Source organism: Dicentrarchus labrax, unplaced genomic scaffold, assembly GCF_905237075.1.
Source record: "Dicentrarchus labrax unplaced genomic scaffold, dlabrax2021, whole genome shotgun sequence".
NCBI lineage: Eukaryota > Metazoa > Chordata > Actinopteri > Moronidae > Dicentrarchus > Dicentrarchus labrax.
Genome location: NW_026136704.1, coordinates 4743899 through 4815987, shown reverse-complemented (window position 1 = coordinate 4815987; position 72089 = coordinate 4743899). Strand labels below are relative to the sequence as shown.

The window sequence follows — 72089 nt, the reverse complement described above, 5'->3', positions numbered from 1 at the left end:
GCGCATCGACAAGCGTTGGCCTGTTAACACAAGCATCAACCCCACAACTGTCATCACATTTTGATTCAAATTGTTGCCAAATCCTGATTAGCACATAGAGATATGTGACATTATGTTTTTACACTTCAAACTAGTGTGAGGAGCACTGAGAAAAACACAAATACAGAAATCACTCATGTGAAATAACCAAAACATTTGTGTGTTTGTGTAGGATCTCATGGCTCATAGTTGGAGCTGGGAGAGAAAATATGTTTAATGGGGTTTTAAGTGAATTTTGCTTTGCTACCTAATATTGAGGCTCTGTCTTGAGGCTCTGTTTTAAAAACTAGGTTTTAAGGCCATCATTATTTCCATTTTGTGCTTCCACATTCCTAAACTAATGGAGCAAAAAGCCACATAGTATTCCAGCATCGAAAAAGTGTCAACAAGGATAGGGTGTTAATAGGAGCTTATGGGCTCTGTTTTGCACCCCGTTCCCCTAGCAGTTTAATGTGGACATGAGCCCAATCAGTAATGGATTTTTTTGGTCTGATATCAATAATATTAAAACATAAACAAAACATGTAAGTAAGTAAGTATACTTTACATTTAGCTGTCAAAGAATTGTGGTTTTGACAAGTTTGTTTTTCAACTATAAAATGTCCAGTTTAGTAACACTAAAAGCAAAGTTAGATTAGCTAAACAATGAAATTTACTGTAGTAGTATCAACAGCTGTAAACAACACAAACAGAACTTATATTAACGGAGAAGTTAAAGGTCCAGTGTGTAACATTTAGGAGGATCTATTGGCAGAAATGGAATATAATATTCATAGGTATGTCTTCATTAGTATATCATTCAACAAATTTAACTCAAAAACACCATTTCAAAACATAACTTTGGTATTTATGCTCTGCATTTTCTTACTTATGGCTGTCATATATACCAATGTTAATATATCAGTAAGAAATATAAATCTGTAATAATTTCACTGAAAACATCAATACGACCTGGTTAGTTTTTACCACAGCATTTAGTTAGAGTCCTTCACCCTGTACGTTTGTAGGCAAACATGGTAAAATCGTCCCTCCACCCTCCACCTTTTATAAAAATTCACCAGATATTGGCCTATATTTAACAAATTAATTTTGCTCTTGGCAGTTCATTGATCTGCTGTGTCTTGTTTGCAATCATGGATCATTACTGGAGAAAATTATCAGAGTCACCCCAAGGTGCTTCAGCTTGGGTGGAGAGAGTTAAACAAGTTACAGGCGGAACACCAGAAAGAGAAAGTGGCTTCATTTGCATGGAGTTTGCTGGAATGCACTCCCCTATGGGGTGTAGGTGGGAGAGTTAGCACCCTGCAACACACAGCCCCAACACACTCTAATAAATCATGTAATCCCTGATACTGGAAGACAAACATGGGAGCAGACCTAATCAGGACTTGGCAGAATCCTTTTATCTGGGCCCATCTCTGCCTGGTCACACACAGTACACAGTCCCACGCTCCTCTTATGACAAACACTGAAATGGTTGATAGCCACTGAAGGATAGGAGCTGGGGGTTGGGGCTGAGGTGGTGTTCCAAGCCCAGCACTGGTGTTTTAAGGATAATATTCATCTTTAAATCTGACTATTTGCACACTAACTAGAAGGACACTCAGAGAGTTCAGACCTCCACCAAGGTGTTATGTTTTATGTTTAGTCACTGCACACCATTCCCCAAATTCGGAAGGTTTCACTTATTAGTGAAAAATTCAGCTCTTTTTGAAGATGTTACAGTTATCTTCCAATGTTAACACAACCCAAAATAATGCAGCCCACCTTCAGTTACACTAGCAGATACAGTTTCAATGCCTCACCTAGGTGAGAAGAATTACACACGTATGTAGGTGCAGTACCAGCAGGGTATAATGACTGGAGCAAAGGATGAAGTATTAAGAGCAACAAAGTCCGCATAGGGAGGAGTGAAACCAATGCCCCATGTTCCTGTGTGAAAGCAAACGTTAAACGGTAAACGTTGATTGTTTTATGGAGTAGGCTACTTAAAAGTCTTTCTTATTATTTTATCAGAGATGTGTATATAACTACAATGCAGACCAACCCTGTTTTCTAAAAATTACATTTAAATACTACAACTTTTCAACAGCAAATGTTTAAAGGGAAGCATAACTGCCTGGATTACGTTTTTTACTGACATAATGGGAAAAAGTTTCTGAACTTTTTCTAGGGTTTAGGCACAAATCACTTGGTCAAAATTAGGCAAATATCATAATCTTGACTTGAAAACTGAAAAAGTCAAGTCAAAGTGACTTCGATGTGAGCCCACCATCGACCACGACCACAGAGGGGGTTGATTTACATACATTTAAAATGGGTGTCCCGGGCAACATTATATGGTACTACAGTTTTTACGAGCACACAACTTCTGCCTGTTATCAACCTTAAGATTTTGGATTGATTCTGCAATGCAGGTTTCTTTTAAAATTCAAATTGTTTCCACCCTGTTTTAGCAATGAAAGCTGAGAGAAAGTCCTCAGTCTCTATTGAGCGAACCATTAAGAGACTTGTGAGTCTGCTACGTCACCTGACTTCAACAGCAGGCATATCCAGAAATAATGCTAGTGGGATACTAATAGTGTATACCTGACAAAAGCAGCAGTATTTGACAACTTGGGAGTAAGATGCTAAATGGAATGGTAAGTGGACCTGTACTTATATGTATAGCGCCTTTCTAGCCTTTTTCTACTACATGCCACATTCACCCTTTCACACAGTGATGGCAAACTCCAAAAGAAACCCTTTAAAAGAAACTACCTGATTCATACACATTAGCACACTGAGGAGCAATTTGGGGTTCAGTGTCTTGCAGAAGGAGCCGGGGGTTGAACCACCAACCTTCTGATTTCTGAACCCGCTCTACCTCTGAGCCACAGACATCATGCACATCTTTTCTATGAAAAGTTCTAACTGAAAGATATGGTACAAATTTCAATTTCACCCCATTCCTTCAGGAACCTTTGGGTGACATCAGTGAACCTGATTCAATATTAACCTCATACATTGCTCCAATGAGCAGTCTCATCTCTTTTTTCGGTGTTTTCATGTAACACAGGCAGATATACTGTACAAACAGACACACAGACAGCATTCAGTAAACTTTGATGTGTTTAGATGTTGATCAGACATGTGGCCATAAAGGTAACACCAAAAGTGAAAGTGTAGCCTGCATCACTCTGGGAAATCAGAGGATCTCCTATCACTGATATCGCCTTTATGATTCCAGTTTCAAACACTTCCAAAGCTGATTTAAGATGAATTCAGTTGAACTGGACCTTCTCTTGTAAATATTCACTGTGTCAGTTACAGGTAGGTGACTGGATGGGCTCACCCCCTGCTTTCTGGAACACTGCGGCCCACCATGAATCAAACACGCAGCCAATTCACCGGGGAGCCATCACTGGGAATATATAGCAGCTCCTGGGTTACTTTGTATTGTAATACATGCATTGTGCCGCTAAAGAATATCCCAGCCTGTATTCAAGCAGAATGAACAAAAAGGGAGGCAGAAGAAAGAGTCTGGTGCAGATTCAGGGGTAAAGTAGCGTAATTAGAAAGAGATGGGATCGGGGGGGAGGTTCAGTTGCTCGAGATGTGAAATCAAATTTCTATATAATGTCATTTAAATCCTGTGATCCAGGAATTGTATTTGAACTCAGATTATCGGAATCATCAGCCTGTGAATGCCTAAGATCCCTGCCAGTGTTTGTGTGTGTGTGTGTGTGTGTGCGCAAATGTGTGTGTGTATGGAGGAGGAGGGGTGAGGATTTAGTGTTCCCCAAGTTCACAAGTTGCAAGCTTTTTTGGGCTGATTATAGTGGTGGAAAGAAAAGATGAAATCCATTTAAAGTTGAATAAAAAAGAGAGAGCAGGGGGGAATAAAGGGAGGTTTTGAAGACGGCAGAGAAAGGGAAAACAAAATGAATCGGCAGACAAAACAGGTTGGAACTCATTTAAGCGGAGAACTTTTATCTTTTGCTTGCAATCGCCAATAGTTTATAAGCAACAATGAGGGGAAAAAGGATTTCTCCCCTCATTTGCTGGCATGCCATGCTATTATACACACTGTGCAGGTGTGTCGCCTTAAATGGCAATGTCAGAAGTTGCATTAGTCTCACCTCTGTGTCAAAAACTGTGTTTGATGGTTAATGAATGATGCAGCAGCATGAAATATACACTGACCATGTTCTGCCTTTCAGGAATAATGTATGCACTCTGTGTGTCTGTTGAGGACAATAAAGTTTGTTTTAGGCTCGGCAGCTCTTTAGGGAAAAGGAGAAATTCTGCGAGATAGGATTTATGATCAAGAAAAAAGCTCCATCATTCACGTGGATGATGCAATGAGACACAACACAACTTTATTAATCCCCCTGGAACAATTGCAAAGTACAGTTGAGAATAATAAATAAATGAATAAATACTGAAGCGGACTGATGTGCCACAAGAAAAGCAGGAATCCATATGACTAGCTCTTTTATTTTCATTTTTTATGCCCTTAATGGATGGACAGCTGAAGGTAGACAGGAATGAGGGAAGAAAATGTGTGTGTGTGTGTGTGTGTGTGTGTGTGTGTGTGTGTGTGTGTGTGTGTGTGTGAGAGAGAGAGAGAGAGAGAGAGAGAGAGAGAGAGAGAGATACAGTAAAGGGCCACTGGCTGGAATCTAACCCAGGCCACAGCAGCAAGGAATTGAGGGATCATTTACTAAGCAAATCAAACTTAAATAGTAAAAGTGTGAGTGTGTGTGTGACAAGTGAAATTATGCCCTTGTGAACAGCTGATATCTGATATTTAGTTAAAGAGACAATTTTAGCCTAACAGTATTGAACACATTTTTCTAAATTGAAAGCACCTGATACGAATGTTTTCAGCCCATAGTAAAACTACTTAGTCCCGACTATTGTGGCCAGTGGCCCTTTGCTTCAAACTAGGACTCTGTAGTTACCCTCTAGCGTCAGTTTTGCACATGCAGTGCTACGCGGTCAAGTTAGCAACAATTAATATGCATTTGACTTCTAAAATAAAGCTTTCTAAGAAGCATTTAGCATTTTATGAGTTTCAACTGTCGCAGGTACAACAACTACTTTGTTAGGTTTTGGAAAAGATTCTGGTTTGAGGTTTATAAAGGTTCAGGTAGATTCAGGAACCAAGACCATACCTCAAACTCATCTCATTTTCACATAGAAAGTACTTTAGCCACTTTATCCGTTCACTCTTTCGCCTGACTTCAACATTACATCAAAAGATTACGCCCATTGCTGAATATCGTATTTGTATTTGGAAACATCCCTTTACTACAGCAGTAGGACCTCTATCTTGCATGATTGCATCAAACACACGAGCAAGCATGCAGCACATGTCTTACAGAGAGACTGTCTATAGTATTTTCCGTGTGATGTAAGAGAGTATCCAAAGGGGTGAGCAGCAGCTCACGCCTCACTCCCAGCGCGCTGAGCTGACAATGAAACAGAGGAAGCTCTCGGTGGAGCCTACAGGTGTGCTGCATTGTCTTTCCTGTGTGACAGCCCTGAAAGGAGAACATGCTACTCACTGTGGCGAGCCTGATTGTAGTGGCGTTATCGACCAGCTCCCTGGTGTAATTCCCAGATACAGAGCGGCAGAGACAAACGCAGGTAAAAACACTCGGAATCTTTTATCTCCACCGAGCAGCCGACGGCGGGGTGAGAGTTCTCCTTTCCCTCAAGCCAAAACACTGAACACTGGCAGGGATGCGGCTGTTATGTACTTCTTCCTACTAGTCCAAACACATGCTTTAAACTCAGTCAGTCGTTGTGGAGCAGATCTGTAGAGAAGAATATCAAGGAAGTTCTAAGACTGGCTTCAAAGGAGATCCAAGTCAAGACAGAGACCAGAACAAATCGAGATCACAGCAGACGCAAACACTGCAGATTAAAAGACGTCTGGGTGCAACGAGAGGTACCTCTCTCTTCAGATGAACTCTGTAAACATCAAGCTAATAATGCATAGAAGATCACATGCGGTATCAGTGCAATCACATTTTTTCTTATTTTTTAATGCTGTGTTTACACCTGCAGTCCGATTACTACAGAAAATACATTATATTATACATTTTCTGTTTAGACTACATTAAGATCTAAAGTGCTTGCTCATGGTGGTACTGTTGGGTCTCTGTAAATGTTATAAGGAGTTCGGTCTAGACCTGCTCTATTTGAAAAGTGTCCTGAGATAGCTTCTGTTATGAATTGGCGCTATACAAATAAAATTGAATTGAATATATAATAACAGCTTGTCACAGGAAAAAGAGGAAGCCAGTGATGTGGCTTGTACATGACAGGGGAATGCAGACACTTGATGGTGCGTTTGAGAGTCTATCGAGTCTATAGGTGTGTTACATGGGTGTGTTTTGGGATCAGATTTTTGTTGAAAAGATTAGGTTTCACCCAGATATGGCATGCAATGTACCTGTAAGATCACTGTTATTGCTACAAAGCTCAGCTGTTCAGTACGCGATCAAGCCTTGTTTTTTGCCTGCTGAAAGCTGAATGGATATTGGATATATATATTATAATGGATAACATTTTTTTAGATCATTATAAATGTGTGTATTGGCATTTTCCTTATAATGTGAATTCAGCATTATTTAAACAGCTTTGTGACAACTAGCTGCAACCAGAGGCCAAACCTTTGAGCGGGAGGAGAGGAGTGACACCATGTGGGTTAAAGGGTAACGAGGAGTGCTGAATTCAACTTTCATCGTGAGCTTAGATACCTCTCTGGTCTTTCTTCACATCCTCCTCTCTCATGCCTTTCTCTCACCTTTTACTGCCACTGTCCTATTCCACTGCCCTCCCCTTCACTTTCTTGTCTTCCTTCTCCCTTTCTTTCCTTTCATTTTGTCTGTCTCATTCAATCTCTCCACTCACACCACCTCCATCTCGTCATTGTGCCTCGCACTCCAGCCCTCCGCAGAAAAAGAAAATGGGAAAACGGCAAATCCTGCAGCCTCTTATGGCATCCGTGTTTACCAACCCATAATGCCGTTCTCAGATTTGTTCAGCTCCCAAGATCGCTCCTTGTGTGCATGTATCCCTCCACCTCCCCCCCCACCCTCCACCTTTCCCTTATCGCCCAACAAAGGCGGCGGATGCTGTATTTTCAGCTGCAAAACCTCCTGCAACGTTACCCCCACCCCGCCGCCCCCCTGATTGTTATAGTGGTAAGTACGCTGAGGGGAGTCTGCCAAAAGCTACATACATAGAGAGAGAGAGAGACGCCTGTCAATGCTGCATCCCCTCAACCACTAACTCAAGATTAGGCACCGCTCTGAGCTGGGAGGGATTTCAACAAGACACCTTCTTTTACCTTGATGGATGGTGGTGGGGGTTTAGGTGAGGGTGACGGCAGAGAAGAAATGACACAAAAAGAAATATAATCTGCATCTATTCATCATTAAAGAACAGCGTGGAAAGTTGCGGATGTCACCGCTGGGTTCTTCATTGATACCTTGCCAATGCTGGATGGATAATTGAAGTCTGGGGTTTTTCAAAAGGGACGCGCATAGGGGGGAAGTTATAATACCCAGGTGGAATGAAAGGATGTGTGTTATGTCTGCCAAAACACTCTAGCCAGTGCTTTAGGTCTCTTTAGGAGGTGAGCACAGAGAGCAGACAATGCTATTTTGTGGTTCTTTGTAGATTTCACTCATCCAGACAGACTTGCAATCCCGATACAAGAAAAATGAAAAGAAGAAAACACATCGGCTAGGATGTATCAGATCTGCAGAGCAGGGTCAACTTGATGTGCAGAACAACTTGTATACTGTATTTTGCCCAATATGCACATTTGCAAATACTATTTACAGCTGGAATTTTTTTTGTTATAGCCATTAAATCGTGTATAGTCGTGTTAGTTGTGTACATAGTAGTTTGCATCAGTGTCAGTGGACAAGGGATGCACAAGAAACGACATGCATGCACTGGAGGAAATTCTGGCACATGTGCACACTGTACATGATTTGTGGACATGCACAATAAGAAGAGGGGTGCAGGCGGTCCTGAGCATCTGGAAGAAGAAACATATTTGTACATGTTCTCACTCCCAACTCTGCTGGTCAATGGCCCTCCGCTTCACAACTTCCTTTATCCCCAATTCCCCCGGACACGGCCAAAAAGCATTCCCACTCTGCCGCGGTCGCCGGAGCTGTTCGCGCCTGTTCTCGAGCAGGGCAGAGCAGATTGCACTGGCAGGAAGTCAGACACAGAAACAGCACTGAGAATGCAGCACATTTTCAAAAACGAAATACTGTGTTCAGACTCTGTGTCAAATTTCACTTTAAATCAACTCTGTGGGACCAGGACAGAAGTCAATCAGTCAGAGGCAGGTTAGAGGAGATTTTAAGCGGAGAAATACACTTTTTGTTTCCTCTTGAAGGACAAAACACACAAGTAAATAACACATGGCAGGTGACACTCCTCTCCGCTACTGAAACGCTCTCAGTGGGATCAATGAGCCAAACCACGTCGCAGACACGTCAGAAAACTTTATAAAGCCGTGCCAGGTGGAATTTTGGGGGTTAGAGTCATATCTGGACCTGCAGAATGTCCAGTTAGACTTTCAAAATAAAGCCAAATCATGGATGGCTAATGTTCGCAGTTTGGTTAGGATTAGCCACAAAAACTACTTGGTTAGATTTTGTGAAAGATCATGTGTTACGTACCTGATTTAACTTAAGTTAACTTACATGCGTATCTTAAAATAAATTATTTACTTTTCTTTTGGTTTCACATAGAACGCGAACAGCGGCGTCCTGTGTTTGTTTGAGCCATCCATCCACCCGACCTCCTCCGTATGCAGACTTTCTGGCTCTTTATACTATATCACCTGACTTTGACGGTGGCCGCATCCAGAAATGACTCTAAAGGGATATTTACGGCTTCATATAGTGAAGCAGAGGGCCACTAACCAAGCGGCAGTATTCAACGACTTACCATCGCTAGTGGTAAGTCGGTAAATGTGTTTATATTTTGTTACTGTACCCTTGCCAGCTTAGCTGTCAATCAAACATATGGACCACCCACTCAGAGGCTTGGAGGCTACAGAGCATTTCCAAGTATCTCCAAAAGCCTTTTGTCTTCCTTTCAATAATAAAAAAGTATTTACAATAGATTTAACAATCACTTTCTGACTGCAAAAAGAAAGGGCTTTTGTGATTTCACTGTTTAAAAACATGTCCATTTTGCACCAAATGCAAGAGTATCTGCTGAAATCCAAACTAAAACAGGCAGAATACTTTTAATAGAGTATGGTGAGATGCCATAGATGCTTGAATGACTTCTGTTTATTTTCTACCTTCTCCCTTGTTTACATCTTCTCATTTCCTGGCAATTTTCCCTGTGTGAGATTACTCTCCACACTCAGCACGGCTGGTGGTTTCTTAGACCAAAACAAGATGTGCCGTCGACTGAATTTCAATTAATACACCTCCGGGATTTTCTTCACTTGATAGGAAGGTCTGTAAAACAAATTAGTTTGGCAGCCCGCTCTAAAAATAGGAGAGACGCTCAGGATGTGAGTGGGAAAACTGGGAGCAAAGAGGTCCTGAATGGTTATTTGTTTTGAGGCGAAATTACTTTTTGTTTCATCTGGTTTGTTATAGCGCACATTAACTATCATGAATGCGACGGCACACTGAAACACACACACATACTAAAGAAAACACAGGCCCAGTGCATGCTCTGCAACACAAGGGAAGCTGGGCAGCAGCCTGCATATACACACTGTTTGTTTTGGACTCAGTGCCGTCTCATTTACACGTGTTAATTGCAGCTAATTGGTTCTAATTAGATGAACAGGAAACCCTCTGGGACCACTCATACCTTTAATTTGAAGTAAATATCATTAATTAACATATGCTAATTCCAAGCCAATTAACATTGATTAAGAGATGCCAGCAACAAGGGGGGAAAAGCTACCAACTATCAAAAATTACTAATGACTCAGCAAGAGGGGAGAGAGGAAACGTCATGTTGGATGTCAGGGAGCGTGGGCATGAGTCCAGGCACGACTGGCAACCTTGGCCCCTGGTCCCGCCACCCTGCATGGGGTCACACTGTGACCACTACCATGGCTACCATTCCCTCCATGCTCACTGTACCCAAAATGTCTGCCATGTATCGTACTCACTGTGCCCACCATCTGCCAGTCCCACTGTTCCCACCACGCCTGCCGTACCCTCCACGGCTTCCACGCACACCCTGCCCTGCCCTGCGTACTCATAACCACCGAGCCCCCCCCTTGACGGTCACCATTGTTGCTGTACCCAGTGTCCCCATACCTGCTGTATCCACCATACCTGCCATGTTTAGACCACTCGCCATACCCATCAGTATACTCAGCTTATACCTTTCGAGCCAAACCCCACCTGCCCTGCTTGTCTCACCAAAGCTGCTGCACTCCCCGTGCTCGCCGTACCTATTGTGCGCGCTCTGTGGTACACCTGCACAGGAAACATCCCCGCTGGCTCTGCAGACAGAGGGCATGTGTCTGCCAGGCGATTGAACAGGAGAGATTAGAGGGCTTACTGCTGAGAGAGGGAGCGGAGAGACAGAGGGGGAGGAGGGGGGGCAGAGAGAGAGAGATGGAGTGAGACAGAAGGAGGGAGACAGTGACGGTGAGGGCTAGAGAGGAATGAGAATTAGAGAGTGGGGCAACATACGCTAATATTATGTTGAGACAGTAAGAGGTCAGAATATAACTATAACTGACTACTGTGACTGATCAAAGAAGAAAATGCCACAGAGAGATCTGACTTGATTTGATTGAGTGACTGTGAAGTAATTTTTTAGGTAAAAATATCAAATGATGTACTGTTTCTAGCTTTTTCTAGCTTTGTCAGTCAGAGAAAACAAGATGTTTGGATATGTCAGTCTGGACTTTAGGAAATCTTGATGGGGATTTTTCACTATTTAGTGACCAAACAGTTAATAGAGAAAATAATCGTCAGATAAATAGACCATTTTCACAGCAGCCATTTAGAAAGAACAAACACAACAGAACCTTAATTCATATCATTGGTAATATCTGTGTTTATCCTACTATCAGAAGGTTGGCTGTGAAAAAGGTATCAATAATGAAAACAGCTGTAAAATAATTTCTTTTACAGTAAACAAATCAGTTGAAGCAGGGCTGTAAAAACAGGATTTTTGGAAACTATGATTATGAGTGCAAGTTCACCAACATGTCACAACCCCACCCAAGGAAATATTTGAAAAGACGCCAAAAAAATGTTCTAAAAAATCTATTATCTATATTAACAATTCAGTTGTATTTTCTGTTCTTTCTTTGTGTACTTAGGACTTTAAACATCTTCTCCTTTGTTTAAACTTCCCTTCATTAAACCCCCAAATTTCCAGAAACAGTAGGCCTTAATGACAAAAACAAGAATTAAGAGCCCTCAATACTAGCTACAGATATGCGTATAAGAAAATAGTTAAAAGATGGATTATGGACACAATATGTGTATGTTCTTGGTAAGCAAGCAGGTAATGCAATTGAGCAAAACTAGGGATGAGAATAGAGACCAATTCCAGTTGAGAACCACTTCCAAATTGTCAGATCCATTGGAATCAGTGGTACATGATTCCGAGGTGGGTAGTTGCACATTGCAAAACAATGACATCAAAATCATGCGTCTATATTGCTGGAAACTTGCAACAAAAAAGAGTGATGGTGGAGAGGAAGAAACGGTTGAACATGTGGCATCATTTCACAGAGAAACTAAGGCTATTATGACTATACCCTGTTTGTACACTGTGTTTGGACTTGGAGATAATAGAGCAATTTCGTTGGAAAAAGGTTGTCCATTATGGACAGGCCACCAGTCATATAGCTGACTTGTGTTATTAATTGATGTGTGTGGAAAAATATGCTTGAAGAAAAGTTTTACATCTAATGTAAATGGGGGAGGGTGACAAGCTAGCATGGCTGCATATGATTGGCCACATTTAAACAGCTAGAACATAGCTAACAAAGAGCCACATGGGGCAGGGGCATACTCAGGCTCTGGACATATGGACAGGCAGACTGCTGGAGAGAGCATCAGTGAAAGAGAATAGAAGACTGATATGGATGCTTCTGGACTGAAGCAGTTGTAATTGATCCTGTGCTTATCTCCAATAAAGTTTACAAGCCAAGGATGGCATGTATTTAAAATAATAAATAATAAATAATTAAAGTAAGAGCATTCCAACTATTGATAATTTAGTTCAGGTTGAGTGCTTCCCATTGATACCCTACTATAATTCTACTATAAACCTTCAATCAGCTAAAAGTGTCATATTCATCATTTCAAATCTAGATGACACTGACTGAAAAGGATCAGTCAGATCAGAATCACTCGATCAGACAAACAGGTGTATCACTCTAACCCTGTGTGTGTGTGTGTGTGTGTGTGTGTGTGTGTGTGTATATCTATGTATTCATGCAAGAATAATTTGTAGGTCGAGCAAACAGGAGCCTGTGTGTGTGTGTGTGTGTGTGTGTGTGTGTGTGTGAGGGTTAGAGGCTTGTGTGCCTTGCTCCCTGTAGGTGTGGGCACTGCCACATTGCCAGTTGCCAGGCTGCCCACCGAACCATCTGACACACATTCACACCTCAGCCACCATGCCCACAAGCACATGCAGACAACATTGGCTGCCTGTTTACCCTGCATGTGTATGTGTGCCTTGGAGTTAGACCGATATAGCAGTTTGATAGATATCAACAACGTTTATCAACCTCCGATATGATAATTATAAAGTGGTGTAGTTTGGTGCTGAATGCTGCATTTGCTAAGAAAAGTCTTAGACTCCAATATGTTTGACTTTTTGATCATTTAAATTCCACACTAATGTACAGATATGATGTGTCTAGTCTCATATTGCAGAATGTGCTTTCAGAGGGTTTAAACCCTTAAGCTGGAGATATACTTGCCTTTTATACTTCACATTGCGGACACATCACATTAATTTCTGAGGACATCAATCATCATGTGCACGCAAGTATGTAGTTAAAAGCAAGCATATCTCCTGCTTTATCTTAACCTAACCCTATTGAGCAGTGCAGATAGTTTCAAATCTGTACTGAGGTCATTGGGAAAACCACAGAGATTTCTGGCACTACCTGAACCATTACCTTTGATTAACACAACAGCAATGTGTTTGTCTAGAAACAGCATTCTGGTTACTCTGGATAATCTACAGACCTCCATTTGGAGGGAGCTATTTTCTTTTAGACATCGAAAATAGTGAAAGCAATCAGTAAGTGGGGCAGAGGAAAGCAAAAATGGGAGGAATGCAAGAAGAAAGGAATTGGTAAATTACCATAGGTAATAGCTCTTGTCTTGACAGGTGATTCTGCAAGCAAATGTGCTATATGAACTTTCTATCTTGATAATGGTGATGGTGACTATGGCACAGACTTATGAAGCCATAGCATTTTCTTCTTCTGTTAAGAATGGTGCCCTTGAGAGTAATTTTGTTATACAAAATGCATATGGTTTGAAGGTATAAGACTAAGTGCTTCAATTCAATTCAATTCAATTTTATTTGTATAGCGCCAATTCATAACAGAAGTTATCTCAGGACACTTTTCAAATAAAGCAGGTCTAGACCGAACTCTTTATAACATTATTTACAGAGACCCAACAGTACCACCATGAGCAAGACCTTGGCGACAAGGGCAAGGAAAAACTGTCTGTTAAAAGGCAGAAACCTAGGACAGATCCTCCGGCTCTAGGTGGGTGGTCGTCTGTCTTGACCAGTTGGGGAGAGAGAGAGAGAGAGAGAGAGAGAGACAGAGACAGACAGACAGACAGTTGCACAGCAACAACAGTAGCAACAACTACACTAATAGTAGTGACTGATGATGATGAACATGAAGAAGACGATGACGACGACAACAGCAACGATGGGGGACAACGAGCAGCGACAACAGCAACAACAGTAACCGTAGCAATAATAATACTTATAATAATAATAATAACACTTATATCAGTGTTGTGGCAGTCAAGCAGGACCATGGCAGGAGGCTCCACCAGGATCCATGAGAACCTGCGAGACGAGAAAGAACAAGAACTCCGGGGAAGAAGTGAAGTTAGTAACATGCATTAATGGAACATGAATAAGTGCAGAAAGAGAGAGGAAGAGAGGAGCTCAGTGCACCATGGGAAATCCCCTGATAGTCTAGGCCTATAGCAGCATAACTAAGGGATGGTTCAGGACTCACCTGATCCAGCCCTAACTATAAGCTTTATCAAAGAGGAACGTCTTCAAAGTCCTCAAGTGCTTGTTTGATTGTTTAACATCCTCTGAATCCCCTTTCAAATGATGGAATTGAGGGGACTGCATCCCAACAACTTTTTCAAACTTTCTTCAACAGGTAGCCCAATAATTATGCATGTGACTGGCCAGGCGTGTGAGAGTTACTGCTTTTGTCATCATAAATGAATTAAAGGAAAGACTAAAAGTGTGCACTGCTATCTCCCTTTGTATGATTCATTAACACTATGAAGACTCACAAAGAGACAGGGTTGTTTGAGAAGTGGCAATGGGATGCAGCCATGATGGCAAGACTTTCAACCCGTCTTCATAAATGGCCATTAAGAACATGCATTAACACTTTTGGTTTTAGATACTTCCCATGTTCCCATGCTACATAAATCAAAGAATATTGGCAGTGAGCTCATCATTAGACTGGACTGTGGTACACAGGCCTACAATACCTTTGTTCTTAAGACCTGACCCGACTGAACATGACTGGTAATGCCAAATTGGAGACCTGAACCAAACTCAGGCCAATGCCAGGCTAACCAAACCCAAAGCCCAATGCCTTATACAACAAAGCAACTCATCAGGTTGGATAAGATAGCAGAACTCTACCACCAGCAAGCCGGAAATACGAGCCTGAATCAGCAAAAGGGCATGCAGTTGCGCTTAGTTCATCAGTGTACTCCAACAGAAGTGCTTGGATGGTCTTTGACTTTCCAAAACCAGTTAACCTCGCAAGGTAGCTGGACTCAAAACATCATGCAAGAATCCATCTTACCAGGTTTCAAGCTATTCACCCATGTCCAAGCACAGTGATACCCGTACCGGGAGATGTTACTGTCTCCTTGACAAAAACAATGGTGGCTATAAAGAGGTTAGAGTAGATGCTGCTAGCACCAGTTCTATCAGAACTGGAGTTGTTTTTGAGTATACCCCGGCATTTAAGCCTACAAGACACCCAGCAACATTAACGCACACACAGGGTGCATTGTGTTTTGTGTGTATATTTTATATCTGTGTGTGTGTTTGTGAGATACTGTATGTGATGGCTGCATCAAGTCATCTGCCGGGGACTATCAGAGGAGGACGACAGCCAGTTGCTTAATAATAAACCCTTCAAAGGCTGTCTGATGTCCACACACACACACACACACACACACAGCAGCCACATGGACGAGAGACAAAGACAAAGACCAGCAGTGAGAGAGAGAGTGAGGGACAGCACAAGGCAGACGGGGAGAGAGAGGACACTGTTGTTGTCGAGCTTCATGAATATTTAGCAGGACTTGTTGGAGTGAAGATAGAGGTTTGCTGTGTGTGTGTGTGTGTGTGTGTGTGTGTGTGTGTGTGTGTACATGTTCAAACACGTTTCCCAGGAGTGTGTGGCTTGTGTGTCTGCCTTGTCTGTGTGTGTGTATACATGCTACAACACATTTCTCAAGATTGTATTTGCGCATTTCTGCATGTGTGTATCTACCCTTTTAGTATGAATGCATGTGTGTGTGGTGGTCATAGGGACAGCTATTCCCATGGCAACAGTGGTGCTTCAGGTACTGTGGACACCTACCTGGGAGGACACCCCCCCACTCCCGAACCCCATCCTCTGTGTGTGTGTGTGTGTGTGTGTGTGTCATTGTATTTATGCAAAGATGATTAGCAGGTCAAACAAGCAGGCCGAACGGGTTCACCTGCATGTGTGTGTCTGTGTGTGCACATATGGGGGTGTGGGGAGGGGGAGGGGTCATGGGGGGGGGCTCCCCGGCATTTTGTCATGGCACACTTGACAAAACAAAGACAACTCACTTTTCTGGTCCTCTGCCACATTTGGTATTCAGGAACAAGTCGGGGCTCTGGCTGCAAGGACCCGATAACACCTCCTCTCTTCCTCTCTCTCTCCCTCTCTCTTGGGTGTTGTGGTGGCGGTGGAGGGCTGGAGGAGGGGTGTGGGGGGGTCCCTTCACTCCAGACAGACCCTGCCATTCGAATGCAAAGCCTCAGCTGCCGCAAATCCACCCCTCCTGCCCCCCTCCACCGCTACCACCACCCTTCTATTATTTCGTCGGATTTCACAGCTATTTTTGGATGGACGGGCTAAGCCGTCCAAGGATCTCCACTGGAGATATGTCATCAAAACCCGGCCACCACCCCATGCGGTCATTAACATAAAAATTAAAGAATTATATGCACACAAAATGGGCAGCGAATAAATGAATGAATGAATGAATGAATAAATAAATGGAAAATTTATAAATCTCATCCCAACCAGCCGTCTCCTGTTTCTCTTTTCTCCTCGCTGAAAGAAAGTGACGGAATGAGGCTGTTCGCATCTTATTGGATTATTTGTTTAGAATTGAGCCTAAACACATGCTTACAAATGACTTATAGAAAGACAGATTTAAACAAGCAGTGAGCAGTTTGTACAGGATGGGAGGGAGTGTGTATGATGCTCACCCGAGTGGCCTCAAGGTGTCGCGGTGTCTTTTTTGCAAATGTCCTTTTTTTTTTTTTTTTTTGCATGTTGGGTCCAAAAATGTGATCCATTCCAAAGCTCAGAGGAAATGCTGACCACATGCCGTGCATCAGGAAGCAGCTGGGTGAGGAAGGGAACTGATGCAATCCTTTCAAATACAAAGCAAATGTGGATGTGAAGGCCAGACACTCAAAAGTTCAATTTAGGTTTTTGGAAATCAGCTTGAATGTGTCAGAAATGGAAACCTCCATGTGGAAGTCACAATTCATACATGCAAACACACACATCCACATGGCCTTAAGCTCCAAGAGCAAACTTCAAAATAAAAGCAACAAAAGCCGTGTTATGAGTTATGTCATACAAGACTGTTTATTTGATAGATTGGATTTGTTTGATCTGGGTTTTACTCTTATTTATGAAATCTGGTATTGGTGGTATATGTGACACCACATGTGACAGGACTCACTTAGTTGTCATGAGATATTTGTATAGTATAAAACTCAAGATACGAGCAACTAATTAGTAGTGCCATGTTGACTTCAATCGGCATCAGATGGAGGTGGTTTGAGTGGTTCTGCTGCCTGAGCTGAGACTGGTAAAGATAGAGAGAGATAGAGAAGATAAGATAAGATATATACTTTATTAATCCCCTATTGGGGAAATTCTTCTTTTCACTCTTTTTTATTCTTACACACAGGCTGAAATACACACTTCATGCACTTGCGGACATGCAACAGGGAGAGAGATGGTGGAGTGATGGGCTCGCCACTTTAGCGGCGCCCCATAAGCAGTTTCTTGGGGTTAGGTTGCCTTGCTCAAGGGCACCTCGGCAGTGCACAGGAGGTGAAACTGGCACCTCTCCAGCTACCAGTCCACACTCCATATTGTGGTCTGTGGATAAAAGAAGGGAGAGATGGTGACGGGTATGCCAGAGCATGTCAGCAGTGGAGGGGAAAAACAAGATTTATTGATTTAACTATATTAAATAATCAGTGATGCAACTGGCTGGGGAAAAGGCAACAGTAATCTGTATAACAACAATAGCTTTAGATTCATGAAAACCTTTTACTTAAAGGTCCAGTGTGTAACATTTAGGAGGATCTCTTGTCAGAAATGGAATATAATATTCATAGGTATGTTTTCATTAGTGTATAATCATCTGAATTTAGGAACTGTTATGTTTTCGTTACCTTAGAATGAGCTGTTTTTATCTATTGAAGGAGCAGTTCCTCTTCTACAGTGTCCACCATGATGAACCACCATGTTTCTACAGTAACCCAAAACAGACACACCAAAAACTGGGTCAAGATAGGGCTGATCGCAGCCACTATACTTTCTCCCTTGCAGTTGGAAGGGTAGGGTGAATCTGCAACTACACTGCTAGATGCCACTAAACTCTACAGACTGGACCTGAAAAGGAACTTTATGTCACATATATAAAACTATGTCATCACTGTAATGAGCTATGGGAACACTTGGAACCCAAAGTGGAGTCGTGAAGCAGAGGTAGAGGAGCAAAACCAATCTGTGAGCCCTGGCCACACCAGAAAGCACATGGAAAAGCAAAGTTCGTCCACACATCCTTGCAAAATAGGTGATACTATAAGCTTGGCAACATCACGACAAGTTGCAGGGGTAGCTGGGGAACTACTGTTGCTGGTGAGCTAGCGAGCCAGTGGGGATGCTAGTGCTAGTCAGTCACCATATTTGTACCATTGACTCCTGTCTCTTAACTGTACTGGGGCTGTAGTGGGCTAGTTTATATGCACTTAACTAATGAGGCCATGAGGAGCAGGTGGATAGTCAGGTGACATTGGAATTGGAAGGTGGAAACTGGTGGACAGGTGAGGAATGACAAAGTCTGACAGGCAGACAGAGGGAATTAAAGTCAAATTGGTAGTTGAATGTAAAGGTCCTAGTAAGTATTGGCCATTGGCAACCTTTTTTTTATTTGCCCATATGTGTTACTTTATATTACTGGATTAATAAAACAATGGAACGGATGAGTGATGACAAGGCAGAAAACAAAAAAAATAAGTGTACATATGCATGCTTAATGCACATAATACAATACAATATTTTAGCAATATCAGTGCCATATACATTCAGAACAGACATATCGGTATAGCCCTCCTCTCTTCCTGTCGTGAAGGAGCGAGTGTAGACCTGCTGATGTATTGGGAGTCGTGCTGCTCACTGTGTCTGAGGCTGTGTCATCTCTGCTTCTATTTGCAAGGTGTTTATTCTGTCAACGACTTGAGTGTTTGCCCAGCTGGCACAGACTCCGGCTCTGGCAGCGCCAATGCGCCACCTCCCCTAGGGGGCAGAGGGATCTAGGGCCTCACGGAGGGCAGGGGGGAGGGGGTTGGGTGGGAGGAGTTACGACAGCTAAATAGAGGGAGCAAGATGCCCATCCTCCCTCCTTGCTCCCCCTCATCCCCTCTGTGCCCCTCTCCACCCTCTTCACCGGGGAGCATGTGCAGCGTCTGCTGAGGCGGTGGTGATGGCAAGCCGACCTGCATGAGCGTGCATCGATGCCAGTCCAAAAGCTGCCACCACCGCCATCAAGGCCCCCAGCCTTCCCCAGCCAAAGTGGGGCGGCTTAGCCCCCACATAATCCCTATTGACTGCCTCTTGCTTTGTCTGCCAATTCCCAGCATTGGATTTGTCTCACTCGATGATGCGCTCCACTCCACTTCTCCCACATTAATCCATACTGTTATTACTTTTCAATACCAACGCTAATTATTGCCCCCCCTCCCCACAGCCTACCCATCCAACCCCACCCTGACATTGCCACACATACTGTTTTGGACGTAAAACAACGGCAAAACAAGAACAAATGAGTTAAGAGCCATTGACGAGAGGCCAAGGATGACAGCAATGGAGCTAATTCCATCCTTTAGCTGCTGACAAATCAACTGGCGGCTGCAAAGCGAGTGTGAAATGCAACGTGGGATACAGTGCTGGGCGAGGCAGCATGGTGACATGAGGAGGCCATCCTTCGCTATACTGCCATCGGAGACGTGCCAGCTTTGAGGGACAACCTGCATGTGTGTCTGTCGTACATGCAGGCTCACATCCTGTGCTTTTTCTGGTTTTGCCTCCATTTTCCATTCTTCATTATTCATAACACAACTGGCCTTTTTTGCATCGCACTTACCAAAAATCACCTGTCAGTCTTACATCACAGCCATCACTCCGGCGATACTTTCTTTAGGTTTGCTGTAGATGGAGTTCACGTTTCTTTGTAGCAAATACAGCAATACAGAACAAACCCTGACTCTCCATGGGACCCTAAACACTGATGAATACCTCAACCACTTGTCAGTAATATTGGAAAATGAGCTAACCAACTTTAGCTTAGTTTTAACACTTGATTGCATAATTATGATTTTATTATAGATATTGGCTATACTTCATGGTTATGTCTGAAATTACCTCTTATTTACCTCCAGTTGCCAGTTATTTACACAGCACTACCTTTAGATATTTACTAATTACTTCTGGATCTTCTGAATAACTACTGTTCAAAATACTAGACGAAATTGAAAGTTCCAGAGGCAGTTAATAAGTGGACTAGGGTTATCATGATATAGCGATATTGATAATAACCACGACTTTCAAAAATGAAATATTTAAATTGCCTTAATAATACACATATGATAATCGTGTAAATACAGAGGCAGCTCTATATACATATTTATGGGGTGTCCAGAGGGTGTCATGGAGACTTTAAGGGGAGGCAGAAATACCTGCTGATTTAATCACAAACAATCACATATATCAATATTTGCTTGGAAAAGCCCCCAAATGAAGATATTTGAACTCTCATTATTGTGGCTCATTAGTAAAGCACTGAATAGAAATCCAAGGGTGGCATTAGAAATGAATCAATCATTTTATTTCCAAAACCACAGACATGTCTTAAAATACATCTCTTTTCATAGAACTTAAGCCTATCATTTAGTATAAAATGCAGCCATAACATCAAATATCATATCATCAAATTCATTTCCATTTTTAAACACATTATTTAAAAAATGTATACTGATTTTTATTTAACACCAAACTGGTGGCAGCTGGGGTGGCCAGACATCATGCCACCCCTCTCCGCCCTGTGTAAATAATAAAAAGTTTTTTTATTTATTATTATTTATTTATTTATTTTTATTTATTTATTTTATTATTTATATTTTTATTTCCTTATTTTCCATCCTGCTTTGTGGTTCACACTCCAATATAGTGGGTCACGTTAACACATGGTTGCCAGTGTTGAGTGTGATTCATTTGCCAAAACAGCAGCAAAAGAAATAATGAACATTAAAGATGAAAAGCACTATTTTAAGCACTAATTTTCTACAGATATTGCAGTAATATCATTATATAAGTGGTTGCTGTAGGAACTGCGAAGAGCAGTGCAACAGGTAAATTTAAAGCATCACTTCAGAAACCTAAAAGCACTGACACTAAGTTCATGCTTTCCTACAGTCACACTTGCAGCCTTTATTGTTAATGTGATGACATAGCATGTTGCCCTCAAGGGTTCATGTGTGAATAATGACCTGATATCAGAATCAAGTTAAATATGTTATGGCAGTTAGAGTTAGATATAGTCAAAACCACACAATTTGCCACACTGACATTGTGTGGATTAAAGTGCTACATTACCTCAACATCAGAATGATCTGATAATATACCGACATCATAAAGGTGATTGAAGTAAAACCTATGAAACTATTCCTTTTCATGTACTTTCTTCCACCCCAGAGAATTAAATTGTGCTGAAATGAAACTAAATTCTCTTGCAGCCACATGTAGACACCTCAAAGTCCCCTCAAGGCACCCTGGAGGTTCTCCTGGACCCAACTTACAGACCCAGACTCATTTGTCACGGTGTAGGTGAATAGTATTGTCAGACAACGCTTGTTTGCAGGTGTGTGTTTGTGCTCATGTTCAGTATGTGTGTGCATGGCACCTCTACTGTTAAATCTTGCGATTACACTGTAAGCGTCCTAGGGGCTCTGTGGGGCCCTGACCAGGTTTACCTGTCTCCTGGAGCCCTGTGGTACCCAGGCCTCCAGGACAGGTTGTCCATCTGTCACTGATCCCAGATGAGTCCTGTTAAGCAGCTTTGCACTGGGCCCAGCCAGTAGCAGCCGCAGTTACTCGGGCTACAAAGAAGCTGCTGCCAATGGCCAAGCTCTCTGCTGTGTGTGTGTGTGTGTGTGTGTGTGTGTGTGTGTGTGTGTGTGTGTGTGTGTGTAGGTGTGTGTGTTTGGTTTAGAATTTAGTTCTGGTCAGTAGAAGCCTGGATTCTGCTGTCTGCAGGAACTCTATATGCCCTCACATCACTGCAGGCTCAGTTTTGGTTCAACTGATGTTTGGAACGGTGCACACAGAGGTGTGTGATACGTTTTATTTATTGACTTTTTTTTTTATCTAGTGAAATGTAGACTGGTATGCGCCTAACTTTCTCAAGTAATATTTATGTTCTTTAAAGGTTATAAAATGCCTCACCTCACCAGCCTAATGACTAAAAAATCGCATGAGCTTTCGTGTTCACCCAGAGATTTACATGTGCAGTACATTCACTGAGAATCGAACAGTGGCACATAGGAGACTGGTGCTACTGCTGCTTCTGGAAACTCCTCAACTGCATGGACAACTTAAAACTGAGCATTGTGTATTTCAAATGAAGCATGACCACAACTTTATCCAGCCACTGATTTTTAGACATGTTTAGAAGAAATTTGAAGAGTGGTCTGTAAACTGAAAGCTGGGGTTTTCATCCCATCAGGTGTCGGAAGGGTTCATGAATAGACCTGTCAATCACATATTGTACGGCCCACTTGAGATGGACTCTGTCTCAAGCAGATGTATTGAGCTTTCCAAGAACACAATGAGCAAAGGGAAAATTGTTGGTTGTCTTTGAGACAGCAGATCTCTCCCATTCCCAAATATCGATCACCTGTTTCTGACAACACAGCTGCAGCTCTAGGGTGTCCGTGTATTCTGGTTTGACTGATTTATGACACTAGTAATGGCATCAACCTGATGCTAAGAGACACTCAGGCCTTACTGGCCAGCTCTTTATGTAAGTTTTCAATTTCAGCACTACTTTATTCATTTTCCTTTCACTTTCAGGGTCTCAGGGCAATGGAGCCTTTTCAAGCATGCACTGGGTGGAAGCAAGCGGCAACCTACATGGCTGAAAAATGAAGCCAACATGGAAGTTCCAAAAACTGTTCCTCTAACAGCCACTTGAGGCCCGCTTCAAAAGTAAGTCAATCTCCAATCTCTTCAATCTCAGTCTCACTTCTTTTTGAAATACAAAAATGTTTAATGCTTAAAATGATCGGCCATGAAGCAGGTTAATAATCAGTTATTGTATCGGCTGAAAAAAAAATCCATATTGGGCATCCCTAGACAAAATGCACGGGATTATGAATTGCATGGCATACATAACCAGGTCTGAGCGTGACTGAATTACTGGCTAGAGTGCTGATGTTTTGCATTGGTTCATATTGGGCTGAGCACAGACACACAGTCGATGCATGGGAAGAGACACTTGACCAGTCAGTGCCAAAACAACACACACACCCACTCACGAGGAACAAAACAAAGCAATTCTACGGGAGGATAGCTAGAGCTCCACTCCACTGGCTGAGCATGTTTACAGGCAGTTATAAAGTCTGAATGCACACAGACACACAGACACACACACACACACACACACACACCATGGATTTACAGGTTTAAAGAGTGGACGTGGGAGCAGACAGACACACACACAGAGTGTGTCCAGTTGGCTAGTCACACAGGTCTGCGTCCAGCCTGGCCTCCATCAGATAGCAGGTTACCTTTAATGGCCAGGCAGCACAGAAAGAGACAGCAAACAACCTGCTTTTGTCTTATCACCGGCCGCTAGCTGCCCAGGCAACTGCTTCCCTCCCCCAGCACACACACACAGACACACACACACACACACACACACACACACACACACACACACACACACACACACACACACACACACACACACACACACACACACACATACACACAACACATCACTCCACCTGACAATTCCAATTTACTTTGCTGTGACAAAGTTTGGGCTTGACCCATTCCATCCACAGAATAAACATGACATGGTGACTGTCCTTGTCATCAGTGTCTTTAATGTGTGAAGCGCTTTTATCTGTGCTGAAGGACAGAAACAGTTATGTAGGTTTATGCATGTTAAAGGTCCAGTGTGTAGGATTGAGTAGCATGTAGCGGTGTAGTTGCAGATCGAGACTCCCTCGTTTCACCTTCCCCTTCCAAGCGCAAATGAGAAACTACGGTGGCTGCGGAATGCACAACAAATACAAAACTATTTCCTGTTCATACAATATATAAAACACCATAATACAACAGTAATGCTAAAATTACATGTGCAAATACAACAAGGAGTTTTTATTCCTACTGCACTTGAACCTGTGTACTATAAATCAAAAAACAACTTACATAAGATGACAAAACTTTACTGCCTTCTAATGAATTCTAATATAACCCAAGTAGGCTAATCATCAAATACCTGATGTTACTGTAAGGCAGTAGCATTTTTGAAAGATAGCAAACGATTTGTCCATCTGTTGTGTAATTCAAAATGCTTCCACACATTACTTCTTTAATAGTTTGGTGTCATGATGATCAGATTATCAGAAAGGTAATACCCAGAAAGGGAGTGAAAAGAAGAGAGACAGACAGACAGAAAGAGTGGGAGGGTTGAGAGTCAACTAACAACTAACTAACATCAACAGAACAGACCTCTGACATGTGAAAGACCCTCTTCCACTTTACTGCCACTTCCTTTCAGATTCCTTTGAGCAACAGATCACAACCTCTGACTTAAAATACAAGGCTTCTGAGGCACACCTATTGTGTGTGCGTGTGTGAGTGCATGTTTTTGACTTGTTGTTATGATGTCTATGAACAACCTTTCCCCAGCATCAGTAATGGTGCAGTGTGTATGTAGGTGTGGTGGTGCTGTGTGTACCGAGGTAAAGTAGCGGTGAGACTACATGTGCATGGGTGAATATTGTGGTGGTGAGTTGTGTGAATATGGTTGTCTGTGTGTGTGTGTGTGTGTGTGTGTGTGTGTGTGTGTGTGTGTGTGTGTGTGTGTGTGTGTGTGTGTGTGTGTGTTGGGGGAGTCAAGGTGCAGTGGAGCAGATAGCTCAGCTCTATGCATACTAAAACCACCATCGCCACCGGCAGAAAAGATAGAGCTGGGGGGTGGAGGGGGGAGGGGGGAGGGTGTACGGGTGGCGGCGGTGGTGGTGGGAAGGAGGGGTCCAGGAGGGAGGAGAGGGAAGGAGGGAGTGACATAGCACCCCAGGGAGCCCCTTCCTTATCGCACCTCTCGGCTCAGTTTATCTGATTAGACATGACCAGGAAAACAGAGGTAGAGAGAGGTAGAGAGACACAGGGAGGAAGAGGAGAGAGCGAGAAAGAGAGGGTGAGAGATGTAGGCTACATCTGCACTAATACGTTTCATTTTAAAACGCATAATATTTACACGTCTACGCCTAGCTTCCACACGATTCGTACATGTTTTCGATCGCCTATAAAGCGGAGACTTGTAAATGCTGCTGACGCTGATTGCATTTCAGGATGGGCGGAAACTGAGACTTTTGACTATGAGGCAGACATCCACATTCACTTCCTGATTGGGTCTTTCCCTAATTTGTCATACCCCTATCAGGTGACCCTTTTCTTGTTGAAAACAACAACATCAGCCTGTCTGTATATCTATGAGCTCTGACTGCCAGTGGTTAATTAAGCACGGATAACAAATCACAGGCATTGCTGACCCTGTTGTCTACAGTATGCTAGCAGCTGTAATGCCACCACTGCCAACGTGTGCAGGAGGCAAGCTATTTGCAACAATTCCTGTGTCCAGCGGTGTTATCAGCCCTATTGACCACTAGTTTTGGGTGCCAACTGGATAATTTATGAATGAAGTTGTGGTTCCTGAAGAAAAGTTTTGATTGTCCAAATTGGCCCTGGGCAACCTCAGGGAAAATGTTGAAAGAACATAAACAGAAATCCAGACTACATAAAAACACAGATAGATAGATAGATAGATAGATAGACAGATAGATAGATAGATAGATAGATAGATAGATAGATAGATAGATAGATAGATAGATAGATAGATAGATAGATAGATAGATACGTTATTTATCCCGAGGGAAATTCAAGTATCCAGTAGCATACAAAATACAAAACATACCTTACATACTTTAAACATACATTAAACATACATTAAAGTAGAAATTAAAAACCCTAACCTTAAGAATAGAATTACAGACAAAATAAAAGATAAAATATGAAATGTTATATATATTTGTAATATATAAAATGAACAGTAGCTACAGTAAACAGTGCAACAGTAAACCGTGCAAATGGAGTGGAGTGCAAATGGAAGTAAAAGTGCAAATACAGACAGAAATTGTCCATTGTCTATTATCTGTTGTCCTCCCTGCCTTTACTGAGAGCTGTTGTACAGTCTGATGGGGGACGAAAGAGTTTTTGAGTCTGTTGGTGGAGCTGGACTGGGACAGCAGTCTGCCACTGAACACACTCCTCTGCCTGGTGAAGGTGTCGTGCAGAGGGTGGTGGGCGTTGTCCAGTATGGACAGCAGTTTGTCCAGGGTCCTTCTCTCTGCCACTGTCACCAGAGAGTCCAGCTCTGTGCCCACTACTGAGCCAGCTCTCCTCACCAGTCTGTCCAGTCGACCGGCGTCTCCCCTCTTGCTGCTTCCTCCCCAGCAAACCACAGCATAAAAGAGCACGCTGGCCACCACAGACTGGTAAAACATCTGCAGCAGTTTTTTACAGATGTTGAAGGACCCCAGCCTTTTCAGGAAGTACAGACGGCTCTGCCCTTTCCTGTGAGATAGAGACAAATACAGGTTATGACTCAATGCATGGGAGCAATTGACTGCACAGATCGAAGTAAAACAACCTCTAGCTATATCCACAGACTGTTGTCCACTTGTGTTGTTACATGTACAGTACCCTTCTGTACCTTTTCTGTTTGCCCCCGATTAAGCAAGGGCTTTGCAAGGTGCAGTGCAAAGATGCAAAAGATGCTCTCAAATTTCATTATGGCAAATGTAGGATCCTGTGTTTTTGGAACATGTCCCACACAAGAGACTAAAAGTAAGGATGTCTTACTCTGTGCTGCTTTGATTAAGACCATTCTTGTTTAAATCCATCTCTTGTGAGTTCACCAAATATATGGGAATGTGATATTACTGTGCAGTATCCCTTTAATCTGTGAGGTTACTTGTGACTATGGTTCTCAAATAAATTAGTCGAGTAAAACGTACAATATTTTATCCTGAAATGGAGCTGAGTAAATACACTATACACTGTCAAAAATAATAATCTTATTTTCATGGTCCTGGTTGCCAGAACTTTACCTTAAAAACTATGGTAGAACTTTTTCTACTTTTATGGTAAAAGGATATTAGTACCGCTGAGTTTTAATCCACATTTTACCATATAAATACAAGTTTTAATTTTACCATCAAAAGAAACAGTGTTGCCATATGAAAATACCATATAAATACTGTGACAGTGGTTTTCTGTGCAATTTACAGTGTGTAATATAAAAAACGACTTTATTCCATATAAACTCCATTAAAATGCTTTATAAATAAAGGTTTCACCATGAGATATCACAGTGTTTTACAGTGTATAAAAGGAAATACTCAGCAATACCTAAAAACTGTTCTCAAGTACATGAGTAGGACTTAATGCCAGAGAATAAGTTAAAATCTTAATTCTCTGGAGACTCATCATATCTCACTGTCTTAAGGCAACAATGTGCTCTCTCTCCCTCACTCTGTTTCAGACATGATGTCCTGCTGACATTTCGCTTCATGTGAGGCGTCTTTCACATGCAATAAAATATCACTGTCACGTCGGCGACGTGCCGACAAGCCGTCAAAGTCTGTGACAAAATCCATACAGATCTCTTTGGGAATATAATTATTGCTGGGTACACTCTGAACATTTGGAAATGATCCAAATCCAATTAACAAAGGAGGTAGGCACATGAACCCAAAATGGAAATTAATGTTTGCAATGCAAATACAAATTGGCTTAGAGGAGAACATGATTGTACAAAGGATTCCAAAAAGATGACAAAAAGAGAAAGAAAAATACAAAAAATGATCTAGAAAGTAGACTCAGGTTAGGTTGCATACACAATGAACACACTTGTATGTTTTGTCATGTGGTTTAGTCTGCTTTTGTTTATGATTAAATATGATAAAGAAAATCAAAATACAGAGCAGGAAAGATGTTTGATTCCCACATTTACCTCAATTTCCCATCTGTGTTCAGTCTGGTCTCATCATCTAGAGCCTGGAGGGGATGGAGGCTGTGTGTGTGTGTATACACATGCACGAGCATGAGTGTGTATGTGTGTATGAGAGAATGATAAGGTCTTGAGGTCTTGCGAACGAGTGTCTGTATAAAAGAGCAGAGGGAAGAAGTGTGTGTGTGTGTGTGTGTGTGTGTGTGTGTGTGTGCGGTGCGCGCCTGGGACATCCTCGTCAGTGAGAGGGCCCAGGGGACGGCCCGGCCTCCTCAGCCTCCTCATGATGATTGATGCTGGCGGGCCCCACACGCCCCGGCCGCCCAGCTAAATTAAAAGCCTATTTTGTAAAGTTGTAAAGAGAACAGAATGGTTGGAGGGTTGTGTGTGTGTGTGTGTGTGTGTGTGTGTGTATGTGTGTATGTGTGTGTATGTGGGTGGGTGGGTCACAGCCGGGGCGCTCTCCAGTGTCTTTAGTATCATCAACCCCTCAGAGGATAGCCAGAAGGGGGTCTCCTCCATGCCTGATGCTCTCTCTCTCTCTCTGTCTCATTCACACACACACACACACACACACACACACACACACACACACACAGATGCACAGGAACACACACACAAAAACCAAACATACAAAAATGTACCACAGTCTGAAAGTCTTTTGTGTATGAGATAAGTAGTTAACACCAGAAATGAAATACTTTATTACTGCAATACTACCCATTTACACTGTGTGTTATTTCCTGTATGTCAGCTGAAGGAGCAGTTTTTGTCAGAATGTCATATATAGCGTCCACCAGAAGACACTGATATTACTGTAATACATTACTCTGCAACTGTTTTAAGAAAAAGTAATTATGCTAATTTATACTTTCCCAACCTGAAAGTGATTGTTTTCATGTTCAACCACTAGATAAAAGATGTTTTTTGTTTGTTTTTTGTAATTTTGATGAATTGATATTGTGTTACAAGCTCTAGTTGCTATGATGTTATGCTGTTGTTAGGATAATGATGCAGCTATATTATACAATTACCTAATATAATTATTATATATAGAAGGGTTGGGCAATTGGACAAATATCTGCTATCATCGGTTGTATTTTTTGGGGCAATTATTTTATTTTTATTTTATTTAGCTACTTTAATGATTTCCCTCTGAAAAATGAGAGACGCTGCCCAGTGACAGACTCTCGTTCAGCAGCACAGCTGTAGAGTCAGATCACTTTTACATCTAACGCAGGGAATTGCCGATAGGGAATACAACAAGGTGATTTACAGCGGCTCCAACCAGTGCTCTGACTCCGGGGATGTCAAAGACACCACAGGGACAGACATCTACAGTGTCAAATCTTTCTCAAGTTCTTCTTTCCACCACATGCATTTGTTAAAGGTTTTCGTCAATGTGGCACAAAAATACATCATTATTTGATGGTAGACTTTAGTCCATGTAGTGCCAAACCATGACCACTGGACTAAGCCTGACTATCCACCACCACACCAAGCAGAACAACACCAAACAAAACCAAAGACATTTACAAATAGACGTGTCTTGACTCAACTACACTATTGTCACATAAGGGAGCACAAATGAGCAATCTGATGCCTAAAACAATGTGACTGATGAGCTGTTTTGGCAGTGCATGTTCCAAAGATCATCCAGTCTTTAGATTTTATGGAATCATATAAATAAATATAAAACAAGAAGTCAGCTTTTGACAAAATGTGATTTTTACATATCTTAGGCCCTTTCTTGCTTAAACTGTTAAAATATATTTAAAAAAATATATATTCACAGGAAGTTTGAAGTAAAAGTTAATTTCCAAGTTGTTTTAACATTCACACGTACACAGTACTGTAGTTTTGGTACAAATAACCTTTTCCATTACTTTATTTTGGTCATGTAAAATATGATTTTACCTTTTTTTTATTTATTATTTATTATTTTAATTATTTATTTATTAAAATATGCCAAACGGCTTAATACATCAGTGTGAAATATTAACTTTAATATTATATAGTTCTATATTATCATTATTATCATTATATTATAGTTAAAAAATAAAAAACCCTAACCCTGTATTGCTGATGTAGATGAGGAAATACGTAAACAAAGATATGATACATTTTTGATTCTTGGTCAGTACTGTAGGTGAACATTCTCTGACCCCGCGCCTGTACGGTCCGATCCTGATCTTGGACAGCCGCTCAAGGACGGAGACACTCACTTGTTTGTGTATCGTTTGCAAATCATTTATCCTCAATGTGAATTTAATTGACCAGGCGACTCTGGGAGAAAAGGACAAGCACACACCACACGCACACACACACACACACACACACACACACACACACACACACACACACACACACACACTCTCATGTCAGCCTACAGCCACTCTCTCTTTCTGCCTTCAACTCCATGCCAGACATACCCCCCCCCAACCCCTCCTGTTGTTGGCAGAAAGAGGTGAGCACAGTGACAACCCACCCTGAGCACGGCCAACCAGCCACAGACACACACACACAAACACACACACAAAACAGAGGTCAGGCCTGTGTCAACTGGGGTTGTGGAGGCCAGCTGAGGTGCCCCGCCTGTGCATTGTGCTAATTTGTGGTGTGTGTGTGTGTGTGTGTGTGTTTGTGTGTGGGGGTGTTTCTTGTTGTGATAATGTTATAGAGAGTTCGGTGTAGACCTGCTCTATTTGAAAAGTGTCCTGAGATAACTTCTGTTATGAATTGGCGCTATACAAATAAAATTGAATTGAATTGAATTGAATTGAATTGAAACTGCTTTAGCGATGTAATGTAATCCTTCCAGGTCAACAAGGTTCTTTAAACAGATATAAAAAATCTCAGCTTAATTAAACCAATCAAAAAAAAAAAAAAGCAGCGCAGCATCATCATTGTCTTCATTACTGTAACTGTAACTTCCATCATCTTTACATCATTATCATGGCAAGGACACCTACTCTAGCGTCACATCTTCCTCCTGAGTCTGATTCACGACCTCTGAATCATCAGTACTGTAGGTATGATGATATCCCTTCCGAGCGTCCACTGAGCCAACCAGCACCTCTGTGGGCCAAACAGCAGTTGGTGTTGTCATCAAGCTGTGTCACACAGATCAGGACACCACAAACACTTGAGGCTGGCTCCAGCAGTGAGTCAATCTCCATAAGACCCCATATTACAATGCCCAACTCTACAGCAGAAATAAAAATGTTCACAGCCTGATACAAAAAAACACTTTTGGTCTAATTCAGTCATATAAATTATATTAAGGCTTAAAGTTATGCATAATTGAGGGTTTGGCTGATTTGAGTGACAGGTGAGCACCGTCACAGGCGGCTGTTTTCAGTAACCAGCCTTCACCCTGCCTCAGCTCCACCCATGCTCCAACTCTTTGCCATTGACAGTATATATAATGGACAGAGCTTCCACGTCTGTGTAGTGAAGCCAACACAGAAGTAGCTTCGACATGCATTCTATACTATAACTAACAAGGGGAAGCTCCATGGCCTGCAAAGAAATCTCATAGCATTGTGTCTTATAGACAAATTAGCCTACTCTTCTCACTTGATGTATTATCTCAGTAAACAGTTTCCTAATGAGTTTATGGTCTCAATCTGTAGTTTCAGTCTTCTTCCATACAGCATGGTGTTCATTTAGTAACTTATAGTCCCATTTAGAGTAAAATAGACCATAAAGCAGGGTATGCTTTAGGGTGTGGCTACCTTGTGATTGACAGGTCATTCTCAGTGAGTCCGTCCAGCTCAACGCACCAAACTCAGATCAAACTGTCAAACTAGGCGGTGCTGATCAGATATTAATCCAGATTATGTTACTGTGTTGTCTATTTCTCACCTAAAATTGTTTCACAAAAATATTTTAGTGTACTGTTTATCTGTAATACGAGATTGTGTATGACCAGGCGAGCCGCCATTGTTTCCTGTCAAAACCATGCAGCTAATGAGAGCAGCTCAACTCGCATCACCTCTGCTGGCTCCGAACAAACTGTCATGGCAACGGACATAATACCAAACTCTAGGCTTCAAAGTAATACTCCACCAACGTCATGACAGGATTAGCCAGGAGCCGACCACACTGAGCTTCACAATGGCTCTTCAGAGACGTCTCTGAGACTACGTGTACTTTTATTTATACAGTCTATCATATTAATCAACAAAGTCACTGAGCACAAACAGCATGCATTCTCAATACTGACCAATGTTCTTTGTGAATCTATTTAACTTATACTGACTTCATGCCAGTGTATTCAGCTTTACTGTTCACTGAAAAGACATCAGAGTGCCTGGTCCATCAGTCACTAATGATTGGTTTGAAATCCGAAATCAGGTCCATCCACCAAAAAAAGAAATGTAGGAATCTGGTGCTGTGACGGCAGTGTCCGACTGAATAATGGAGTGGCAACCAAATGACCGTTCAGTCTGAATATCAGTCTCCCTCCTCTTCATCATCACCACAGTCATGATCAGAATTGTCATCATCCTCTGCCTGCCCCTTACCTTTGTCATCCTCACATCACCATGGCGATTTCTCTATCATGGTCATTGGTATTGTACCCTGTGGTTCTTCATTTTCCTTATTCATGAACATCTCAGCGCATACACACGCCACACACACACCTACACACACTCCTCCTCCCTGCCGTCAGGCCATTTACAGAGAGGTCATAACCCCAGTGAATGATGGGAATGCTGAGCTGGAACCTATCAACGCTGCCGATATGACCAACAGCTCCCCCACCCTCCACACATACACACAGATCTGTCAGTATATGTGAGTGGCGACGGGGGGTTACAAAGGCAGAGAGTGTGTGTGTGTGTGTGTGTGTGTGTGTGTGTGTGTGTGTGTTTTGTATGCATGCTGTTATGATCAATTTCTTTTGGAGAAGTGAAAAGCTGATTTTCTGAGTCACCTCGTGTGCCGCCCTGTGGTGTATCGTGCTCATGCATGTGTGTGTGTGGCCTGAGTTGCACGCTGCGTTTGTGCAAAACACGTATAGTGCCATATGTGCACTTCCCAGTGAGCATGTTGGTATTTGTTTGGTAGGTGTTTCTGCATCTGCGTGTGTGTCTGCAATGCAAATGACGAAATGATCGAGCATTTGTTGCTATTGTCTCGCTATGTGTGTGTGTGTGTGTGTGTTCTTGTAGCTCAGCACATAGAGTATGAGCATCCCCCAAGTAAAGGTTTTTGTCAATTGTCAACCTTTTAATTGTTTTAATTGCCTATTTTAGGCAAAAATCTAAGGAAGCATACAGTTTAGGCAGATTATTATGGGTTTCAACTGTACTACTGCTTACACGAGTATATTTTTAAGCCTGTAACAAGTTTTATACCTCACTACATTTGCATTTATACCTTCACAACTAATCTGCTCTAAATGCGGGAATTGAGTGTAGGCGGGGAGATCATGCGAGTAACCGCAGATGCCTTTTGACCACGATGCGAACATGAAAACAACATGACAAGACAACAGTTACATGAAGAAAATCCTCTTTGTTGCACATTGAAGTAGGTTGCACATTCTGTAGGTGAACATGTAGTTAGCTAGCTCACTCTTCATGTGTAACATTAATCTTTGATGTTATGATAATGACATGAACTTATTGCGTAGCTAGTGGTCTGTTGGGCTTTTAAATTGATGTGCTTTAGAAAGCAATTAAGCTAATGTAATGCTGACTTCAACATCAACGCTACCTTCATAATTGCAGTAGTAATCACATCCTCAAAATATTTGAAATGTAAAGTAACTTGTACTTTGACTCAGTTATTAACCATGCAGGTACTTTTCTACTTTTACATGTTTTAATTCACACTTTTACGGGAGTCAGTTTTTTATGGGAGTAATTGTACTTTTCCTTGAGTATAGATTTTCAGTGCTCTACCTACCACTGGGTATTACGTTACTCAAATAGGTGCACTTAAAATAGTTCTCTGGTAGGCCTGTAGCCTTAATTTTATAAACTTGTACATTTAAGTGTGTACTTGCAGACTCTGTGTTGAGCTTGCATTCAATTTCAAGCTTGCAAGCAAAATTTTATCTGTAAGGAAAAGAAATAATGCTTGGGTGTATGTGCCCACTCACAGGCTTTTGACAAGTTTACTATGTTAACAGTTTTATGTGCAGAGCTTTGTGAAGGAAATGGAAGATCCACAGGAAGAGAGGGTGGGACATTCAAATGACTAATCTTGTTTCCTCAAAACAGCTAAAACCAATGCAACTGTCCAAACAGTTTGGTTTATCATATGGAAGTATAGGTTTGGAATACTGTTAGAATTTCACGGTACAATAACCATGTCAGAAAATATCACAGTCTCACAGTATAAAGGTATACAGGATTACACAATTATTATTTGTATAATCATCAGTTACAATAACCCTTAAAGAAATTAAAATAAAAGTTTGTGTTGAACAAACATTTCATTATAATCTGACAAAATATGATGTCCTATATATTTTTATTTTTATCTATGCGTTTCTGGACAGAGTTGGTTGCTATGTTTCCAGATCACAGCAATTACCATGGCGAGTATTCTGTTTCTTTTACCAATAGGAACAATGAAAAGCTAAAGAAAAATGAAACCCAAGTTGAAAAAAACAAAAAAACTATTGCATAAAATGATGTCCTCACAAATGTAGCTATACCATTCTATGTGTGTGTGTTTATGCGTGTTGTGACAGCAGAAGCCTAGACAGACATCCAAGAAGTGAGGGGTGGGAGGTTTTGGGTTGCTCTGAGGGAAGCGGTCCATTCTGCCATCCCTCCCACACCCCGCTCTGTTTCTGGGCCAGGCTCGATCTGGGGCCCTTGTGTCACCAACAGATGGGCCTCTCACAAAAGGACCCCTCGGCCCGCCAAGCCGGTCTCCTGCACACCCGATTAAATCTCAATAGCAAAGTTAGAATTGATGCACTGAGTCTATGGTGATTCAATTAGAGCAGGACGGCATGAGGAAAAGACAGGGCAATGGAGAGGGAAACAATGAGTGGGTAGTTAGAAAGTCATTTACCTGGTGTTATTCTGGTTGGGGGGCAGGCAGGGGCCAGACAGCCACACACTCATGCTTGGTAGCCACACGCTCATGCTTGGTGGGATAATGTTCTCTGGGCTTGGCAGGAAGATATCAAAGGAGGCTGATCTGAACATTCGCTAGAGACCCTGACTGAATGAGATCCATATGAATGCACATCATCCACAGAGCTTTGCATTCATACTATACATGTCTGAGGCATAAGCTAAGCAGCTGTTTAGGGCCCTGCAGCTACCAGGGGGCCTCCCAAAGTGTCAACATTTAAAGCCCCTATATGTAGTATTAAAATGAACAGCAAAATAGGTAGGTTTCTCATTGCCTTTAAAAATGTCCTCTAGTAGTGACCTTTAATATGGTGGCCCTATCTTCAGGATGATGTCATCAGTGCCTTCCAAAACCACAAAAATGATTCAAATGTTTGTTTAATGATCTGCTATAATTACAGATAAGACAATGAGTTACTTTTTAATGAAAGACTTTAGTTATGGTTAAAAACAACTACTTAAAGGACCAGCGTGATTTAGTGGCATTTAGAGGAGTACTTGCAGATTGCCACTCCTTGCTTCACCTTTGCCTTCCATGCGTGAATGGTGGCTATGGTTGCTGCAATACTTGCAAAAAATGCAAACGGGCCCATCCAGAGCCCGTCTGGTTTATCCACTCTGGGCTACTGTGGAAACATAGCAAACTCATAATTAATAAGTTTGAGTTTGGCAACCCAATCACGGGCCCTCGAAGAAGGGGTGCTAATTGGGGCTAAAATCTAGAATTATGATAAAAATGTTAAACTTATAATGACTGTCTTCTTTTGTTTGGATTTTACATTCAAATGAATGAAATGAAAAAACCATGAATGTCACTCATAGATTCTTAAAGTATATATTTTTTGGCTTTTATGATAGTGACAGCTGAAGATAGACAGGAAAGGGGGCAGAGAGAGGGGATGACACGCAGCAAAGGGCTGCAGGTCGGATTTGAACCCTGGGCTGCTGCAGCAAGGACTCAGCCTCTGTACATGGGTTGCCAGCTCTACCCACTGAGCTATCCGGGCACCCATAGACTGATTTCCAGCATCCCTGAACCTGATGTCTTGGTGTAAAGAACTACTTGGTGAAGGTTAGGTAACGGCAACAGCTGACTCTTTGTAGGAAACAGGAAACAACAGCAGTCTGCTGTATCAAAGCCCCAAGTATGCTTGACCCATATATGCACCCCATTCTCCTCCCTAAAAGGTTTGGTGGCTTTATGCCAATATGACACTACTTAAGTCTAACAAGAATCCTTATCCAGACTGCCACTAGAGGTTGTAGGTCCATTAAACATATACATAGGTCACATTTAGTTTTTTGAACTGATGCTGTCTGGATTTGTTTGTGGGGAGGACAGTTATTACAGACAATCATATCAAGAACACAATGCAGCAATAATTTACAGTTCCCTTTTAAACCTGAGGATGATTGTAGGAGGACACAGCTTGAACACTCAGAAAAACAAATTAATTTTCATGTCAATTTAGGAATAAAGCAGTTTTAACTAACCAACTGCCTGATTGACTGGCAGAAGAAATCAATGACTTACTGACAGATGGATTCAGTGACTGACTGATCGACTGGCTGACCTACTGGCAAACCACTACACTGACTGACAGACAGACAGACTAACCAATACACTGACTCACCCATTCACTGAACGACTGGCACTTACAAACTTACTGACTGGCCCGATGAGAGATTGCCAGGGGCAACCAGGACTGAGGGTTCAGCTGGCCATTTAACAGTGTGTGTGTGTGTGTGTGTGTGTGTGTGTGTGTGTGTGTGTGTGTGTGTGTGTGTGTGTGTGTGTGTGTGTGTGTGTGTGTGTGTGTGTGTGGGAAGGGGGGCAGAGAAGCGGCTGTGTGTGATTAAGAATAAATAAGCCAATAAATATTCAATCAGGATGAAAAGAGGCATGATTGAAAGGACTGGGAGGCTGTGATGGGGGCGAGGTCAGCCTCTGCATGGGTGGGGAGTGTGTGGAAGACAAGCAAATATCTTTTTGATTTCCTCATTTGATAATAATACACTACATAATGACGCACAAATGACAGGCAAACATTGTTTCACTCAACCACTATAACGCTTTAAAGATTTGTTTGTTTTCTAAGTCTTTTAGAACAAATGGAAATATTATTACCTTCAACAAATGAACGCTCACATACACATACAGTTCAAACATAGAAATAGAAACGAGTCATAAAACAGGGCTTCCATTGCCACTCACCAACTTTGTAGTTTTGTCTTATTTGCTAAAATTAAATTACGTTCTTAGTACAGTCATCAGTGTGAGATCTCTACACAGTAGGTGATCATTGGGATTTTTAAAAAGCCACCAAGCAAAACAGGAAGAGGGGCCCTTTGCAGGTAAATGTACGTATGATTCTCCAGTATGTCTGGCTTATGGAATGATTAAGGTTGGAGCAGGATCCTATGAGAGGTTCCTGTAGATTGGGTTGATCCCTGTCACACAGAGTTCCCAACTTTAACCTCCATTTATTAAACTGATGACATATTTTATGGATATTTCCTATTATATTCACACTGTACAATGAACACAAATAGTGAACTCAGACTGCAAGAGGTTTGAGTAAAACAAGCTTTTCCTTCCTTGGAGCACTTCTGATAGGTACTGACCTCTGCAGACCAGGAACACCCCACAAGAGCTGCAGGTTTGGAGATGCTCTGACCCAGTCGTCTAGCCATCACAATGTGGCCCTGGTCAAAGTCACTCAAATCCTCACGCTGCCCATTTTTCCTGCTTCTAACACATCAACTTTGAGGACAAAATGTTCACTTGCTGTCTGATATATGCCACCCACTGACAGGAGCCATGATAACCAGATAATCAGTGTTATTCACTTCACCTGTCAGTGCTCAAAATATTATGGCTGATCATTCTACATACATGTGCAGCCAGGAAGGAAGCAATACCTCACCCAAGTGGACCATCATCTCCACCCCAACAACAGAAAAAGGTGAGTGTTAAGACCATGTATTTCTATGTGAGATTCAATTGTGTTTGTCAGGTTCTGGTTCAAAATAAAGTCACAATAAAACTCTCTGATATATATTTATGGACCTAGGAAGAGTTTCTAACCCATCTAGGGGGTTTAGAAAGTAAACATACTTATGTGTACCAGCATGTTTGGGGCCCTAGGTTTATTGTACAGAGCTACTGGAATGCATTTGCTTAAAATCTGGGTAGGAGTCTTGTTTTGGTGAAGATTTAATGAAAGAAATCAGAAAAAAGTGCAAACAAACATATAACTGAACCAGATATTATACAGCAATATTAAACTATGGGGAACAGTGTTGTCTTGCAGCAGAAAACAGAACAAATTCTGGGAATAAAATGTGTTATTCTAAAGAAAAAAAGGGTGTTTTTAAGTGAAATTCAATAAAAACTGAAATGGATAAGTGTATAACCTACTTCTTGCTGCCATGTCACTTGCACCAATGTCTTAAGTTGAGGGTGCAGCTTTGATAAGAGGCGTACACGAGCTCTTATACGCTAGCACTTACGTACATGTACATGTAATCATGCATGATTCTCTGTCTCGCAATCAATAAGGCAACTGATGCAGAAGAGCATACAGAAAGGAGCATGAAGGTGTTCCTTATTCTACTCTGTGTTGTGTGTGTGTGTGTGTGTGTGTGTGTGTGTGTGTGTGTGTAAAGAATCTTGGCCAGCATGCATTAGTCAAATATACTCTCCACAGTGGGAGTATTGGCAGGGCCAAGCCGATAGGACACGGAGGCAGACAGTAAGATGTATGTACTACACCGCCACACAAACACACTGTAATGGATTGCAGTGTGTCTGTATCGGGTGTTTCAGCAAATGTTCAGTCATGTATTGTGAAGAGGGATATTAGCTGACTGCGTGTGTGTTTTTGCATGTCAGCTAAAAGCCGTACCTGAACTTTGTCACACCCCACACCTCCTAGAACTGCTGCAGTATGTGTGGGAGCATTTGTGCACACGTTGGACTGTGTGTAATGAATGATATGTGACATGTGCTATCTGTCTGGTATGCCAGGCACGTCAGGCCTGCTTAGCATTGGCCCAGCCCCTATAGAGATGGCTTATCAGTGAAGGTACATATGGAAGAACAGTTTGCCTATGCAGAGTCTCCTACCACCCCCTGTCAGAGAGAGAGAAAGAAATCCTTATCACATAGCCCTCGTCTTCCCTTCTATTCTCTTCCTCCCTCCCTCTCCTCTCCTTCCGCTCTCTATCTCTGTCTCGTCTTGGAGATATGCTAATCGCTGTGTAAGTATATCCTGTCAAATAATTACCATATATTAAGCTCTACTCATCTTGGCATAATTTCCCCTTCCACATAATCGTATTTGGGCTTCTTCCTTCGGAAAAAAGCAGCGGACAGAAGGGACTTACCTTAGGCAAGTTAAGCAAGTTAATCTTCATTGATTGAATATCAGGCTCATCAATGTGTTAACGGAATGTGTGTGTGCGGGACGTAGTGCGTGAGGGAGAAAAGTCAACGCATTCATGCATGTGTGGTATCAGTTGATTAAAAAAAGGCTGGGCATTGGTTATTCATAAAAATGTATTCACCCATACTGTATACTGTTTATGTACACTATATAAAGTATGTAGTGTCTTCGGGGAAAATCGGGGTCATTGAGGCATCCCATATGAACTCCAGAAATATAAGGATGAGTTTAAAGGCTTTAGAGGTTGTTTTTGAATACTTTCTGACTTCCATTTCCTGCCTGTGGCTCTCAGTCCCAAGCCAATTCGGTCCTACACTGTAAAAACAGCCCTTCTAGAAACAAGCTAAATATTCTTAAATATAATCAAAATGTATCGTACTGAGCACAAGAATCTGCCAATGCAATAAGACAATTTTGCTTGGCTGCAATTCTTAAATCTAGCATAATGATCTAGCCACTGAGAGACTTCTTAAAATAATGAAAATAATCTTGTTCCTCGGCTGGGGTGCAAACCTTCTAACTTGTTAGCTCAACATTAGCTGTAATATCTTATTAAGACAAAGTTAGATATACTTTATTAAAACTTTTCTAATACAAAACATGCTTGACAAGATTATTTTTCTTTTTAGACAAAATTTACAACTAATTTCCCAGAAGAAAAAGTTTTTTTTTACATTCCTTTTTTGCACTGCAATAAAAAATCTTGTCATGGGTAATATTATAGTCTGGGAGAAGAGAAGACTCTTCTGTCATTCGTCAATAAACACTTTTAATTGACAATATTTTCATTGTCATTTCCATTCAGTCACACGTGAGGCAGTGTTGGGTAAAAACTGAATCATGGATGTGAGATATACTCACATAAGTTCCACTTTCCATGGAACATTTGGGCTAATAAATTGTTTCTACACATTATCAGACATTTTGATCATAATCATCTGGATTATTAAATCATGAATTTACAAACACAATATTGACAAATAACATACAAATAATTATAAAATAAAATAATTTAAATTTTTTTTTTGCTAGTAATGGCTTATGTGCATTCAGCATGTGTGCAGTCCATATGAACTAGAACCATCAAGTCAATACAGAGGTGTTACGGTTGACTAATCCAGTTGTGTCGCTGTCATCAGAAATGGACATATTCACAGCACAGTTCAGAGGTAAGAACGCCTCATTTTCTAAACTTGTGTTTTCTTGATTTAGTGTGATTATCAATACACAACTGTAGAATTCTATATTTCTAAATCCATACATCAGAATTCACCAAAACCTATTTTCACAGAGCCTTCACTCTCTGCTAAACAGCCTCATACTGCATTAGAAAAGTTCAACCAGTACAACCATAGAAGTTATAGAACAATTAGAAGAAAAACACTGAAATTGCCAAAAATGACATAGTATGTATGATTGTTAAATAGAAATAAATAGAAATAATATGCAGTGAATATAAAATATCCAGAAAATATGTCACTGAGTCAGTTTAAACAATGAAAGAAAAGGGCTCCCTTAAGGAAAAAGGTTGGGAGCCAGTGGTCTACATGGATGCTTAGTTAGTTTGAAAAATAATATAATAATATAGTAATAATAAGAATAACAGGAGTGTGTGTGTGTGTGTGTGTGTGTGTGTGTGTGTGTGTGTGCTATGTCGAATGCATGGTTCTCCCAGCCTGGATCTGTCCTCCAGATGACACTCAAGTGACATTGTAATCTACATGACTGATAAATGCTCCGTGTCATTAAAGCCAGGAGAGGCTCTCCATCGCCCTCAGTGCAGCTGTACATCAGAGAGCAGTGAACCTCGCTGGGGGATTCCAGTAGCCCGCACGTATTTATATCTGAGACCAAAATGATGCCAGGATTTTATAACATGTTTGGCTCCTGCAGCTTCAAAACAAACGAGAATGAACCAGGATTCACATACATATGTTTGTCAATCCATGACCATCTGGATATCCACTTGTATGCATGTATACTTGTGTGTGTGTGTGTGTGTGTGTGTGTGTGTGTGTGTGTGTGTGTGTGTGTGTGTGTGTGTGTGTGTTTGTGTGTGTGTTTGTGTGTGTGTCTGGGGGCTGACGGCAATGGTACCCTTCCAGAGAGCCAGTGCTCTCCAAAGAGGCATCCATCTCTGGGGTCTTTTGTGTTGGGGGAGCAGCCAAGGTCAGCAGCTGAAAGAGCTCTCTTTGTGTGGGTGTGTGTGTGTGTGTGTGTGTGTGTGTGTGTGTGGGTGTGTGTAGGTGTGCGCGAGTGGGTGTGTGTAATTGTTGCCTCCGTCTAGTGACTCAGTAACAGGATCCTTGGCCTATTAATTGGCCTGACAGTGATAAAGGAAATGGAAGTGGATGCTATTTGTCTCTAATGCAGCCACGCTCATATTAGCCCAAAGACAAATGGACACTGTTTTCCCACTTGAGCTACTCTAATTTTTTAAAACCCCTCTGAGGGTGTGTGTGGAAAGTGTGTATGTGTGTGTGCATGTTCTTGAGTGTTTATGTGAGCTTATTTCACATGTAAAGGCCTAGTATTGGTGTGTGGTTGTATATCTTTTTATAGGATATCTTGAAAAGCATGAATCACAAAGCATTATTTGCATTAAGGTCCTTGTTGTGCTGCAAACAGGCGTGGGATATGATGTAGTGATGATGTCACCACTAGAGTGTTTATGTTTAAGCATGCATGTGTGTGTTAATATATGTCTGCTTGTGTGTGCATATGCAAATAGATTTGTTTCTGAGCTTCTTAGATAAACATGTGCATGCACAAGCCTCATTGTGTGTGTGTGTGTGTGTGTGTGTTTGTGTGTGTGTGTGTGTGTGTGTAAAAGGCAGGCGAGGGCAAGCAGAGAGATGAGTAGGGGGATGGTCAACACCTGGCTGTACCTGAGGTCAAAGCTCAAGGAGAGATTGAAGCCTGAAGCAGACTGCCGGGTGATGAGTGGGGAGGCGTGGATGGTGTGAGAGGGGGAGAAACTGCCTTTATTCTCCTCCAAAATGGACTATTGTTAATGCTGTCTGTGACACGTGACCTAATGACACACACAAAAACCCCCATGCACATGCACATACACTATTCGATATTTCCTGGGGTCCTCACAGCTTCCTATTTCAGCCTCATTCTAAGCCAAAAAGATCTCAGCTTTAACATCCTGCCTGTACACTCATCAGGTTTTATATGTAGTTAAATGCATTTTATTTAAAGTCTAACACACAGTTATCATAATTCATTTTAAATGTATTGCTAATATTGTTACATGCTGAAAGGAAGTAAAAAGAATGGGGGGGATTTATAGTATCAGTACAAAAATTTGACCAAAAACAGCTGAAGCCTTATAATACAACAACCCTAATTATTTTGTTGTTTTTTATCACTTTTAACAAGGACATTTTAAGCACTATTTTCTCACTGTTAAGTTAACCGTGTGTTTGCTCAAAGACGAAGTTACACAGGCTTTTTTCCCCACCAGCTCCTACTCTGCCTCTAACCTCTAACCCTAACCTCACTGTTAAGCGCAAACCAACAAAGGCGACCAAAACTTGCCAATCATAGGCAGAGTAGACCGTGTCTTGGTGGAACACCGGTAGGTACTGGTACGCATTAAGATGTCGGATTTATTACTCCGATCTGATTTGTCTTTTTGACTGTTCACACTAAGGTCGCATTGCAAAAAATCAGACCTGCAGACATTTGCAAGTTTTTGAGTTGTTGAATGTGCTACAGTTGACTTATGAATTATGTAGCCTGTTAACTGATGTCACCAGTAAGCCTAGGTGCAACACAAATCGTGTTTTTCCAACAAATTAGCTCTGGTTCTTGAACAGGTTCCGTTCAAGTCATTGAGAACCGTGTTGCTATGTAGTTAACCAGCCTGTATTTCCACCAACCTTTGTAATCAAGGATGTGTCATCAACAAAAGGTGTTGCACAAGGTCTAAAAGACACATTAGGTTCCACAAGAAAACATTAGCCTGAAAGCTAACCTGGGCTGCAGTACAAAGTGAGGCTTATTTTTTGGGCAGGTTGCTGTCTGGCTTTTAGTTTGCCATCAACTGGCCATCAGACTGTAGTCACTGTCGATCCACTGTATTCTGCCTAAAGGTCTGAAATGGAATGGTAAAGCTTCAGATTTGTAATAAGTTTGGGTTTAGCCTTTTTTCAAAAGCAAATTATTGAGAAATTTCTCCTTCTGATGTGCCAATCATCTGTATCCGTGAAGAGAATTCCTGAAACAAGGAAAGCTACACTGGGAAAAGGTGAAACTGTTTGTCTCCAATGAAATTCTCTCTATTGTCAGAAATGGAATATACTATTTATAGGTATGTTTTCATTCATGTATCACCTAAAAATAAGAATTTTCCGTTTTTAGCCATTTTAAGCCGTTTTTATCTAAAGAGGGAGTGGCAGTTCAATGCCATGTTGAACTGCCATGTGTCTACAGTAGCCCAGAATGGACAAACCAAACACTGGCTCCACATAGGGCCTTTTGCATTCTTTGTGAATTTTGCTGCCACCATAATTTCTCTTACATGCTTGGAATGCAGATAGTGGCTATCTGTGTTTGTTTTACTTTTGAGAAAGTGGATGCTGACACTTGTGACATTAATAACTAAATACAGTGGAGGTGAATGGAACTTTATTTATAATGGTCAAAGCACTGAATCCTCCGCAGTTAACAGATTTCAGTCTACTTGCTACCAAAGAAACAGATAACAGTTGATAATGAGAGCTTATAATTATCCAGAGTAGCTAATTCAATTCACTTCCATTTTATTGTGACAGTATACGTCACAACCACACATACAACTGAAACGATCTGCAGGGTTAGTTTAGAGAAAGTGTTGTTAGGGTTAAGGCTGAATTCTATAATTACTTTTCACAAAATGACTTACACTTACAAATAACATGGCTATTTTTTTAGTATACAAATGATAATGTTTTTAAAAATTCAAACCACATTACCCATAATCCCAGGAGTTGCTATATTGCTGCTGTTAAATGATGACACTCCCTGGTGCTTCCACCAAAGCTATTCCATCTTGTGGAAAATGTGGCCCCTCCTTTCCACCTCTTATATTTGAATGTGAGCAATGTGTCCAGAAATGGGTATCCGTGTTTAAGTGTGTGTAAAGCGTGATAAGGGAGAATGGGATCTGATAGGGCATGATAAAATACCTGGGTAATGTCTAGGTGGATTTTTATGTTTCTCCCGAGGAGCCTATGTGAGGATGTTATCTCCAGACTGGGAAGCCATGTTTCCCCCTCCAGGGAATCCCCCCCACCAATACCACCACCCTCAAGCACTGGTTATGCTGGGCATATGTCCACTCTCTCTCCCCACAACACAACATTCCCATTTATATACTATCTTTTTTTGTGCTCCGTATTGGCTGAATCGCTCCCGAGCCATTTTTCAACCAGATGCTTTTGTCAGTAAACAACTTTATCTCTTGGGATATGGGTTATTCTCTCTAGCATTATCTATATTATGTTATCGCCTTTCATTATCTTTTGGCTCAAAACCATATGGCACATGATAGCGGATCCTGTGCAAGTATTAGAAACCAGAATTCTCTGTCTTGGACAGAATGTGGATCAAAGGAGGAGTTATTCGCTTATTTCTCATAAAATGGTAAAGAAATAAAAGTAGAGAAGAAAAAAAAGCAGTTGATTCATTTGTTGAAGATATTTGAGGTAGACTCATTAATTATATTACTAATTTTTGCACTATTGTAGTTCAAGTGTAACCCCTATATCTGTTATATATACCCTGCTAACCAGTAGTTTGCATTTAAAATTACAAAAAGTTCAAGGCACGGCCAGTTCAAAAACACCTTGGTAAAGAGCGTTTGGGAAAAAAAACATAATTACAGGAAAAAAGTTGATTCCAGCTGACGTCAAGCTGCAGATGAGTACACTTTGGCTTAATTTTAAAGAGGAGGATAACTGAGGTTACTCTCTCACAGTCAGACAGCTAGCCAATTAACTAACCTATTTACCGACATATTAAACGGCATCAAAACAGGAATTTTTTTTCTGCGTCTTGCTTTAGTTGATTGGCTATCTGGGCAACGGAACTGTGCCTGCGCTGAAAACTATTTCAAATTTTTCATGTGTGTATAAAAACCACTAGAAACAACAACACACAGAACATGAGAGAAGCGCAAGACACACGTTCCATAAGAAAACAATAGTTTTGCAGGTAATGCGTTTCTATCTGGGTGACCCTTACCCAGATGTCTCATGTCTGTGTCCAGTACCCTAGGACAGCTTAGTTTGCTGTAGCAAGACTGGAAGCAGAAAGTAAACTGTTTTTTGTTTGCATTTTGCTTTTATTATGCTTCATATACCCTGCTTGAGACAGTTTAAGGGCTGAACCTCTGAGTCACTGTACCCAGAGGTTGAACAAGAAAGCTCACCAACACAGCTCCCAAAACCACTATGTCTTATATTGTTTGTTTTATGATCTATTTTACTTATATATCTATGATTTTATTTTATATCTATCGATGTGTAAAGGGGACAACTTTACACAAGGTATTGGACTCAACTTTACTACTTACAGTTGCATTCACTTTTGCCTGCTATTTAGATATTTGTTTCTCTGTTATGAATTACATTTTCATAAACTCTTGTGTAATATTGTGTGGTCACTGATGAAAAAACATAATTTCTTATTTGTTATTGTAATTATAAAACTGAATTGAAGTCGTTACATGCTCTCTTCAAAGACACCAGAGTCCTTTGATAAAAATAGTAATTTTACTTCGGAGAACACGGAGGTCACTGGTCTGCCACGGCCTTGATCGCTTAGTTTGTTATTGTGATTCTGACTTTGGTGATCCAAACTAATGCGTCAGTCTTGTCACTTTGAAGAGAGCATTGATTAGTAGATGTACCGGCTTCAGTTCCCTTTGGAAAGGGTTGTCTGATGGCAAGGTAAAGTTGTGAAAAGATTCTAAATATAATGGCAACATTTCTCTGCTGCCCCGTCCACAGGTTTTTCTGGGTTTGTTGTGTCACATTTTGCATTTTTCCCCATTATGGACAACTTTTGGTAAAAGCTCCCTCTGGTTTCTCAGTTTGATCTTTTTGAACAACTGTAAACAAGCCAAAAGTGATAGTGTATCACTTACTGCCCTCCATCTGCAGTTTGTGCCACAGGAACAATGATGTGACAACATGTGCCAGCGCCACTGACAATGGTAGCTGTTTATCAAAGACACCAATTCCCATGAACACTACCTCATGATGTCATCAAGCTACATCATTTGTTACTGTTTTGATGTGAGAAACCCCTAGTGGCAGCAATTACATATTATACACTATTTTAAATGCAAAAATGAGATTTTGCTGAACTCTTGTTCAGTTGTGACCTGCATTACTGTCCATAGTTGTCTGAACACTCATACATTTTCGTAGGTTATTACAGCAAACTCTATGGGTGGGTTAACATTGAGACACATTGTATTATGCTGCAGTTCATTTTCACTGATTCAAATGTGCTTGTAAGCCAAATATAATGCCTTATAAGCACATATACAGTGCTTCAGAATTTATTTTTTTGCATTTCATTCAGATCAAATTATTCAGTGTCTGAACTACTTCACATTGTGAACCACACTGACATGTAATTGCGTCCAGGTCTGAGGTTGCATCTTTGCTGTGTGGTCTAGTCATGACCTGAGGTGTTTTAGCCCCCACCCTCCACCACCCCCAGCTCCCTGCTCAATGCTCATTGCTAGACGCCATGTCTCATTTGAATATATTGATTGGACCATCTGTAAGCCATTTATCTCCTTCAAAAGACCGTTAAAGTAGGCCTCCCCACCTCTCAGCCCGCCCACCACTGTTTCCCTGACAGAGAGAATATACACTCGCATAAAACAGGACACACTGGTTGAAGAAATGGACCAAATAGCCTCAAAATATTGAATTCTCTTACTGAAAAGCCACCTTTAAACAAATAAAAGCAGCAACGGAAGCAGCCGTGCTCGCTGTGATTTGAGATAAGGGCTGAAAACACATCATGTAAACACAGGCCCATGGTGGGCGAGCTGAACGCACAACTCTAGCCTGCTTTGGGGAACCAAACACTATCTAATGCTTCATTTAGTGTTGCTGAAATTCCCACCAAATAATGAAAACAATTATTGCATTCATATGGTGAATAATGCCTCCTTCAAATAATCTGCTTATCTGGCCTTGCCTCCATGGCTTTACGCTTGTGTATGCGTGTCTGTGGATGTGTGTGAGTATCTGCCTATCATCATAAAGTGCACCATGATGTCGCTGAAGCAGGGTTCTGGCACATCTGCAAGCCCTAGATATTCTTTGAACATGCATACGTGTCGTCAGAAGAGTGAATGCATCATCATGATTGACTTATTCCTGACATTCCCAGTGGTAAAGCCTAGGTAAAGGATTACCCTCTATTCTTGGACTGCTGCCCACTGTACAGTAAAGACCCTTGAACACACACATAAGAAAAACACACTCACATACAAACTGTGCGTCTCCAACAGGCATACGTCTCTTTGTGTGTAGCGCCTTTTACTGCCTCTTTGTTCCCTCTTTTGTCTCCATTCTTCATTCAAATCTGTTTTCTCCTCAGACAAATCGTTGGCGGGCAGCCATTTGCAAGACCGAGCAAGGGGGAAGCACAGAGCTAGAGAGGAGGCTAGATGAAGAGAGGGAGACGGGGGAAGGCAGAGGAAGAAAAATAGAAAAAGGAGGAGTAGAGGGGAGCAGGGAAGCATGGAAGAGAGGAAACTGAGAGGGGAAAGACTGAGCACGGAAAAAGAAAAAGGGAAACTAAATGAAATGGTAGAGGTGAATTCATGCTCCGCCCCTCAACATGAGCACATTCGGCTGTTTCCTCAGCATGGCGGTTGCGGATCACTCTCTACTCCTGCGGCTGCAAGTTAACATTTGAAATTTCTCTACTCCGACAAGGTGAAGGGTGGCGGTCGCTATCCAGCGGAGACCTTGCCTCTGTGTGTAAGTACAGGGCACGGGCAGATGGTGGAAAATTGGCGTCGGCACTTGAACCATACGGAGCATATGCACATGGGGGAGTTTGCAAAGACCCGGGGCATGGGGTGCGAGCCGAGGACCGGCGCCTGCTGAGGCTGGCACAAGACACAAGGCACTGACATTGGCACTGGTGAGGGGTAACAGTGTGCCTGAACTTCTCTTGTAAGGCCCCAGAACTGGAGAGCTGGATATTTTAACCCGACATTGTTTTTTATGCTAAATAACAAATTTGCGCCAGAGAGCGATGTCCTATCCATTGTCAGTTCCTGCTTACTATGCACTTCAAATTAATGCTTTCCAGATTGTCTAACAAAGTCTGAAACTCCTTTGATGGTGGAATTTGGTGGGCAGTGTCCAACAACTTTTGTAACTTTCCGAAAAAGACAATTCAACGGTTACTCCCACTTTATACAGTAATTGGGCAATCGTGTCGAGGTGTGAAAGTATGCCTTAACTTTTGGTCTGAAAGGAGAAGTTTTGCCCTATTTCACGGTTCATCGCATCCCAGGCTTTCATTGCACCGACAGGATCTTCAGACCACCTTTGAGTGTGGCCATACAGAAACGTATGTTCAGACAGCACATCATGCAAGCTAGTTTGCTTAAGACATACAGAGATTTTTATGTTGCCCAGGGTCAAAGGCACCGAATCCTATTCCACTGGGTGACAGGGAGGGTACACCCTGGGCTGGTTGCCAGTCTATCACTGGGCTAACATAGATAAGCATACAACCACATTCACACATCTCACTTACACAACAACAATTCCAGTACAACTGACCAGAATGGCTACACATCCTATCTCCTATAGATGATAACTTATATAATGACAAATCACAAATCTCTAATGATGCAAAAAGTCTTAAGCCACAGTAACACCTCCTAGATGCTGAATTTTCTTTACACCACACAATGTGAAAGCATTGGACAGAACATAATAAATTCGTAGGGCTTTGGTTTCTCCTGAGGATGGCACTGGGAGAAAAGCCATTCAAATTAAAAATGGTTAATCAACTTAGGCACTTGAATACATTTTATTGAAATCTGCCTATTTTGATGTTTCTTGTGTCCAAGTGGAAATTTTGGGATGATGCTGGCACCAGATGAAAGGTAGGGGGACCACAAAAACATTCATGTGACCATGAAAACCAACAGCAAATGTTGATCCTCATGGACCAAGGTGTTGGTCAACAGGAAACCCAACCTCAACAGTGGTGCTAGAAAGAAGTAAAGGAATCACCAAAAATAGGAATCATCATCCCAATACCCACAGTCAAATTTTAGGGCCAGTTGATGAGATAGTAGCTGAGATATCTCGCTCTGGACTGGAATGTTGGCAGAATGGACTGACTATTCAACCATTTTAGAACCCTCATTTAGCATTACAAAACCATCTAAAGAACTCCATCCACAGGAAATTGGATGCAAAGGTTGAACCATTTCCATCACCTCCAAAACACAGTTCATGGTGCGGACCAACAGTTTTCTCTCACAGCTAATTGGGGCTGTCAGGGTGCAACACTGTTTGCATGCAGCATGCAAGCAGGCAAATGTTCAGGTATATGGCCCGCTGAGGTCAAACCTCAGACCTACTTAAAATGCTATCCATGCCACCTATGATAAATATTAAAGATTTCTTGCAAACATTTATATTATTGACATTATAATCAGTCTGAGGCCATTTAATCAAACAGAGCTGGACAGTGCTGATAGCAGTGAGGGATATGGTAGGCCTGTACAGAGTCAGACGGCAGCATTGTCATATATCTTCCAGACTAGAGGCCTGTCACAGGGGTGCTGCAACATAAGGTCATCAAAGTATGCACATCGCATGTCCAGTATCCATGAAGTCATCAAACTTAAAACTTCCTTGGAGTTTACATTTTGTCTAGATAAATCCACATGATGTAAATGTCCACATCACAAATGCCATCAGTACAATAAAATGAATAATGTACTTACATACTCACAAATATTTCCTGCATAGATACCAGACAGCTTCCAGACAGTTCAAAGGGAGTAATCATGCTCTCGTTCAGGTAGGCTTTTAATTTAAAACACTGGTAAGATGTGTTGAGTTTCATTGATGAGCTAGAAGTGATTGGAATTATTTAATGATTGAAAACAATATTTCTTTAAAAAAAAGAAACGAAGAGGACAAGAGTTACCTGCATGACATGGTGATGTAATTTTCCTGATGAATGAATCCTGTGGAATTGCATATTAACCAGAATTGACCATCTAAGTCATTATATTGTGTTTTTAGCAGCCAATTATTGAACTATTATTTGACACTTGGCCTGTTTTTTAATACCTGTCTTTATGTGAGAATGTATGATAAGTTATTAAAATATTATTAAAGCATATTTCAGTTCTACAATATATAAACAAAGATTGTACTTCACCAAAACAGCCATTTACACTTATTTTTGCACAACATTCCCAAAAAAACGGCCTGCTGTGCTATAAAAACACTGTCAAAATCCGGCTTTGGCCCAGCTTCAACAATAATTCAACCTCTATTACAGCTCCTCCCTGAAAATCAGGACAATGATGTACAAGTGTATCTCAGGCAAGTGTGTATGTTTACCAATCGATCTACTCCACCCTGACATCTTCAGAGTCCTAGTGTCATTATGGCCACTGTTTGGTGCTATAAAACAGAGTTGGACAGTGCTGATAGCAGTGAGGGATATGGATGGGCCTATACAGAGTTAGACAGCGGCATCGCCATACATCTTCCAGGGTAGAGGCCTGTCACCGCTGCGCTGCTACAGACGGGTTTGTCATAGAAGTATGCACACAGGCATGTCCAGAATCCTTGCATAACACTGATGTGTACCGGCTAGCTAACTGTAAGCACACATTCACACACACACACACACACACACACACACACACACACACACACACACACACACACACATTTTTGTGAAAACCTTATTTCTGCCTTGTCCCATCTTCCTATCACCAGTCCATCACACCTTCCTAAAACACACACAACAGCCCCCCTCACACACACACACACATACAGTCCTTTCTTTCTTAGATGTGTCTGTACACGACTCCCTGGCCGCAAATCCTTCAGTGGGATGGATGAGTGTCTCCAGCCCATTCATCATCCGCCTTATCCGCCACCCTCGCCACTGTTTTTATATCAGCCAGCAGTCACACTGACAACTGATGGCCCTCTCTCTCCCTCTCCCCTCCCTCGCTCCCTTCCTTTCTTTTCTCCCCCACAAGTCTTTCTCGTGCCATTTCTCTTTTTTCTCGCTCCCCAGTGCCCTACTTGCTTTGCTTGTACGCCTGACAGTGTGCATGTTTGTGGGCGTTCATGCACACTTTCTCACCACCTCCTCCTCCTCCTTCCCCCGCTCCGTGCAGATCTCCTTCCTCTCCACCTCCCGCCCTCCCCTATCGTCTTCCCCTCTCCATGTCCCTCTCCATCTATCTATCTCTCTCCTGTGCACCGTTGGGACCAGAGTGGCACCTTCAGAGCGGCCCGTAAAAAGCCCTATAAAAAGCCCCAACACGGGGAAGAAAGGGTAATGATGAAATTTAACTGCTCCTCTTGGTGCACCTGGGGTCTGGCCCTGCATGTGTGTGTATGTGTGTGTGTGTGTGTGTGTGTGTGTGTGTGTGTGTGTGTAGATGTGTGCGTCGTGTATGTGTTTGTGTGTGTTCAGCGAGCGCGAGGCCTGGGCACTGAACCGGAACTGCCCTGCAAGGGGGGTCAATGTCACGGCGCCGCCATGAGAGTTATCGCTTTTTAAAGACGCACTATAGATTTTGTGGGGGAACTCATTTACACCGGCATAAAAAGGAAGGTGGCAGGGGAAGTTTAAAATCTAAAAAGGACTGGGGACTGGGAGACCTGGAGGAAAATGGGTTGGACGGCTTGAGTGGCCTCGCCGGTGTGATACCGATTTAACCCTTTGTGGAGGATGGACACTGAGTTTTATCCTTTTCTCTCAGATGGACTGAAACAAAAACAAAACCAGGATAGACTCAAATTTTGAATGTTATGAGTTCAAGTTATGTGCCTTTGTCTGTTCAGATGTAGCTCGCACTTTATTGCAGTATACTGTGTACAGTATATGTCTATAAAATCCATACAGAGTTATGTCCACTGCAGATGCCGAAATAGCATGTTGTTAAACTGATTTATGAAGTGTGTCGCCTCAACATTTTTTAATGTTTTATTGATGCAGGAGTGCCATAACGTCAATGAATAGATCCCATTAAAATCTAATGGCCTTGTGGTGTATGTGTTTGTTGGTGCAAGGTAAATTCTCCAACTGTGTGTGTGGGGTTGGAGCCACATGCACCTTCAGGCCTGTATGTCAGGGCAGGACTATTTTCAGTTCAGTTACTGGCCGGAGCCCAGCACCCTCCCCGGGCTCAGATGCTGGCTCACTGGCCTCCTCAGCCTTACCCTGCCTCCCCTGCCTCCCACCTGTCCCTGGCTGCGAGCCGCCGCTGCTGGCCCGCCGGCGTGGAAAATCAGCCTTTGATGGGCCTGTGGGGACTGGAGGAGGGGGACGGCCGGGGGTTGTGGAGAGGATGAAAGCCCCGGGACGAGCAGCATGCACTGACTGACAGGGCTTGACACTGGAAGGGCCCGAAGCCCAGGCCTGGCACCTTTCCTCTAGCAACCACCAGGCCTCATTGACTGGCCTGCAGAGCTGAGTCCCATACATAAGTGTCTTCCAGGCCTCCATGTAAGGAGCCTTTTTTCATGTGCAGTTAAAGCTGCACTAAGAATATGACATTGCAGCATTCTTATCTTCCAAAAAGACTAGTAAGACACACAGTACAGAATTTTAAAACTGCAGACTCCGTTAAAGGAGTTTGAGGCGTTTTCTATTCTTTATAAGGATAAAATACACAAGTAAACACTTTGGGGAGGCTACACACTCTGAAGAAGTTCCACTTCTGAAACACTCTCAGTGGGATTTGAAGATGTGGGGATCATGGAGCCAAACTGTGTCCCAGACATGATGCCAAAAAGCCATGCCCAGTAGAATTTTAGGGTTAGACGTGGTTGGAGTGAGGCAACGATTTTTCACACTTTGCAAAAGGTTAAAAAACAATAGTAACAGAAAAACAAATAAAAATGAAATAATCATCAACAAGCATGAGGATTTGTAACATGAAACTAAATTAAATCATATAAATACCAGGTTTTTAACGACCAAATATCTTTTCCTTAGAATACTATAACTGACCATGTTTAATAATGATAACTGTTTTCCTTATGGTCATACTTTTTTAGCGACTACACACAGTGGGCTTTAGGTTTTCAAAACCAAGCAATGAAAAAACCTCTTCCAGAGACATGGGAGGAAAACTACACTTCACTGCAAAGTTTTTTGAGGCTCCGGACACAACTCTGTCAGTTCTAACACTGTACTCCAAGGTAATTGCTGAGAATGGAGCAGATGATCAGACAGGTTGTAAACAAACCCTCAGCTTAGTCCAAAGGGGTTTAGATAATCTGGATAAATACTGTAGTTGAATTGTTTACCTGTGTAATCATCTAACTGCTTGAGCTCGTTGCCCCACTGGACCTATTTGTAGCGATGTTGCTATGGTTCAAGATTATTATTTATACATATATATATATATATATATATATATACACATATATATATTATTATGAGTTAAAATTAGTACAGTGTTATAGATGAAAAACTGACAGCCAGAGCTACAAAAATGGAACCCAAATTGTGATAAGTTATTGACCGCTTTCAAGGCACCATCCTCCGCTACTCAACAAAGGTCCCTCAACAAGGGGATGGTTTGGGCAGCAAGACCAGAAAACAGCATCGAAGCCGATAAGACACGTTATCATGTATACTTTCTGAAATTCTGCCTCCACATTTTGTTCCAAGACTTCCCCACTGTGGTGACAATGACCAAGGTCTAAAAAGTGAACTTTCAAGGGGTTTTTTGAGGCATAAAGGCATCAAAGCAGTTATTTTTAGGCAATCAACTTTTATTGTCTACCTCTTGGAAAAGAATACTGAGGTCCATACCTTGGTGACCTCAATGGTGAGCACACCCATGCTCCACAGAGGTGGTGTTACTAAATAAGAAGTAAGGGTACTCATGTGGACAAAAATCAGTACCGGTGTGTACTGGTCCATTTCAGACATTGATTAAAACCCTTAAAAAGTAATCTACTCCTCCTACCTCATTAAGAGTCTATGAATATGCAAATGTTTCAAAATGTTTCTAAAGTTTTGCTGCTGGACATAAGATGTCTCCTCCTTCACTGTAAAGTCCATTCTCAGTGGATGTGCACTGGTGGCTTCAGGTTTCTACATCACACTGTACAAGTTGTATACTGGACCAGGACTGACTTCCAAACTATTTGTGATGTCACAAATCATGCTGGTAAGCCCCGCCCCTTAAAAATCAGATTTTTAATTAACACAGAGAAACTTTCCTCTTCATGAATGTGAAAACATTCTTCAAGTGTCAAACTCTGCACATACATCATTCAAACATCACGTTGTAGGAACAAGAATAAACACCGACTACTGACTGGAGGGGGGGCTGCAACTTATAGGATCTTTAATTGTCAAACGACATACTTGCACCAGTCTGTGCGCAATGTCCATCCTGCCAATGTACAATCCAATGAAACATGTGCCATGCATAAATTACTTCTACTTCCTGCAAAACAGCTTATTGCTAAAAGGATTAGGGTGACACACATATAAACAACACAAACATGCTAATCCTCATTAGCACTGCTGAAAGCCCCTCTGATGCAGTGGTGGAGAAGGAAGGGGGTGGGGGGCGTTGGGGGGCATGTAGCCAGGCAGGATGGTGGGAGGCAAAAAGTCAGTTAGCTGCTAATGCAAATGGAGCTGGAATCTGGAGTGCATACACACGCAGCACACACACACACACACACACACACACACACACACACACACACACACACACACACATTCAGACACACACAGGGACAGGTTGTGTGGCTTCCTCATGTCAGATAGGAGTTGATCGATAGAGGGAGTGAGTGTGAATGAAAGGAGGGGTCGAAGAGGAGAAGAGCGACAGTGGAGAGACGGACCTTCAGCCAACAGTGCTGGCACACGCCACTGGCTCCCTCTTGGTTTTTGGATCTGACAATTCCAATGTAATAACAGATAAATAGAGAGGGCTCATCAGGCCACAAAAGCAAACAGCTTGGGCTTGCCAAAGGGAACAGAGGGAGTCAATGTTGGAGGGCGTGCGTATGTATTTGTGCATGTAGAGAGAGGAGAGACAGAGAGAAAGAGCTAATGGCTGACATCTGGCATCGGTCGCCCCATCTGAGTCCTGCGCTCCAGCCCCATACTGTCATGCTGAATGATAAAAGCAGAGAGACTGCCTCTGAATCGGCACACTTGCAGATCCCCCGGCCAGCCCTGGAGGTACAGGCAGAAGAGCCTCTTCCAGCCTTTCACCAGTTAATGTGCCAATTTGTTTTCCAGAGTGCTCGAAGGAAGAATTTATGACTGCGGCTGTGGGCAAATACTAATAAAATGCTCTTTTGCTGAAATTCACTTAATTGGCCACGGTAGGGACGGAGAGCTCGGGGAGGAAGAGGAGAGTCAGCCTCTGCCAAGGCAGTTTGCAGATGTTCACTGAGACCCCCATGCCCTGTTATATACTGCTCCCCATCCCCAGCCGTCTAAACATTCACTTAAATATACACACTCCCATCATCTTCCTCCATCTGATGAAACAAACTCAATGGAAAAGCCGCTTTTAAAGGATTATTCTGCTTTTTTGTCTCCTTTTAGCTCAGTTTTAGTCTACAACTCCTGAGTTGGAAAAATATCTCTTCTGCTGGAAACAAGGTCAATGAGAGTATAGACTGAACCAAAAGAGTAAAGTTACAGGATGTAAAGCCGAAACAATGAGCTGAAAAATGCTAAAATGCTCAGTAGAGCAAAAATATTGTTATTTTCTTGTTCATGATTTGAGATGTTGGGCTATATTTTTCTCCATAACATGTATTCTTTAAGAATAATCGAAAGAAAATACCCATATAGTTTCATTGTACTACACTTTTTCACAAAAAAAATATTGTCTAAATGCAAGTGATCAACTTGGGAAGTTTCCCTGTGATATTTATAAGTACGTTTTTTTACCCTATTCATCTGTGCTGTCTTGCAAAACATTTAGAATTTGAAAGGCCGTTTTCTCAAAATCTCAAGAGTTTTTTTTCACACTGAGCCAGAAATCTCCACTTCAGCAGCACGTACATACACCAAAGCTTCCAGTTTTATTGCTATCTATATTCTGAAGGTTTTACAGAGGGCTTTGTTCATATATCATTCACAGCCTGATTTATATCACATTTTATTCCTAAAAACATAGCTGTTCTTTTTTTTTCTGATTTATGAAGTGATGAAAAGAGATATCCAAAATTCCCCTTTGAAAAACCTTTGACTCTAACATGTCAACAACATGAAACAAGAGCTTTGATCCTGGCTTTATCCAATGTTCAGATTTCTATTCTGGAAATGTATGCAAATTAGCTAATATTTAAGAAGAGAATGCCTCATTTGCGTATGTAATCATAACATTTCAGAAAACTTGTATTACAAAAAATAATTGTCCTCATGTAAGTAATCAGCTGGGCAAGTTTCATGTTGAAACCTGATCAACAGCAGAGTCTTGCAAAACATATGGAATTTTAAAGGCCCTTTTCTCAAAATTATCTCAAGTTTCTTTCTCACACTTTAAGCCAGAAATCTCCACTTCAGCAGCACGTACATACACCAAACCTTCCAGTTTTATTCCTATCTATATCCTGTTTTTATAGAGGGCTTTGTTCATGTATCATTCACAGCCTGATTTATAACACGTTATTCCTAAAAACATGGTGAAATGGTGCTTTTTTTGGCTGTTGATTTTTTTTGTTTTGTTTCCAGAATTATTATTATTAAATCATTTTAAACTTGGTTTTATCAAACATTCAGATTGCTATTCTGGAAATTCAAATTAGTGCATATTTTTTATAATTTCTATAATTAGTATACCTCATTTGTATATTTAAACATCACATTTCAGAAAACTTGTAATGCAAAATATAATTGTCATAATGTAACTGTTTCATGGTGATATCTTTTTGTTTTTTTGTTTTTTTAAAAACTGATCATTCTTGCTAAATGTAGTACATTTTACAATACATATCTTTAAAGGCTGTTTTCTCAAAATTTGTGTTTTCCTTACACTCAAAAATAATTTTGGTGGTATCTATTAGTTACATTTTTTACCCTATTCACTTGTAGTGTCTGCCCTTATAAATACGGTTAAACTCACAGTTGACCAGTTTTCAAGGATCTACTTTCTACTGAAGAAATAATCCCCATAAAAACTGTTTACACTGAGGTATGATCCACAGTAACAGGGACACGTTTTCTGGGAAGAGTTGTTGTCTGTTTGTTAATTTTTAAAATGCAATTTGTCAGTGCTGTGAGCGCCACACACAAAATGCTATTCACCTCCTTTGAGGTGGAGCAGAGGCAGAAATCTAAGAGACAAATACTTTAAAGAAATAAAAATACCTGAATATTCAGATACAACGATAGTTAAATTAGTGTTTTTTTCAGAATTTGGGTCAACCTACGCCTTAAGGTTGGGTTTAAGGGCTTGATTATGGTTGTATCCGTCTCTCTTTATTCTTAAAGGCTCACAGACCATCCTGTCTCGCTGTCAAAACAGTCTATCTAGCCCCATCTTCACTACATAATGATTTCATGCTGAAGAAACAGTGTCGTCAGCCTTCAGGCATTGAGCATATTATTTGCAAATTAAACACTGCATCCGGCTCACAAATTTTTTAACAGCAACTTGGCAGACATCACTCACTGTGACTGGGAAGAGATGAGACAAAAGGAAATGACAAAGAGAAGGAGGGGTGAGGAGGATGATACGGAGGTGAAGCGGGATCTTAAGGAGGGAAGGATGGGATAAAAGTAGCTGGTGCTTTGGCTCCTGTTCCTGTGCCAGCCCTGAGTCAAAGCCAGTGGAGTTCTACCAGGGGATGCTCTCCAGAATCTGGCCACACACTAATTACTGGAGGTTTTGTTCAGGAAATTATCTCCATGTCCATTGCTGCATTTCACAGCAAATTAGCCGTGGAAATCCCAAAAACCAATAAATAAGGCTGAAATTGTTCATGGGGGTCTCTGCTGATTGTCTCGTTCACTTTCTTTGTCCTCGTCCCTAATGCTGAAGAAACTAAGAGCCCATTTCCTTTATTTGGGAATTCTTTCTGCCCTCAAAAAAAGAGACAAATAGCTTTGTTTGGGTTGCACTGTGAGGTAGCGATAAGCTGTCAGTATTGATGCCAGAGTGTGTAAAAAGCATTCTGTCATACACACATAGCAACGGGGCTATTCTTGCCATGCAATTGGCATGTTGAAAAAGAGCTGTTTTCAATGTATATCCAAATATCTCATAATGGTTGGAAAAAGGAAAAGAAAAGCATGAGCTAAAGAGAGACAAATGACAACAAAAGTCATAAAAAGCACAATTTTAAAAAAGGATTTTGAACCAAATGGTGTATTTTTGTTCCGAATACTGAGCTCTATCCAAAACGCTGATGAAATTATGACCAAAAAATGGATTCTAAAATCTGTTAGAATCAAATTAGAAAGGAAAGAAAGATGTATGTGTGTAGTATATGTAGACTTTTCTGCAGATGTTTCCATTGCAAAGCCCATTTCATTGGCTGCTCCAATAATTAATTTTTCCAGATGCACCGATAAAAAACTGACCTTGGTACTGGTAGTGTATAATCACCTGAAAAAAAGAATCATTGTTTTTGTTACCTTAGAATGAGCTGTTTTTATCTAGCGAGTCCACCATGTTGAACCACCATGTTTCTACACAAGCCCAGAACGGACAAACGAAACACAGGGCATTTCACATTCTTTGTGAGCAGTTTCTCATACACACTTGGAAGGCGAGCTGTTTTCAGTTGGTTGCAATCTGAAACGTTATCACTAGATGCCACTAAATCCTATTTAATGAGCTGGGAGTGAGAACGTGTTGGATCATAAAGGGAAGAGAAAAACAATCAGTTGGGGCACCTGAAAGACCTGTTTGAGTTATAGATGGCATGAACTGGGCATCACTATTGTGTCTAATCACTAACATGAAAACTATTTTATGAAAACACATATGTAAACCACCCAAGTGAAATACACCAAAGTCCATGAGGTCAAACTCAAGTCCTCACCAAGTTGGATAAAGACGACATATTTCCCTGTCTTCTCCATGAATACGTCAGCTAGCATGAATGTCTTAAACCCTGCAGGAGGGGTCATCAGTTAGTGACAGTAAGTGGGTCAGTCCATTCTGCAGGGTGCATGGGTGGGCGTCCAGACCACCCAGGCCCTGACACACCCAGAGGATGAACACGGAGAAGTGCTTGTGTGTGTGTGTGTGTGTGTAGGCATGTGTGTGAGTGAGTCGGGTGGGGTTTAGGAGATGTATAGAGGTGCTATACCCAAATGACAAGCCCACTGGTCTCATGGCAAGGCACAATTAATGACCCGTGCCAACATTACAGGATGAAAAATCCCCACTGTCCGAGCACCGCCCGCCCAGCCTGGCAACTGGAATTCTTCATTAGGTCTGGCGATGGGAGAGAGGGTGTGAGAGACTTTGTGTGTATCATTTTTTGGGACGATATATAAGAAAATATTAAACAGTATATTTCTCTAAATGTAAATTATACGATAATAATAATAATAATAATAATATTTGGGCATAACAACATGTTATAATAAGGTGGTCTGTAACTTGTCTCATCTCTATAGTTTTTGTTGGCAAAGCATGTCTAGGAACCTTTTGAAAACATAGTGACATTTTCAAGACATTTTCTTTTAATATATATATTTTTTATGGAGCATCAATAAAAAGACAAAACATCTTCAAGACATTTTTATGTTTATTGGCAAGCTTGCTGACATATTTATCATCGTACCTAATAGAGAAAAATACTAAATAATCCTTATGAAACAGTTCAGAGTGAGGTCTGTGGATTATAAACCACCATTGCCCCTTGTTTACAAGATTATTCTCTTAAAAAAGCTCCCAGTGGGATCTGTGAGCCAGCTAACTAGCTAGCTAGCGAAGGAAGTGTGCCGGGCTTTGAAGCCAATCTTACATAGTGGCTGACCCGTGTAATTACAGGAATGGCCTCTGTCACATGATGCACACTGGCCCATTAGCTTACAATGTGAAAGAAACAGGTGTAAAACAGAGACTCGTTTCCCTATCAGAATTGGATTCATTCAGTCCGATAAGATTTTTAAAAGTCTAGACAATTCGCAAGATGGAATTATTATTTATCCCCATTGTAAGTTTCAAGTCTGCATCCTCTGTGGTCAACAGTGGCCCATAAATGGTGCACAGTATGTTGTGGTTGTAGTATTTGACGACCTAGGAATGAGATTAAACTATATTCAAGCCACCAACACAAAGCATCAGTATTTAACAACCTGGCAATGAGACTGAGTCTGTCTCCAGAATGACTGACCCCACCTTCAACTAATGATGATAAATCTATACTCATTCCATTGTAGATCCAGCATTGTACCCAAAATATCAAAATTTCCTCCCAGCTTATTGTTAATGTTCTGAAACTGTCATCTTTTAAAATTAAAGTCTACATAGGACTGATAATTGGGTAGTAAGGAGTGCAACAACAAAAAACATGGAATGTACCTTTAAATGATACTGTATAGCATAATTAACAGCTCCCTCTTCAATTTTGTGAGCATACAATACTCATTGTATTTGCTGGGGTGGAGGGTATAATGCTTGGGCTTGCCCTGGCTGCTAAGACAAGCTTCAGACTCATCACACCTTCCTGCGATGAGTCAGATTCCCTTCACCATCAGTCCAGACTCAACCAACGAACCACTGTGCATCATCCAAATTCTCACCTCGTCATTTTACAAGCCACAGAGCCAGGAAAAACAAATCGAACCAATCTCAAGCGTGGAAATCGCTCTCAAAATAACAACTGCGAATGTAGAAATGTATTATCTTCACCCTCCAAATCCAATTTATTTCATGCATATCTTACCATCTAAATTGAATACAGCATGTAGCTTGTGCGGGAAATCACTTTGAAAAGACTTGCCTTATCTTATCGCCGGGCCCTATCTTATCCTGGGCATCTCGCTTTCTAACCATGCAGAGGCGTCAAAGTGTGCAGGGCTCAGCTGAGGGTTGTCTCGCAGTGTTTTCATTGGTCTACTTGCACAACATGTTTTGCCAGATCCACCAAAACCATCGTAAACTTTTAAAGGAGCCTCCCCTCAGTGTTAATTGACATTTATGAAGTTAATACATTTTTAATTAAGGGCAATTATCAGATTATAGGGGGCTTTTAATTATGGCCAGATATCCTTAGTGAAAATGTTGCTAGAAAGTGACTGTTTGAAAACCATCATTTAGGATCTGGAAAGAAAAAGAGATCATCATTTAGAGTAAATTATCTCATTGTGGATAGCCCTAAATAAAAGTGCTCTCTGACCAAATGAATACCTTAATTAAATAAAGAAAAAATGTGTTATTAATTGAATTAAATGGACAGGCAGAGTCTGGTCCAGTACATTGATACTACTGCGACTACTACTACTACTACTACTACTACTGCTAGCAGTTCCTCAAAGGACTCGGATTGATCAGAACCACTGTCGTTGGACACAAGAGCACAGCTTTGAAGCCTGGCAAGATGGAGTCTTGCGTGATCTTGTGATTTTGTGATCTTGCAAGTCCAGCTGTCTTGGACTTCTGAAATAAAGAATGAAGATGTGACGACGTTAAGGGTTGGTGATTAAAGTTTAGCACAGTTAGCATCAAAGGTTTTGCCAAAAAATATGAATAAAATCCTTTCCATATTCAAATGTGTGCTAGTGACACTCATTGACAATGAATGAAAATAGATTTACAAACTTTATTTGGTGTTATTTCTAAGACCACTCTGTTAAGATTCTTAAACTTCTTCTTAAAGTTGGGCAAGTGGTCTTACTCTTAAAATAAGGAAAATAATCTTGTTCCTCTGCTGGGACATTAAGAAAACCATTTAAATCTAGCTGTAATATCATATTAAGACAAAGTTAGATATATTTTCTTAAAACAAGATTACGTTTCTAATGCAAAACATGCTTGACAAGAAAAACATTTTTAGACCAAAAATAAGACTCAAACTCACAAAGTTTTTTTGTGTCTGGATGCCCACCGAAAACATTTTCGTACTTTAGATCAGTTTATGGGTGGTACATTCCTTCATTAGCAAATCAGCAATATATATTCTGCATATTGCAAGATTTGTGTGGCAATGACGATTTTCAATGAACCTTACCCATCTTTTTAAAACAAATACTTGCCTTTAATCCTAAATAAATAGGGTGGTGGTCAAAGTTAAAAAGTTAAATTAGATAAATTAGATTAGATTTTTTTATTAAAAAATGCTGTTGTTGATTGCAGTACAGATACAGTTGGACATGATAAGTCCATCTATCCATCCTTTATCTAAACCCACTTATCCTGTTGAGGGTGACATGGAAGCACACCTAAGAGGAGTTACATCCAGGACAGGGTACAAGTCTCTCCAAGCCTATTGTAAGACAGCACATTGATATTGGACCACTCTGCTTGAAATTCTGCAAAATTCTGAGATAATGCTGGGGGTCACATATAGGACTGCCTGTTTGACTGTTGGAAGTGAAGTGATATGAAGAACTATTTATAGTGCATGCCCACACAGATATTGCACCAATCCAATTACAGTACCAACATTGTAAGTTGGGTGCCAAAAATTCACATCAACAGAAAAATTCCTGTTAACTGTCAATGTGAAATTCTCACTTTCTACAACGTCTACAGATGGAAACTGCATATGGTGAAGGAAACCTCCTCCTGAAAAGATGCAAACTCCAGTCTTAAAGTTAGATATGCTACCAACCCATCCAACACCCCGAATGCCACCTGCTTACTCTCTGCCTCACTACATAGATGAGTCACTACTTCCTGCATTAGCAATGAACGTTGGAACTGCAGTAAATTGCTAATGGCTAATCCCCTCAGTTAAGCAAGGGCACAGAGTGATAAAGGTAAGGTAGCTGTGTTTTATTGTAGAGGTTTCTTCAAATTACTGGTCCAGAGTACAACATCAACTGCAGGCAAGATTCTCATGGAATCTGGTAAAGATATTATTTTACGGTAATGGTAAAAAATGAAGGTGTATGAGATGGGAGGGAGGGGGGTAAAGAATGAATTAAGTTATAATTGGGAGCGTAGGTTCCCATGGAGGTTGGAAGTTATAAAATTTCAGGTTGAAGTTTTTGACTTGACATAGCACATTAATGTCACAATGAGAACGTAAACTTATGTACATGTACAATGTATATGGGATTACCATAGTGAACAGATGCACAGATGTTATGCAAAGTCATCACAATATTTTAATTTGTTGTCTATGATATGTAATGTATCCTCCATAATGGATGTAAATGGAAAACCAATACAAATTTGATCAAAAAAAACTTTGATACATTTGGAAGAATAGTTAAGAAGAAGAAGAATAGTTGTTTGATCACTATGGAGAGTAAATTAATGTCACATTATATCAGGGATCCTTCTTTCTCAGGACTCCACATCCCAGCACATGCTGTACAGGGGGAGTTCACTGTGTGTGTGTGTGTGTGTGTGTGTGTGTGTGTTCAGAGCATTCCCACACTGAATGCTTCACAGCCCAGCCCGTCAGGTTGCTTACTGATCTACCTAGAAACTTCCTCTCTCACACTCCCGCCCGACCTTTCCTCTTGCTCCCACACTTCTCAGCCACCCCACTTCTCTATTAGTCACATCAGCACATACAGAACCCATGTGAACAAATCCCATCATATACAAAAAAAAGGGAGGGATTGTTTTTATGTAGAACAGTGGCTCCCTGTAGCTTCTGATGAAAAAAAAGTTTTTAAACATTTTCATCATCATCGTTCTAGGCTGAAAGTGACTTACATTCTTAAGAACATTCTCTTAACCCTCAAGAACAAAAAGCACCCAGTAAAGGTAATTCTGTAGTATATGATACATGGTATTGTATGGTGATACAGTATTGCTCTACTGGCCACGTCTTATACAATTAGTCACAACATTTTAAAAGAATGAGCAAAACTATTACATTCTAGAACAATCAATCCAACAAACTAATAATAATCCTACACTGAATCTGTCTATTATTTAAAAAAAAACCTCATCATTTATGAGCATACAAGTGGCCAAAAGAGTAGGCTTATTTGTGTTTTTCGCTTGTTATACTAGAAAAAGCACAGGCGTTACTAATAACATTATGGCTTCTATTCAAGTGTCTCTGTAAGTCATGACAGTGTGACAGTGAGCCAGCATGAACAATACCAGGACCCTGATACTGAAGCAGCTACATTTGTACCAGTGCTGGAAAACAGAGGTGATTATTTCTCCAATATGCAATTTGGAAATAACCAAAACAACATTTAGCCAGCACAAAATTGATGCGACACAACAGATAAAAGACCGGTCTCTGACATCCGTGAACGCCATCTTATTTGCCAATAGGCCGATATTAGTCTAAAAGGCCAATATCATCAAATACTGGAGTAAAAGGAACTCCCTAACTTATTTTATTTTCCTTTTTGTAACTTTAAATTTTGTTTTTACTACTGTTTCTTTAACACTCACTAACACACTGAGGCACGCTGCCTCGTTCTAGCACGAGTCTTCACAAACTTGCATCAGCAAACCTCTACAATTACGTAATTACAGCAAAGTGCTTTTGTTTTAAGAGTGTGGATGGGAACCCTGGACTGCAGTGTGACAATGTGTACACAACCGCAGATGAGATAGCAGGGAGTGGCGCTTAATGGTGCAAGCCAGTAAATAGGGCCTTCTCTCTTGTAGTAATTTATGCTGCCCATTATTTTTTTTACTTTACTACCAATGTGCTGGTTTTAGGGTTCAAAATTTTTTTTTATTTACAACCACTGGGAAACTTGCTTAGACAGCAGCTGATATACATATATGGTCATAATAGCTGAACAATTTAACCAAGTTGTTCAACTGGTATGGATACACCTCTGACAGCTGTTTTAGAAACCTCAGTGAGAGTGACTGAATGGATACTCCAAAGAAAGAGGGTTGAGATGAAAACTAACAGACACAGAGAGAGAACTGAAGTAGAAAAACAGGAAACAGCAGACCAAGTTCCTCCTGTCACTCCATTAAACAGGAGCGTCCTACATCCCGTGCCCCCCAATACCCCCGTCCCCCCCATCCTCCCACATTTCCTACCTTACTCCCTCCGACACACACACCCCTCCACAAATCCTTCACGCCAAACTCACTCGAGATTAAGCATGTGTGAAATTGAGGACTTTCTAATGCACATGCCCCCTTTGCTTACCACAAACACAAACACACACACACACACACACACACACACACACACACACACACACTCTCTCTCTCTCTCTCTTTCTCTCCAGTCCTTCCAGGGAATAGAAACAGAGGAATAAGTAGTGAACGAGTAAGCAGCAGCTAAGAAGTGGGGTTTGTCTGTAAAAGAGGAATTCTAATCATCAATTTCTGGTCAGTGTGGATACTTGTGGCCGTACAGGATCTAAATATCCACTATGTGATACCTGTCCTAGACTAACTTCATGTTGGAGACTGTGCTCAACACTGCATTCTTAGTAGATTTGAAAGAAAATGTACAGCATCCTTCACTGGTCAAACCTTTACATACTGTACACTTTGAGAACCACAATGGATACATTACAAGTTAGAGGTTTGGTGCCTTACTCATTGGCACCAGAGCCCAGCAAGTGAACTTGCACCTCTCCAGCTACCAGTCCACACGCCATACTAACTGGTTCGATGCTAGATCAAGTCCCCACAGCAAAATGAAAGGTTTTACAGGTCAAACTGGACCGCTTGGACTTCATATTTTAATACACTGAAGTGGTTTCATGTTGCATCTTATAAAATACTAGTAATAAAAGTAATGTTTTACCCTTTTGGCTTGGGATACTTAAATGCAAATAAATATTTACTCACTTTATCAGAGGTTGTGTTTATGTCCATGAGTTGCAAACAGTTCAACCAAAGACAAGCCTGGATTGTCTCCTAGGCCAAGGATGCAACTGCACCAGGACACAAGTTTATTACAAATGTAAAGAAATTTGCAGCACTAATGAAGTCTATCAACAAAGGCAGGTCCTTAATTTTCCCCTGATCTTGTGAACCTATCGTAACGTCACATATTGGTTTATGGAGTACCGTTTTGAAGCCTTAGGTCTGGCATTATGGTCGTTGCCATGTTGGTTTTTTGCCGGCAGCAGTGATAACGTTAAGCTGCTCTCATTGGCTGCACAGTTTCAACTTGTCCGTAGCAGGAAACAATGGCGGCTCGCCTGGTCATACACAATCTCGTATTACAGATAAACAGTACACTAAAATATGTTTCTGAAAAGATTTTAAGCGTGAAATAGTCAACACAGTAACAGAATCTGGATCCATATTTGATCAGCACTGCCTAGTTTGACAGTTTGATCTGAGTTTGGTGTGTTGAGCTGGACGGACTCACTGAAAATGAGCTGTCAATCACACGGTAGCCATACCCCAAAGCATAACCTGCTTCATTGTCTAGTTTACTCTAAATGGGACCATAATTTACTAAATGAACATCATGCTGTATGGAAAAAGACTGAAACTAGAGATTTAGGCCATAAACTCATTCGGAAACTGTTTACTGAGCTCATAAATCAAGAGAGAAATAGGCTAATTTCTCCATTATGCTTCATACTATCAGACTTTGTTTTGCAGCCCATGGAGCTACCCCATGTTGGCCTTGGTTAACAAGAATCTGGATCCACTGAGTCAGACTTTGGTCAGTGTGAAAGCAAATCCCTCACTGAGATAATGTTAGTTCCAGACCATCAAGCTTATTTAGCAAAATGTAGTTTTATACAGCCGGTGCCACAGCAGACTAGAGATTCAAGCCAAATCCCATGTCATAAATGCACAATTCAAGTATGTTGCCATCTGAAGGCCATTTGAGCCTTGCACTCTTTAAAGTCATCAGTATGCCCTTGTAGTCGCACTTCTTAACTCATTCGCTCTTAGTCAATCCACTCAGCCTCTCTTGTCCCACGGTGTTCTACAAAAACAGTGGTTTTAATGAGGTATTTTGAGCTTAGAAAATGAGCACTCCGTTATCATGATTGAGTCAGAAACACAGGAGCTTTACTGTAGGTGCTAGCAGCACCTGATGCTTATTTGTTGAAGTGTGTTCCAAAACACTCTGGGCACTATCAGTGGGGCTGAACTGTGCAATCATTTCCCAATTGTAAGAGGATTGCAGTTGCTAATGACGTAGCGTAGTGAGTGTATGCCACATGCATGAAACAGTTTGACTCTATATATTCTATGTATGTATTGTAGAAGTCCCATTGGACCAGCTGCTGCTGTACCACCAGCATGCCTGGCTGCGTCAGTCTTAGCTTTTCATTGATTTTTTACTTTCTGTTCTTCAGTATATTTGAAGTAAAGAAAAATTACTTGTTAGGCTTTTCAACTAAATTCAGATACTGTATACTAAGTTTCAGATAAAAAACAATATGGCTCAGTTACAAGGGAACTGGCACATTGAATTTCCTTAAAAATTCCATAGTGTAACATTTAGGAGGATCTATTGGCAGAAATGGAATATAATATTCATAGGTATGTTTTCATTAGTGTATAATTACCTGGAAACGAGAATTGATGTGATTTTGTTAGCTTAGAATGAACTGTTTGTATCTACAGACCATGTTCCTACACTTACCCAGAATAGACAAACCAAACACTGGCTCTAGACAGGACCTTTTGCATTCTTATGCTGGTTTTGCAGCCATCATAGTGTCTCCTACACACTTAGAAGGTGAGCAGTATTCAATTGGTTGCACTCTGCAACTTCACCTCTAGATGTCACTAAACCCTGCACACTTGTCCTTTAAGTCAGCTGTTTTAAAGATTAACTTACCAGGGTGAAAAATAGTGATTTCCTGCCTTCTGTGATTGAAAGTTTCAATAACCCATTTGTAAGAAAGAAACACAGTGAGACATTAACATTTTAAAGGTCCAGTGTGTAACATTTAAAAGGCTCTATTGGCAGAAATGGAATACAATATTCATAGGTATGTTTTTATTAGTGTATAATCACATGCATAAGGTAATATTTCAATTCAATTCAATTCCATTTTATTTGTATAGCGCCAATTCATAACAGAAGTTATCTCTGGACACTTTTCAAATAGAGCAGGTCTAGACCGAATTCCTTATCAAATTATTTTGCCACCAAAGCCACAATATGTGCATATTATCTTAAACTGACAAACATTAGCCACCGTAAGCTACCAGTGCTACCAGACCAAGTAAAACTATAGCAACAAAACAGTGTGTTTTGACCTGGGTAAGTCTTATAATCACATTCTAATTCTAATTTTTAATTCTTCTTCCAACACATATACATAGTCTAGCATGCTGGAGTCATCAAATGTGTATCTTCCATACAAAATATGCTTTACTAATTGTTGGTACCGTTCCGTTAAAGAAAGAAAAACCCACAATGGTCATTGAAATAACTTGAAACTGACAAAAGTAATAATAAATAAGAATTTACTGAAAATGAGCTAATGAAAATCAGACATTGCTTTTGAATTGTGGTTCAACAGAATCATTTTAAATAAATTTAATAAATAATTTGACCATATGGACACGTTAAACTAAGGTGTATCCTGTAATTAGCATCACAGGTGTCTTCAAACTTGTAATCAGTCAGTCTGCCTATTTAAAGGGTGAAACGTGGTCACTGTGCTGATTGGTATCATGGTGTGTACCACACTGAACATGGACCAAAGAAAGCTAAGGAGAGAGTTGTCTCAGAGATTAGAAAGAAAATTATAGACAAGCATGTTAAAGGTAAAGGCTATAAGACCATCTCCAAGCAGCTTGATGTTCCTGTGACTACAGTTGCACATATTATTCAGAAGATTAAGGTCCATGGGACTGTAGCCAACCTCCCTGGACATGGCCGCAAGAGGAAAATGTATGACAAATTGAAGAGACAGATAATACGAATAGTAACCAAAGAGCCTAGCACAACTCACAAAGAGAATAGAGGTGAACTCCAAGGTCAAGGTACATCAGTGTCAGATTGCACTATCCATCGCTGTTTGAGCCAAAGTGGACTAAATGGAACACGACAAATCATATAAAAAGCGGGACTGGAATTTGCCAAAATGCATATTGACAAGCCACAAGGCTTCTGGGACAATATCCTTTGGACAGATGTGACAAAACTGGAGCTTTTTGGCAAGTCACATTAGCGCTATGTTCACAGACCCAAAAATGAAGCATACAAAGAAAAGAAGACTGTACCTACGGTGAAAGAAGGAGGAGGCTTGGTTACGTTTTGGGGCTGCATTGCCGCATTTGGCATAGGGTGTCTTGAATCTGTGTAGGGTACAATGAAATCTGAAGACTATCAAGGCATTCTGGAGTGAAATGTGCTGCCCAATGTCAAAAAGCTTGGTCTCAGTTGCAGGTCATGGGTCCTCCAACAGGATAATGACCCAAAACACACAGCTAAAAACACCCAAGAATAAAAAATAACAGCGGTTTACCCTGAGAGTATTGATATGATAAACATAACGGTTCAACTGGTAGATCCTCCTCACTGTTGTTGAAAGAGCAAAACACTGGACTATTCTGAAGTGGCCTTCTATGAGCCCTGATCTAAATCCTATTGAACTGTGGAAGGAGCTGAAACATGCAGTCTGGAGAAGGCACCATTCAAACCTGAGACAGTTGGAGCAGTTTGCTCATGAGGAGTGGGCCAAAGTACCTGTTGACAGGTGCAGAAGTCTCATTGAGAGTTACAGAAATCGCTTGATTGCAGTGATTGCCTCAAAAGGTTGTGCGACAAAATAATAAGTTCAGGGTACCATCGTTTTTGTCCAGGCCAGTTTCATTAGTTTGTTTTTTAAAATGATTCTGTTGAACCACAATTCAACAAAGTTTGATTTCCATTAGTTAATTTTCAGTAAATTTTTATTTAGTATTACTTTTGTCATTTTCAAGTTATTTCAGTGACCATTGTGGGTTTTTCTTTCTTTAACGTTAGGGTACCAACAATTTTGTCCAAGTGTGTAAGGGAGGATCTGAAAAGGAGATGTTTCTAGAAGTTACAGGGTATGTAAGATGTGGAAGAAAATAATAATGATAAATATGATTATTATTATATAAAAGTAATTTCTTATTTCATTGTGACTTTAATCAACTGTTATTCAATACAGTGTGACCCGTGCAGGTCATGCAAAAGCAGCTGAATTACCCTGTCTAATATCCAGACTGAGTGTCTGGCATCATAGTCAAGTATCAGGCATTAAAGAGCTCCATTCTCTCCTCGCCCATGACGTGTTTCAGAGTCCACAAATCATCAGAAATCTTTGACATTATCTCTGCTATTGTCTTCCATCCCACGCACACACACGCACACACACACACTCTGTATGTGATTCGGCTGAGTTGAGAGGAGACATTTGCTCGGTGTGAGAGCCATCGCTGTCGTATTCCTTTGTTTGCTGCACATGACACACTCTCTCTCCCACTGTGTGGTAATATGGCTATTTTCTCAGTCAATTTGCCACTCTCAGCATCCAAGCACATGCAAATATGGAAGATGATACCGATTGGGGAATAGTGCTCGGCTGTAAAATGTGTACCAACTGTTTAAGTCTAGGTTATTGTTAGGCAGGGATGCTGGTAGTGTTTTGAATTCATGCCTCGCTTTGAGGGGAAAAAAAGATTTAGGTGAAACGAAGAACAAAGGATCAAGACAGTTTGAATTATAACCCTGGACGTTGATTTCCTACTTTTAACATTTGCAAGCAACTAAAGTAATAAATAACTAAAACTGTAATCTCCTTTTGTTGACTGAGAGGGCAGACGGACCACAGACGGTTAATGTTAACACTGTTGAAACAACCTGACAAGCAGATGAGCAGACTTTAAAAATAAAGCTTGTGTGGTTAACGTTGTAAAACGGTCACAGTTTGGTTAGGTTTAGGCACAAAAACTACTGCTTAGAATGAGGAAAAGATCTTAAGTTACATTAATTAAGTGAATTAAGAACATAATTAAAACTTATGTAATGTACCTGACATAACTTATGTACATTATTTAAAAGGAATTGTTTACTTTTGGTTTC

General features: G+C 41.1%; 1 protein-coding gene across 1 annotated transcript; it reads right to left on the bottom strand.

The window, feature by feature from the left end:
* Window positions 1-26217: 26217 nt before the first annotated feature.
* On the bottom strand, window positions 26218-48498 carry LOC127362380 (uncharacterized). Its single transcript, XM_051398053.1, has 2 exons — window positions 48233-48498; window positions 26218-26737 (listed from the first exon to the last, which is right to left on the bottom strand). Exons 1-2 carry the CDS (start codon window positions 48322-48324, stop codon window positions 26218-26220), a joined length of 612 nt encoding a protein of 203 aa, XP_051254013.1. The 5' UTR covers window positions 48325-48498.
* Between the last annotated feature and the right edge of the window lie 23591 nt (window positions 48499-72089).

Bases quoted from the DNA above. Each gene is read 5' to 3' on its own strand.
- LOC127362380 (XM_051398053.1), bottom strand. From the start codon at position 48,324: ATGAAGAATGGAGACAAAAGAGGGAACAAAGAGGCAGTAAAAGGCGCT. The intron at 26,738-48,232 runs GTGAGTGTGTTT...TCTATCTCACAG, and splicing joins TGGAGACGCACAGTTTGTAT to GAAAGGGCAGAGCCGTCTGT.